The sequence below is a fragment of the Diabrotica undecimpunctata genome, chromosome 1 (genome assembly GCF_040954645.1).
Source record: "Diabrotica undecimpunctata isolate CICGRU chromosome 1, icDiaUnde3, whole genome shotgun sequence".
NCBI classification, from domain to species: Eukaryota; Metazoa; Arthropoda; class Insecta; order Coleoptera; family Chrysomelidae; genus Diabrotica; species Diabrotica undecimpunctata.
Window position 1 is genome coordinate 36,034,961 of NC_092803.1, and position 50,761 is coordinate 36,085,721.

The 50,761-nt window shown below is 33.4% G+C and overlaps 2 protein-coding genes across 4 annotated transcripts; one reads left to right on the forward strand and one right to left on the reverse strand.

The window, feature by feature from the left end:
- The first annotated feature begins 8,972 nt into the window (after nt 1-8,972).
- On the forward strand, nt 8,973-45,627 carry LOC140447822 (2-Hydroxyacid oxidase 1-like). 3 transcript variants are annotated; one of them, XM_072540724.1, is made up of 8 exons: nt 8,973-9,122; nt 30,772-30,999; nt 36,066-36,217; nt 36,680-36,800; nt 38,838-38,972; nt 42,995-43,229; nt 43,285-43,513; nt 45,373-45,627. In XM_072540724.1, the coding sequence occupies exons 2-8, from the start codon at nt 30,854-30,856 to the stop codon at nt 45,438-45,440; spliced, it is 1,086 nt and encodes a 361-aa protein (XP_072396825.1). In that variant the 5' UTR covers nt 8,973-9,122; nt 30,772-30,853; the 3' UTR covers nt 45,441-45,627. The 3 variants fall into 3 exon arrangements, with proteins under 3 accessions (XP_072396825.1, XP_072396817.1, XP_072396808.1); XM_072540716.1 differs by lacking the exon at nt 8,973-9,122 and adding an exon at nt 19,387-19,401; XM_072540707.1 differs by lacking the exon at nt 8,973-9,122 and having other exon boundaries at nt 30,712-30,999.
- Nucleotides 23,455-28,196, reverse strand: LOC140438594 (uncharacterized). Its single transcript, XM_072528256.1, has 3 exons — nt 27,424-28,196; nt 26,468-26,578; nt 23,455-26,089 (listed from the first exon to the last, which is right to left on the reverse strand). The coding sequence occupies exon 3, from the start codon at nt 25,418-25,420 to the stop codon at nt 23,933-23,935; it is 1,488 nt and encodes a 495-aa protein (XP_072384357.1). The 5' UTR covers nt 25,421-26,089; nt 26,468-26,578; nt 27,424-28,196; the 3' UTR covers nt 23,455-23,932.
- Nucleotides 45,628-50,761: the final 5,134 nt, after the last annotated feature.

Here is a 50,761-nt window from a genome sequence, read left to right on the forward strand (position 1 = left end):
GTTACCATAATTGATTTATTTGTGTGATATTTACATTTGATAATTTTACCATACTTGAATTATTTGATTGATTTTGACATTTGATATTTTACCATTTGATTTATTTGTGGGATATTGAAATTTGATACTCGTACTCAAGAGTTATTACATTTGAACAGGAAAAGTCCCGTTTGTTGCAACAGACCAGTAGAATTTTATATTTGGCGGGGATATTATTGCACAAATTTCAAAGTTTCATATTTGGCGGGGATAAATAATCTAACGAACATGTCGACCACAAGGAGTCAAAGCAAAACGCAAGAAAGGAAAGAGGATAAGATGGAAGAGGAAAAAATTATTGATGAAGGATCGGATAATGAAGGAAATGCTGCAATAATGGAGGAAAGAAAAGAAACAGGGATGTTAGAAAAATTATTAGCTATGATGCAAATACAGACACAACAAATACAAGAATCGTCACAAAAAATGGATAAAAATCAACTGGAAACAAAACACATAATGGATGAAACAAAACAAACAATGGAAGAAAACCAACGGGAAACAAAACAAACAATGAGCAATATAGAGCAGCGTCTGGAAAACTATGAACAGGAAATTAAAGGATGTGTTGAGGAACTAAAGAAAGAACTGATACAACAAATAGAAGAGATTAATGAAATTAAAAATAATATGAAAGAACAAGAAATGAGAATTAAAGATAATTTGGAGGAATTAGAAATAAAATTTGAAAATGCGCTACAAGAAGACCGGAAAGAAACGGAAAGGAGATTTAAACAAATTGCAGAGATGGAGATAAGAGGAGTAGAAAGAAAGGAAGTCATCGTACATAGCACAGAAGACGTAAAAGTACGATTTGGCGGGGATATAAAGAAAATACACCCAGTGCCTTTTATAAATAACCTAAAGGAAAAAGTCAAATACATAGGACCGTTTGCAACAGCAAAGGAAACCATCAGAAAAAATCTTAAAGAAGAGGCAAATCTTTGGTTTGTCAGCAAGGAAGAAGAATTGGACAATTGGCAAGATTTTGAGAGAAGATTCTTAAATTATTTCTGGGGAAAAATCCAGCAACTACAAGTTAATAAAGAGTTACAAAATGGAAAATACCATGAGAGGATGGGCGTATCAGAAAAGATGTACGCATCACAACTCTATAATAATGCAAAACATTTGCAATATAATTATTCATCAGAACAATTGGTAGAGTTGATATCGCGACATTTTGAAGATACCTTGGAAGACCACATAAATCTCCAAAATTACAAGGACATTGACAGCTTATGTCAATTTTTGCAAATGAGAGAATCACGTAGGCATGAAAGAAGAGAAAGGAGACCGCAAGAAAATTATAGACAAAGAGAAAACCAAGAATATAGAGATAGAGGTCAAAATTTCAGAAGAGATTATACAAGACGAGAATTCATACCTAGACGGGGATACGAAAATAGACCGAACGGAAGAGAGAATTATGAACCCAGAACCCAGAGATGGAATGAAAACAGGGATCGGGAAAATCAGAGTAGAAATAACCGCCCATACCAAGGAAACAGATACAATAACCCACGGAATGAACAGGAATCTCGCGGTAACCGATACGGGAATGATAGACCAAAAGAGAACAGAAGAGAAATAAATAATATGCAAAGAGAAGAAAATGAATATGAGAGAGAAGATGACGGGAGAGAAAACACAGAAGAACAACAGGCGTGTTTTCAAGAAGGCGCTCACTAAAAACGAAGAAACAAACAGGAATTTTTTGTCACCCCAAGGAATTTATTAAACTGGCAGGAAACAATGAAAAGAGAAATGGAGTTAATTTAAAATTTGTGGATGGATTTATAAATGAGAAACCAATTAAAATTATGATAGACACAGGCTCTGAAATAACACTGGTCAACAGAAAATTAATCGAAGAAGTAAATTTAACAAGTCTAATTTATAAAATACCTAGGGTGAATTTAGTGGGCGCAAATAAACGGACATTGGCAACAATAAATGAAGGTATACGAGTAATGGTACGATTGAAAAAAAATATGTATGCACTTCAATGTGTAATAATGCCGAATATGTCACATGACATGATTGTAGGCGTTGACGAATTAACGGAAAAACATGTAGTGATCGACTTCAAAACCAATACGATGAAAATAACAAAGGAAAAAGAAGAAGAACAGGATAACGAACAAGAGAAACAAATTACGGATGAATCAGAGAAAGAACAAACGGTGGAAATGAACCTGGTGACGAAGAAAGGAAAAGGAAGAAAGAGGGGAAAAGGTCAGAAAAAGATCAAAGAAAAAAACCTGGGATTCCTCAAAAGATGAGACGAGCTCAGGAGAAGAAGATGGAAAGATTTTGACAAGAAATGAAAGCAAAACTTGGGATTCCTCAAAAGAAGAGACGAGCCCAACAAAAGAAGATGGAAAGATTTTGACAAGAAATGAAAGCAAAACTTGGGATTTCTCAAAAGAAGAGACGAGCCCAACAAAAGAAGATGGAAAGATTTTGACAAGAAATGAAAGCAAAACTTGGGATTCCTCAAAAGAAGAGACGAGCCCAACAAAAGAAGATGGAAAGATTTTGACAAGAAATGAAAGCAAAACTTGGGATTCCTCAAAAGAAGAGACGAGCCCAACAAAAGAAGATGGAAAGATTTTGACAAGAAATGAAAGCAAAACTGGGGATTCCTCAAAAGAAGAGACGAGCCCAACAAAAGAAGATGGAAAGATTTTGACAAGAAATGAAAGCAAAACTTGGGATTCCTCAAAAGAAGAGACGAGCCCAACAAAAGAAGATGGAAAGATTTTGACAAGAAATGAAAGCAAAACTTGGGATTCCTCAAAAGAAGAGACGAGCCCAACAAAAGAAGATGGAAAGATTTTGACAAGAAATGAAAGCAAAACTGGGGATTCCTCAAAAGAAGAGACGAGCCCAACAAAAGAAGATGGAAAGAATTTGACAAGAAATGAAAGCAAAACTTGGGATTCCTCAAAAGAAGAGACGAGCCAAACAAAAGAAGATGGAAAGATTTTGACAAGAAATGAAAGCAAAACTTGGGATTCCTCAAAAGAAGAGACGAGCCCAACAAACGAGGATGGAGTAAACAGCTATGAGTTGAAACATATGGATTCTGAAAAGATCAGAGGTATTTATAATATCCATGATGTATATAAATATCACGAATGAAGATTTAAATTTGTATAAAGTAGATAGTAGGATAGGATAATACGTAGCATAAGTACAGCTAGCATACAGGAAGTGCGTTTAGTTTGCCTCCAGAAAATTTAGTTGCATAAATTGATAAATTTTATCGATTACAAAGGCGGGGATTTGTTGTACTTTTGAATGTCCATAAGCAATGAAAAACCGATATACAAATTTTATTACTTAAATAAAAATTAAAATTATTGATATTTCATAAAGACACGGGCATATAAATTTTCAAACATCCTGTATAAGACAAAATATGTATTTTAAGTTGTTCGAAGAATTGTTCATTAGGCCTCAAAGACAAGACTTTCAAATATTATCGATAAGAAATTTAAATAAGTCGGTTATTGTGGAATGGATTTACCCGGAATAAAAGTGTATATAGAAAGTGTTGAAACAATAGACCGGGATTTGCGGTGGTTTTTCTCCCCGAAAGATTATATCGGTAAAAGTTTATTAACAAAAGACATTGAATTGAGAAACAGGTATCGTTTGTAGCTATTAGTAAGAAATATTTGTAAAGCAGATAGATTTAGTTAGAATAATTAAAGAAGGTTGTTTTCTGGAATTACCCGAATGACGTTTTATAGAGAGAGTTGGTTGGTAACGATATACGTCACAGAGGTGGATGATTTTTATTGGTCAATTTTTGAATGCAAGGAGGTTGGTTTTGGCTATGAGATAGGAGAGAGAAAAAAAAGTTAGTTAGTCAGTTTTCGTCGTCCAAGAAGGAAGGAGCTTGGTGATTTGTGTTTGTTTGAAGTCCCGAAGACGTAATTTACCGGGTGTGTTTATTTGCTGTGTAAAAGCTGACCAGTGTGAGGAACGGGGTACAGAGAGATAGAAAACCAAAGGGTATGAGAATATTAATAGCAGACGAAGCCGGAAACATTTGGAGTTATAAACAGGCGCGGAGATTGGCTCAAAAGGAGGCTGCATAGACTAACACGAGTTGTTGGGTTGCAGATACAAGGACAGATAGGAGAAAGGTGTACGTCATCTGGACCACAATAGGAGCAGAAGCAGAGAAAGGATTTTTTTGTTGTGGCGTGGCCATAGAATTGCAACGGCAGAGAAGGAAAGGTCAGTAAATTTTCATTAGAGCCGGAGTGTGATTTTCATTTATTAATTAAATAAATTGAATAAATAATAGAGACAGTTAATTTTGCGATCACTTAAAAAAAAAAGAATTATAAAAAGAGCTTAGTTATAACACATATTAAAAATCAATGTAAAATAACATTTGGGTCCATGATAGAAAACAACTTCTCATATATTTAAAGTTAGTATATTGCAAATATTACAGGATTGATTGTTATATAAAATTTCATTAAAATAAAGGACATCTCACATATAGTTCAGTTGAATTTCTATGTATTTTATTCAGGTCATATTACCTATCCCGATTAGGAAGCCAATTGGAAAATATTTTGAATCCACGATCAAAGGTAAATAGTACAATTTAAATAGCCTGAGATTGTAATTAATTAATGCTGATTTATTGTGATTAATTGGAGATTAGATCATTTAATAAATATAGACAGGATTTTTCCTAAATAAGCAATATAATACAATTTAAATAGCATAACAATATATATATATATATATATATATATATATATATATATATATATATATATATATATATATATATATAGTAGGAGTTTTGGTGTGTGTACATCATAATCTGACACATAGGCTGTTGAGGAGGCCGACCCTTTTCCTTAACCCCTCAAAGATTTTTATTTAAAATAAATCGTTTTATCAAACCTAGAACCAAATAATGCACCATTCTTATTAAACAATATATATTTTGATTTAGTTGCTCTTGAAATATGTTATCTTTTAATAATAATTAAATAACCCTTGATTTGTATCTGAACACTTAAAAAAAGGTATGAATGGTATGATAAGGAATGTCAGGTGTTAGTGAAATACATTAAACGAAAAAAAGACATAATTTTATAATATAACCGTAGTACTCACGTACCAAATTAAAAGTTAATTCCATTTTCGTTAATGCCATTCTTAAATTTAACATTTTTTACTTTAGACTTTAGAAGGATCCACGTCATATAACATATCCTGAAGTTTTTGAGCAGATGATATATTCGCATTTATGTTGTTTATATTAAGAGATGTGGTTGCCATCTCTACTGCTACTTTTTGGGGTTAATGTCTTCATTGCTTTCCTTATTATTTTTCATTATTTTAAAGAGCTCCCTTTCTGCAAGTTTGATATCGTTGGTGGCTAGAATTTATTTAGCATCACCTGACTGCAGATTTTCATGCATCACTTGAATAAAATTATTTTTCGCTCATTTATCAGACACTGTTGAGATTACAATAACAAATTCTGGCCATAGCTTTTTTCAACACTCGTTTATAGTTGATAGATGTATTTCATTTGTGACTTCTTTATATTAGTTATACAGTGAGCAATATTAAATTGTCCTCAACTATCGGTAATGATCAATTAAGGATCTAGTTTCAAATATATATTCGAAGATATGCAGAATATACGCCTGTTAACGAATATCCTTTAAAGGCAGCTATTATTTCCTGATCCAAAGGCGTCAAAAGTGAAGTGGTGTGAAAAAAAGAGTTAACCTGTCCTTTGCTGCTTTAAAACCTTCAGCTTTCTTTTCCAAATCGGCTGTTTCGTTGGCGTTAAAATCTTGTTCCGGCTTATATTACACACTTTCTTTGAGTCCCTTAAGTTTAGCTGGATACTGGTTGGGCGCCTTTTGATTTCCTGAAGCTGATTCTTTTACTTTGTTGAGGTTATGTAAACAAACTTGTTTTTTAAATCTTTCCAACCATCCCTTACTTGCTTGGAAACTAAAATATTCAGTCTTTAGATTCTCCTCTTCTTGTATTATTCTTAGTACCTTCTTTTTTGTTTGATCCTCGATTCAAACGATTTATTTAATTTAGTAATTAAACACCCAATTTATTTACTTCTTTTTTTTTTTAAGTTCATGTTTCGCTTTGGCTGCTCGTATTATGGATTTGTATATCTGTACTTTTGCACCTCGTGAGAGAAGTTTTGTCCTGATTGGATGTTGCATTGCAAAGAAAAATCTGTTTCCCTCCATTATTCGTGTTTCAACATCTCTTTCTTATTTTATGTGATTTTGGTGATTGTTGCTCCTAGATATTTAGACTCTTTAATCAATTCGAGGTTATGATCTTTTATAGAAACTAGCCGCCTTCGTGTTTTGAAACGACCACGTATTTTGTTTTGTTTTTATTTACTTTTAGATCGATATTTTTAATGAAGCTTCTTCAAAGCTCGAGAAAATATCCTTGACTTCTAATGTTAAATGTGCAACTGTATCTACTTCATCGGCGAAGGCGAGAACGATCTTTGTTCCCTGAGCAGCCATGTCTAATTTGACTTTCATATAAATTTTTCGTATGACGTATTTTACAATGAGGACAGCGGATCTGCCTGTCTCAGTTCAAAATTTACGCAGAAAGCATTTGATGTTTTCCCTCCTATTCTAACTTGTGTAAACGAGTTACTTACACATTTATGCGTCACAGAAGCTAGTTTTTTAGGTATGCTAGCTCAACTATTGTACTCCATAGTCTTAGCCGATTAATTGAAGCCTATTTAAAAATCTATAAAGATCTCGTTTTACTGTCAACACTTTTCAAGCATTTGTCTAATAGCAAATAAAATATTTGATCAATTGTCAATCTTCCAGGCCTGATGCCACACTCACTGGTAGTCACCAACTATTTCTTTGGCGTATGGTAGTAATATTTTTAGCAATACCGAAGCCAATATTTACTGTATACACACACTCTAGATATTTAAAAGAATTTTTTATTCAAAATATTGCAAAAATTCGTAGTTCATATATTGCCATGAATTGTATATACCATGTATAATGTATAATACCAAGAATTTTTTTATTCAAAATATTGCAAAAATTCGTAGTTCATATATTGCCATTGCAATGCCATTGCTCCTTATAGTTTCATATATTACGATTGCACAACATACTTTGTTTTAGTGCACTTAAATTACGATATCCTTTATTAATGTGTAAAAAATTATCAATATTTACTTACGTAAACAAAAGCTACTTTAAATGATGGTATGGCAAGGACTCCAAGATATTATCAAACAAAATCCAAAATTGAAATAGACAATTGGCAAATAATTGACAAATAAGAAATAGGTTACTGATATTTATAATTTCATTTATTTTTTAAATTATAAGATGGACAAAGAAAAAATACTACATTCTAAGATTATAAAGATAAAGTGTCAAACTTAACAGAAATATGTGTCAAAAGCGGGTTAGGACATTTTTAAAAAACGACAATTATACCATAAAATAAGGAAAACTGATTTAAACACCAAACTTTGTAAAAAAGCAATTAATTTAAATATGTTTTTTGATCTAGTCCTCCTTTGATTTATTAATTGACAAAACTCCGAAACAAAAAGTACAGTTAATAAGTTCTACACCAATTTCTAACATTGCTTATGATTCAGATCTTGAAGAACCGTTTCAGTCATGGGGAAGCGAATTCTTACCTCAGATATTAGTTTAGAAAAAAAAAAGCTGTTCTTCTTCTTCTTATGGTGCCCTATCCAATTAGTGGATGTTGGCGACAATTCTGGCATACTCCTCTCGGTCTTGTGTGGCTCCAAAGAGTGCATGGGCATCGAGGTTTGTCCAATCCCTTATATTTTTAAGCCATGAGTATTTCTTTCTTCCGATGCCCCGTTTTCCTTCTATCTTCCCTTCCATAATAAGCTTTAGGACCTGGTACTTGTAATTTCGAAATATATGATTCAGATAAGCAGTTTTTCTTCTTTTTATTATTGGCAACAATTCTCGTTCTCTGCCCATTTGATTTAATACTTCGACATTTGTTGTGTGATTTGTCCAGTGAATTTTAAGTAGTCTTCTAAATACCCACATTTCAAATGCCTCCAATCGGTTCATCACATTGGCCTTTATGGTCCAGGTTTCTACACCATATAGGAGTATGGAGTAAATGTAACATTTTACAAAGCGATATCGAAGCGTTAAGTTAAGGTTGCTGTTGCTTAGCAAGGTTCTCATATTAGTAAATGCTGTTCTGTCTTGCTCAATCCTGCTCCGTATCTCTATGTCTGGATCTAGATCTTCAGTTATCCAACTACCGAGATATCTGAACTTGGGGACCTTTTGGATGTTCTTATTGTTTAGTCTTATATTTAATTGCATATTTCGTGTTCTGCTAACCACCATTACCTTCGTTCTTGTCTATATTGATCTTCAAGCCCAGTCGTTCTCCTTCAGTGTTTATTCTATCTATTAGTCGTTGTAGCGCTAATAGGTAACGACAAATGGGGTGAAATAGGGGTTAGGATTCTAATTACAGAATGTAAAAATTTATTACCTATCTAACAATGCCTATACCCATATATGCATATTTACATACACATATAAATTTCTAATTTATTTGATCTAGAATATTGACTATTTATAACACTACATGCATATTTATCATTCCGTAATTATAAGTTAATATAGTTTTCCAATAAAAAAATTTTTTTCGACAGCGCAAATTTCCCCTATCTAAAAAATTCATAAACAACTATAGAAGTGGGAGGTAGGAATTCCATGCATTTACATAATAAAATGATTTCCAAGCCAGTATTCATATAAGAAAGTAGATACTTCGAGACTAAGCAATTAAAGTTTTTGGATTTTTATGCTGTTTTAAAGCAGTTTATTTGTGGCGTTATTTTTTATCTTCCAGCTAAACATTTCTGAGCTGTACCTATATGAATACAATAGAGAAACGATATATTTTATAAACTAAGAACTAAGCAAAATGTTTTTTACAAACTATTGAACCCAAATGTAAAAGCATATCGGTGTTATCAGCACAGTCAACGAGTAAGCACGATATTCTATTATAATTACTTATTCGTTTTTCTGTTTTTGTCAAAGTTAAAAACGCGTTTTGTGAATGTGTTGTATCTTAACGATAAACATTGGTAAGGTTACTTTATTTAAATATAATAATATCGACAATTTAATAAATAGGCCAGTATTTTCTGGCGTCAACTAATTAATATTTTGGCATACAAAATATTAATAACCACATCATGGCATAAAAATTACTTTCTTCCGTAACTAAACAACCAACCGCCAATGTTTTTCCATCAGGAAATCAAGCAATTGTATATATATTCAGGGATTCTACAGTAATCACTGCCTTCCGTCGCTCAACCGTTTCCATCTCTCTCTGTTGTCCCATTCTCCATCGTTTAGGCCTCTCTTACTCATGGCGTCGTCTACTTCGTTCCTTCAGGATTTTTGGGGTCGTCCTCTTTTCCTCCTTCCTATGGGGCTCCATTCGGTTATTCTCTTTATCCATCTGCTGTCACTAGTTCTTCTTACATGTCCATACCACTTTAGTCTTTTTTGTTCTATGTATGTTAGTATGTCTGTTTCTATTGACGTTCTTTGCTTTATTTCGTCATTACTTTTCCTATCCATTCTTGTTACTCTGCAGCATCTTCACAGGCATTCCATCTCTGTTGCTACTATCTTACTGCTGTTTTTCTTGTTTATGATCCAATTTTCAGCCCCATAAGTCATAATACTTCGCACTAATGTTTTATAAATCGGTGTTTTTGTCTTCATATTTAGGTGTCTATCCCACCATACTGAGTTAAGTTGTCGGATTGCTGTTCTTGTTTGTCCTAATCTTTGTGTAATTTCTTCCTCTGTTGTTGCCTTTTTCGTGATTATAAACCCCAAGTATTTGAATTTATCCTTTCCTTTGATTGTTACGTTGTCATCAATCTGTAGATCTTCTATGTCTTCTTCACTTGTAGATAGGTACTCTGTTTTCGCGAGGTTAATATCTAGGCCAGCCTTGGTATATTCTTCTTGTAGTTTCTTCATCATGTAGCTGAGGTCGTCTTGGTCTTGTGCAATCACTACTTGATCGTCTGCAAAGCTTAACGTATATAGGTATTCGTTCCGTACCGGTACTCCCATGCCTTCGCATTTTCTTTTCCATGTAGTCAAGGCTTTCTCTAAGTTTATTTTGAATAGGGTTGGAGATGTGGAACAACCCTGCAGGAGCCCTTTTGTTCTGGTGAAGTCTCCTATGATTCTTGTTGTTCCCATTTTAATGGATACTTTATTTTCTTTATACAGAGCTTTTGTAGCTTCTGTGAGTTCCGTCTGTATTTCTAATTTGTACATTGCCTCCCATAGTTCTGACCTTGGTACAGAGTCATACGCCTCTCTCAAGTCTACAAATGCCAAATGTATATCTCTATTTTTTGCTTTTTTCTTTTCCAACAGTTGTTCCAGTGTATATATGTGGTCTATGCATGATCTGCCTGCCGTGAAGCCTGCCTGATCCTCGCCGATTTTGCCTTTTATTGCTTGCTCTATCTTTTCTCGCAGTATCTTCCCATATAATCTTCCTATTGATGATATTACGCTTATTCCTCTGTAGTTTTCACATCGTTTTCTATCTCCTTTCTTAAATATAGATGTCATATATGCCTCCGTCCATTCCTTTGGGAGTTGTTCTCCATCTATGGCTTTCTGAAATATCCATTGTATCATCCGGTGTAATTTTTTTGATCCATATTTTATAAGCTCAGGTGAGATGCCTCCAGGTCCCGGTGCTTTCTTATTTTTGGCAATGCTTTTATGGCCGTTCTCATTTCCCTATCTGTTATCTCTACTTCTTGTTGCGGGGATATGCTTTGTCTTCGCCTGTTTTCTTTTCCAATGAATTGTGGTCTTTGTTCTGTTAACAGTTCCTTGTAATAGTCCTTCCATCATTGTCCTGTATATTTCCCAATTTAATTTTTTCTTTTGAGTTTTGTTTCAATCCTCTCAGTACTTTCTATGGCTACGAAGTTCTTGTACCTCCTATGTATGTTTCAATATTTAAGCAGGTTCTTTCCCATTCTTCATTCTTTTGTTGTGTTATTGATTTTTTCACTTCTCTATCTTTTTCTCTATATTCTATCTCTATATTTATAAATTTCTTCGTTGTTTGTAGTCAACCATTTTCTGTATAGGTACTTGCTTTTTTTCTTCAATTATTCTTTTTGTTGGTTCATTTATTTCATAATAGTGCTGTTTATTTGTTATATGTTCTTTTTCTCCAAGGGCTTCGAATGCTGCTTGTTTTATACTCGCCTTTATATGCTCGTATATTTCTTCGATGTTGCCGTATCTAAATTCTATTAATTTTTGGTCTAGACGTTGTTGGTATAGTTCTCTTATTGATTGTTCTTGGAGTAGTTCTATAGTGTATTGTTTATCTCTTATAGTGTTCAACGGTTCTTCTGTAGAGGGGGTCTTGTTATGTTTCCAATTAATGCCCATTTTTGCTGTCAGTAGTTTATGTTGTCCGTTCCAATTGACAACACCAAAATTGAAGATTACCTTCACAGTTTAAGCCTAATAATTCTACGAATTAATATTATTTTCTGTTCAGAGCTATCCAACAACAGAATATGCATTTACTTAGCAAATGAAAAATTATTGGATGATTTTGTTACCAACCACGAAAAACTCCAAATTAATCATAACAGCAAACGACTAGTACTCTCTTACATATGTTCATCTAGTCCACACTTAATCTTAGAATCTGAATTGCAAGCACTTGGTGTCAACCTTTTGTCACCTTTATCGTTTCTACGGATAGGGATTTTAAGTCCTGAATTTCAGCATATATTAAGCTTCAGGCGACAAACCTACATACAGTGAAACCTCGATTATCCGTCTCTCTATTAACCGTCACCTCTGTTAACCGTCAGGGTCCATACATAAGTTATATTGACAACATATAAGTAAAAATTTTTTAGTCATCAATTCATTTTGTTTAATCATTGCGATAAGCCAAACGAAATTCGTTGAAATGTACACGTGAAGTTATGCCACCACCGCATTTTTTTATGTAAATAAGTATTGTTCTTATTTAGGGCTCTGGACTAAATTTTAATTTAAATAGGTAATGATTAATGATACAGTGCTTTTAGAATTTTATTTTTAGAATCGCAAGCCGAAAATAAAAACGCAGAGCACAGTAATTATTACAGTTATTATTTGTGTGTCAACATAATTCAGTTTGATTCAAATTCGAACATTGATTGTGTCACTTAGTAGCATTGAGCAACAAGTATGATGTTCCGAGAACAACAATCAATGATTTGAAGCAAAATGCTGAAGCAATTGAAAAGTATGCTTTGCAAATGGAATCGTTGGATGGCCGGATGAAACATAGACAATGAAAAAAAGCAACAAATGAATCACTCGACACGGCACAACACAATACTCTGTATTTTTGGTTCGTTCAAAAAAGAAGCAAAGGTGTTCCTTTGTCTGGACCAATTGTTACCGAAAAAGCGTTGTTTTTTAACATAAAATTGAATAACAATCCTTCATTCAAAGGAAGCAGCGGTTGGTTGGAAAAGTTCAAAAATTGCTACGGTATACGGGAACTGAAAATCGTAGTTGAAAACTTGAGTTCCGCAAGTAATGAAGTCGTTGACGAATATAAAAGAAAGTTTCAAGATATGATCGATGAATATGGTTTGACACGCGATCGAGTCTTCAATGCGGATGAAACTGGTTTAAACTACAAAGCATTGTCAACGAAAACACTCGCTGCACTGTCTAAAAAATATAAACCAGGATTTATAACAAAAAGCAACGAATCACAGCAGTGGTATGTTCAAATGCAAGTGGTGACCACGTTTTTACAAGGGCATTAATATGAACGCGCTTTCCGTTAACTACTACGCACAACGTAATGCATGGATGTCCCAGGAAATATTCGCTGACTGGTTCAAAAAGGTATGTACTGCAAACCAAAATTTGTTTATCTATTTTTCTAACGTCTTGTTTTTAAAGTTTTTATAATGGATGTTCGACAATACTTGCAAGCAACAAATTTGCCACCAATGGCGATTCTCATTTTGGCCAATGCACCTGCATTGGCCAAAAGTGACGATGAAAATATCACGTGCTCTTTTCTGCCTGCGAACACAACATCATTGATACAGCCAATGGATCAGTCGGTCATTAAAACATTCAAAAGAAGATACAGAAAAAAATTTATTCAAAACCTAGTTATGGAAGAGGAATATTCTTTGCCAGAATACTGGAAAGCATACAATTTAAAAAACGCAGTCGACAATACTGTGGATGCTTGGGCTGATGTTTCGGAAGTAACGCTGAAAAGAGCGTGGAATAAATTATGGCCTGAATCAACTCAAGATGAAAATGCCCCCGTGACAACCGAGCGTGATGCGGTAGCAAATGAAGTTATGGCTGAATCAACTGTTTTGTTTTCGTTGCCTAAAGATGACATAAACGAATGGTTAACATGTGATGAGGGCGCAAACGGCTATCGATTGCTGACAGATAATGAAATCGTTGAACTGGCAACAGAGGCGGACGAAACTGATTCAGAAGCTGACAGAGACTTTGATGGTTGCGACGTTGATGATGCTATTGCAACTCACAAAGATTTGCGTAAAGAAGCTAGAGAAGCTGCATCGGACATACAACAATTCATCAAGTGATATTTTCGGCAAGAAGAAGCAAATAAGGTAGATTTGCTAGACGTAGAAGACATTGTAAAATGTGAAGTAACAATAAAACAAACAAAGATTTCGGAATATTTTAAATCAAATTGATTCGACTGTACTCCCTCTTATATTGTCAAATAAAACATACAAATAAAATTTGAGAGTTATACTCTAAATTTTTTTTAATGTTCTGTTAATCTGTTAACCGTCTTTTCGATTATCCGTCATACCCTTGGTCCGGTTCCCTGACGGATAATCGAGGTTCCACTGTATTCTCTTTAACCAACCACACTTTACCCGAGTCTTTCGTTATCGCTCATAAGGAGACATAATATAGAATATATTTATATTTAGATAATTATACTTGCCATATATGCAAGAATACCAAGCATTTAGGAAAAGACTGTCCAGCAAAGGTATCTGTATCAGGTGATACAACTTCGATACCTCACAATACAGAAGCAGGCGAGAACCCTATTGAAAATAGTAACAATCAGGTGACTAAAGAAGTAAATTAGTGACATCCAACAGAAGCAAACCCAACTGAACGAACAAACTGTGCAACATGAAACACTATTTTTGAATTACCAATAAAAACAAAAAAAAAAGACTAAATTAAACCAAGACATTGAAACCAAAAACGCTAGAGGAAATGCTGAAACCAACAGAATAATTATTTAGAAGAAAATAAACAAACTTTATCAAATATTCGGTAATGAACTCGAGGTACAAATGTCAAAGCCGAAAACGGGTTTTTAAAAAATTATTTTTCTAACAAAATGTATTTATTAGGATTAGGAACGTACAAGTATGGTAACAACTACAAAAACAAAAAGCTCTTAATCTAATTGAACACTGGTATATAATAGTCTCTCTATATGTCGTCACACATTAGATAATCCAGGACGTAACTCATCGGCCCTTAGAAAGAAGCGTATCCTTGGGTGTGCTTCTTTACACAATAAACGCTTGGGTTTCTTCTTTTCTTTTTTCTTCTTGTTTTCTTCCTTCTTGTCTTCTTTGACGCACAGTTTTACAATATTTAGTTAAATAATATGAAATTAAAATGAAAATATTATATATATACAGATTGTCCAAAAACTTGTTCGTTTGAAATTAATTGAATCATTGTCTTTTAAAATATATTTTTGTGTTTCTAACTTTTGTAATATATCTTTAGTCTTTCTAAGGTTAATTGTATTAAGATTTATCGGTGAAAAATTTAAACTTTCGTTTTGAAAACATTAATAGAAAGAATAACTTTTGAAAGATTTATACGAGCAAAGTGACTTTTACTAATTTTTTCTGTTTGGAAGACTTCATTCTTGATTTTCACGGTACATTCGGAAACTGATTCTAATACGTAGCTTCCATGTATTGGTAAATTTTCTTTTGAGTTTGGGCACTCGATATTTCGTCTTCTGGAACTGTAACTATCCATTTTCCGTCGCTGATTCTTGTAGATTTTATCTTCTTTATCTTTACTTCGAAATGTTCACATGGCAATATCTTTTTTTTTTTAATTTATTAACTGGACTGCACAAGGGGCTTCTTCGGTTATCGTTAGTTTATTACTTCCTTTACATATTTACTCTTCTGAGTCTATTTCTGTGCATATATCTTCCATATAGATATAGTTAAATTCATTAAATGCAAGAAAAGGTTTGTAAGGTGAATGAATAAGATAATTTGAGTTATTTATAGTAATAGGAATAGGGAATAGTTGGTAATAATCATATATTTCCGATTCAACTAACGGAATCTCTAATACAAATGTAATTATAGAATTTACTGAATAGCTCTTAATATTTATTATTTTCTTGTACTAAATTATTTTTCCTAGTGTAGTATCAAAGGGCATTAATTTTGACTCTTTCTGAAATTTTAATTTCTTTATTTCATTTAAAAATTCAACTGGATTTACTATAGAATTGTGCAAGGTATTTATTTTGGCAAACGAGATTGCAGTTTCTACTTTCTCAAAAATATCATACATTGTTTGATAAAGTAAAGTAATTTGATTTATTACTATAAATGACTGAATATCTGTGTACATACTTTTTTCAAATAAAGCTAATTTATTCTCTATAGCCTAAATTTTTGATTTTAAAATGAATTCATTATGTCATATGTTATTACATATTCTCTATAATACAGCATTATTAAAAGTATTTATAGAATCTTGCAATAAAGATATTTGTCTTAGGGAATTGACTTTTAGGTTATTTTTATTATCTTCGAATTGTTTTATTTCGTTTTCTATTCTTTGTGCGTCTTCCTGGTCCATATTTCCTGTGACATTTTATTATTGTTTCTAGAGGATTTAGAAGTCCTCTTTTTAATCTCTTTTCTTCCTTATGCAAAGGTGGATTAATTTGATATATTTGCTCTTCTATTTTATTCTATAACGTAATTACAGGCATGAGTACGAGTCCTGGATATGAAGTTACATCTTCAAACTTGACCAAGTTGTCTCTTGCGTTGATGGAGTTGACTGCTCCGAAGATTCCGACGAAAAATATAAATATTTTCATTCTCTATAGACTTCAGAATATTTTTGTTCTTCCGTCTGCACCAATAGGATTCTGGACAATGCTGGTTCTTCTCCCTGGTCTTGGCTTTTATAATGGGTTTTGAACAATGTTTGTTTCTAGCCCTGGACGTTTGGGTGTTACCGTGCCCGACACGTGGATTTTTTTTGTTATTCTTTAAAAAGAAAAATTGCACACGAAATTCGGCAAGGTTGACACGAACACTGTACAATTTGAAAAAATCCAAATGACTGCGCCAGTCATGAATGGCGTTAACTTAAAAATGTCGCCTCAGGGCGATAATTAACCGCCTTATACCCTTAAAAATACGCCGGACGCTCTGTACTAGTCCTCAGACTATCGCACTCGATGACAAAAACACTATAAAACTTTGAAAAATCCCACTGACTGCGCCAGTTACGAATGTCAAAGCCTGGAACGGATTTTTAAAAAATTATTTTCGTAACAAAATTTATTTATTAGGAACATACAAGTATGGTAACAACTACAAAAACAAAAAGTTCTTAATCTAATTAAACACTGGTATATATAATCTCTCTATATGCCGTCACACATTAGATAATCCAGGGACGTAACTAACTCTCGAAGAACAAAATCAAAACTAAAATTTGTGTTGTATGTATAATATTTATAATAATTATATATACTAATTAATGACTATCTACGGTAACCTTTTAGTAGATTACAAATTAAGGTAAACACTTTTGCTTATAGCTTCTTGTTAATCCACTTTATTTTATCAGTATTTACAATTTATCATATATTTCATTCGCCGTTATCCGTAAAATCTCGACACGCTGATTACATACTGTATCACAAACACAGGATTTATTTTTATCACCAATTTTCACTTTAAAATAGTGTAATAATTTTAAAACGACCCATCAGAAAGGGTGGGTGCCAATATATAACAATATAACTACCTCCGAAAGTTATGGGAGCCAAGTGTTAGGCCTCGTGTAGCTCAGTTTCTCGGGTGTGAGAATCTCTTATCTTAAAAGTAAATGTGAAAAATGAACTAAGATATTAACTAATCATATTTATTGTACATAAAAAAACATAAAATTGAATTTTTTTTTATACAGAACAAATCTTGCCTATAGCTTTACAGAAAGATTTTTAAGTGATACTTGTGGCATTGTTGTTTCATATACTGTTGGCTTCGTGCAGTTCGATCACTTGTTGAAAGTAGGTGTTGGCTTCAGACGATGGCTTTACAGGCTGGTAGAGATGCCTGGATAGAGGCCGCTGTGGTGTAGCTATTGTTTAAGCATATCTGCTATGCTGCTGCCATTGTTATCCTTATGTGTGGTGCACCAAAGGATTTAGAAAATTCCACCCAACAAGGAGGAATAGGAAAAGTATGAATTAAGCCAAAAAAACACATAATAATTTTTAAGTTAGTGACTGCATAGGTTTTAAAATATTTTCTTGCCATATGAAGATTGAAAATAATTACAATATTAATTACTATTTAAATGGAAATAAACCACAATTACAGGTTAAAGTAAGTTTATTGACGTTTTAATTTCCACTTCGAAAATCGTTCTCAAAATACAAACATTAGTTTGTATTTTGAGAACTATCACTAATGTTTGTATTTTGAGAACGATTTCCGAAGTGAAAATTGAAACGTCAATAAACTTACTTTAACCTTTAATTGTGGCTTATTCCCATTTAAATAGTAATTACTTTAAAATGCCACAAGAAAATAGCTTCAGAACAATATTAATTACAATATTAAATAAAAAATAGCAAATTGGCAAGGATAAAATGAATATGCTAATAATAAGATGAATTAGTTAAATTATAATATAATATATAATTCAATTACCTAGGAGTAGAGATCACTAGTGACAGGGATATAAGAACAGAGACCACAAGGCAAGCATCAAAAGCGGCAAGAGTAAGTGGTTGCTTCCGAGAAACCATATGGAGAAACAAATATCTGACCACGGAAAGCAAAATGGAAGTATACAAGACAACAGTAAAACCAATCCTAACATATGCAGCGGAGACAAGGACCGATACAAGAAAGACGAAACAACAAATCAACAATATCGAAATGAAAGTATTAAGATCAATAGCGGGCATATCATTAAGAGACAGACAAACCAACAGAAGTATACGCAAACAATGCAAAATTAAAAATATTAACAGGTGAATAAAAACAAGAAAAAAAACTGGAACGAACATGTAACAGTGTTAATAATTTCTTTGTCTTTTCTTAGCCTCTGGAGAATAGTTATATTACTTGTGTGTTGTATATTATGAGACCATCACGTCGGTAGCACCACATTTTAAATCTAATCGTTTTATGGCATCTTCTGTAAGGCTCCTGCTTTCTACTCCATAGAGGAGGACACTAAAGACGTAACATCTAAGAATTCTTATGCGTATATTGATACTTAAAGATAAGTTGCAAAGAATCTTCCTAAGGCTGTTGAAAGAGCTTCTGGGTTTTTCAATACGAGTTTTTATTTCGTAGCTGTGATCCCAAGTATCCTTAATATTGCAGCCCAAATAGCATATTTTTCCACTCTTTCTAACGGTGTATCGCCTATTGTAATTTGGGTGTTTATGTTGGTGTTCTTACTAACGATAATTATTTTTGTCTTCTTGCAATTTAGTTTTAGGCCGTATTTGTTACATGTTTCTACAATGTTATCCATCATCCTTAGGAGCCCCTGCGCACTATCTGCCAGCAACACTGTATCGTCTGCATATATCTAATATTGTTTATAAGTTGACCATTTACAGCAATCCCATCTTCTAATTAATCCAAGGCCTCTCTAAAGATGTTGTCAGAGTATAGGGTCAATCGATCAATGATTGAACAACATCTAATAAATGAACAGTCTGTTAAATTTCTATAAAAATAACAATACGCGACGTAGAAGCTCCTTCGTCTCTTTTTAACATGTTGCGCAAGTATCTTCTTAATACAGTTCATTAACTAGCGGAGATACGAATTAGTAAAATAGTTTAATAAAAACCGTTGAAGTGTGAAGGTGTCAACAAGTGGCCATTTTGTATCATCCTTGTATAGTAAGTACTGTAAGCACGTGTTGTTTTCTAAGCTTATAATTTTATAATTTACAGAAATATTAGAACGGTGGACACTTTACGGCTTACTATACACATAATTATTTAGTTTAAAAACCAGACTATGTTTTAAATATTTTAAATAGTGTATAATGTCCGCATGTTCAATTACTGGTTTGAAATTTTCTAAAAATCCAGTAAATGAACACTGTGTTCACTCATTGCATTTTATACAAATTTATTTTTTTAAGCAAAAATCGACTTTAAACTTACCCTAAATAGAAGTGAACTAACCTAAACTATATTAATTTAAAGTATTTGCTAGCAAACCAGTAAATGAACGGTATTCATTCAAAGGTGTTCATTTACTGGTATTCAATTATTACAAAGTATTTTTTTTAAATTGCTGCAAAATATTCACGTTTTAAATACACGGAGGAAGCTTTAAACGCGGCAATCAACGAAATTCAAGCCGAAACAATTTCCTTAAATAAAGCTTCTTCTAAATATGGCTTACCGAAATCCACTTTGCATAATAAATTAACGGGAAAAGTGCCTTATATCCGAAGAATGGGACCCTCTATAGTGTTGAGTTCTTACGAGGAAAACAGATTAGTAAATTGGATTGTAGCAAAATCCAAATTGGGATATCCTATGCATCCCAATGAGGTTAAGGATTCCATGCAAAAGGTTCTTAAAGAATCCCCTAGAGAAAATTATTTTACTGATGATCGACCAGGAGATAAGTGGTTAAAGCTGTTTCTTCAGAAGCAATCAGAAATTTCAAAACGAAATACAGAAATTATCTCCAAATCTCGTGCTTCGGTCAATGAGGATGGGATTAGGCAATGGTTTTCAGAACTTATTAAATACTTAACGGACACAAAAGAATCCATTACAGTACTGTGTAATTATGCAGCTAACGGTACGTCAATCTCACCAATGATTGTTTTTCCCTACAAGAGAATTCCTAAAGGACTGGCTCTTTCGGTGCCAAAAGGCAGGCAGTACATATGAAATAAATTTACTTAAGTAATCATAAACAATTATATTATTAAAACTTTTTAAGAAATAAACCTATGTTGATTTACTGCTATTGTAGTTTTCATTAATTGGATGAGTCCGTTCATTTACTGGAATTATTGACACTTTTATATAAAATCGGCAAACTCGTTAAAAGCAGTAAGTCTATCATAATTTTTAATGTTCCTACTAACAGAGAAATGTTTATACTTTATCTTTACACAATTATTGGCTACTGCAACAAATGTAAAACCGATTTGCAAGTCCTCTAACTGAAAACTTATCTTATTTGTTCATTCACTGGTCGAGCGACCATATGTTATATGTTATAGTTTATGTATCTTTTTGGTGGGTAAAGTTAAATATGTCACAGAACAAAACGATTCGAATTTGTTTAAAACTCTTAAATAGTCGTGTTACAAAAGAATTACATAAATAGTCGCATGAGGATAATATGACCCGTCTTATTTATCAGCGATAAAAACATGGACGTATTAATAAAGATATATATCTTTATTTATGCGTCTATGGATAAAAACTAAATTATGTAAATGTTAAACAATCTATTTATAATATACTAAATATATATTAAAAAAATATGTAGAAGAACTTTATTTGTAAGTAAATCAATCGCTGTCAACAAAGTCTGAGCACAAAATCTTATGTACATATCGATACCTCAGTTCCAGACTATTACAAGTCTGAAAATCAAATTGTGGAGATAATTGCAAATTAAGTTTTGCGTTGCTTTGTAAGTTTAATTGTCATCTATTAGTAGTGGACAGATTTTATTGAAATTATTACAGTCCATGGAACTATACTTCAGTTTGAATTTGATATAAAAATAAAAATGATTTTATTACCACAATTAACCCTTAACTTGACGGTGTGTACTCCAGGATACGTTATTTATTAAAATGTACTTCCTCTACATAAACTAAGTTTGCCGCGAACTTTTAAACGTACCCTCTCCCTATAGCATTCAGCTAACCAATAAATTAATTTGAATGTCATACACAGAGTTTTGCCACAATCAGAGAGTATTTTGTGTAGACGTGCTCAAAATGACTTCCAAAGAAAGTGCAAATTTGTGTCATTCGGTAAGTAAATTAATTTTTTATATGTTATTAGTTATTGTATGGATTGGTAAACTATAATTATAGTTAATTGGGTCTTCAGCAAATAATTGTATAAAATAATATTCATGATTTGTCTATAAACAAACAGATAGGATTATTTTGAAAAGTAGTATCTCCTAAGACACATTGCCAGTTAAGCAACAAGTTAGTTAGTATCCTGGGGTATACATTGGCAGGTACTGACGAAAATAGAATAAGTATCTTTTTGGATACATTACCAGGTATACGGTCAAATACTAATTGTATCTTATTAGATACTTTGTCCATTAGAGGATTAACAGAAATGTGATAAAAACATTTGGTATATTATATAAGAAAATTGAAATACCCTGTCCATTAATTATCAAGCATTACAATGCACATATGGGTGGCGTAGATTTGGCAGATATGCTAGTTGCGCTTTATCGAATACCTTTTAAAAGCCACAGGTGGTATCTTTCAAATTTTTTCCCAAATACTGGATATATGTGTCAATAACGCTTGGCTTTTATATTGCAGAGATAATAATTTCCTGGAGGACGAAGAAAATGGTATGGGTCTAAAGGAATTTAGAATATTGCTTGTCGATTCCCTTCTATTGAAAAATAGAAAAAGGAGATCCGACGGAATTAATACACCGAAAAAGAAGATTCGTACTCACGTCCAGAATATACCTGGAGAAGATGTTAGAAAAGATCTTTTTGGACACTTTCCAACTTTTACAACCAAAGGACGATGTCGAAACTGTTGCAAAGGACAAACAACTATGAGTTGTTTAAAATGTAAAGCGAGGTTATGTTTAGTGGAATCCCGTAATTGTTTTTATGATTTTCATAACTAATTTTTTTTATTTTTTAACAACTGATAATTATTACTTTTTACTTTTATTTTTTGAGTGTTCCAAGTTTTATTTGAAGTTTTGAATTTAAGCTGTAAAAATAAATGTTTGATCATCTTTGTAGTTTATTTATAATTTTTAAATGTAAATGATTGATATTAATTGATCCAATATTATGTTTATGGTTTAAACCCCTACTTTATGGTATCTGTTCATAATAATTGAAGTCAAACACAGTACCACAAAATGTAATGAAAACATTAAACAAATCTACAATTGTTTTGCTAAAAGTCTTGAAAATGCTAAAGACTTTTAGCGAAACAATTGTAGATTTGCTTAATGTTTTTATTATATTTTGTGAAAATTTGATTATATATATATATATATATATATATATATATATATATATATATATATATATATATATATCCAGTCCGGTAGGGATCTATGGAGGAGTATCACCGAGCCGCAAGCTGCTCCACCATAGGCCGATCAGACACCAGCATATTCTATTCTAAGCCGCAGATTCATCTAGAATTTTAAACTGCTGCGTTAGACTTTTTGTTTTGCTGTACGCCGAACACCGATTTTTGTGAAAATTTGATAATTTTCATTTAATTCAATGACCCAATATTATTTAATATATTGGTCCAAACGACAAATATACATCTTTGCAATGTATCTTTCTAGATACGGAGGTATTTTTCTAATAACCTGGCAATGTATCTATTGGTCATCAGTACTTGTTTTATAGTATTCCTGGCAATGTGTCTTGCGAGATACATTGTAATGTACGGTACGCCTAGCAGTGTATCTTATGAGATACAATGTCAATAAAATGTCAAAAAAATTAAAATAGAAACAAAAATGTAATTGACTCTAAAAATGGAGCCCTCTAAAGATAATATTCAGTAAGCAATAACACTTTTCTTACAGCGGTTATGTGCGCGCCAAGTTAAGGGTTAATGTTATTTAAGATTATTAAGAGTTGTTAGCGTTTGGAACTGATATTTTTACCAATTTGCAGAGCAAATTTAAGATTATTAAGAGTTGTTAGCGTTTGGAACTGACATTTTTACCAATTTGCAGAGTAATTTTGACACGTATTCATAGGTTTGTGTACGAGTGACTAACAATAGTACAAAAATTTCTATCGAGCAACCTTTTTTTACTCCATTTATACCCTCACTGAGGGGCACAGGTCTCTGCGAACCTCCCAAACAATGGGGAGACACAACAACACTACTTGGTGGGTTGTTCCTTAAAGTATTAAGAGGGCAGTACGCTAGCAAAGCACCGGTAGTGTAATGGCTAGCATAGGAAATTCGTAATCCGGAGGTTCTGGGTTCGAACCTCGGTCCCGCCTCCCATCGTGCTATCGGGTTTTCCTCTTGCAATATAGTTAATGACCACGAAGAGCATGACTAATAACCCAAGTCAGTGGGAGAGACCCATACCCCAATCTGTGAACCAAGAAAGTCTGTTTTAAACATCGCTAACAAGAAAAGAAGAAAACTGCATCTAGGTTTAATACTTTATTTAAAAAATTATTCAATCAGTCTGAATCTTCTTCCGTCGGTCTTTCATTGGTAGATAGGCTATTGTAGAAGTCCCAGTAAGGTCTTGGAATCGCTCCAGTCTTGCATAGTGATAGTAAATCTTTCTTTTTTGCTGCAGTAACGCCCGGTGGCTGAGTATACGCTGGTTTCAGTGTTGACATTTCTGTTTGTCGCCGAGTTCTTCTACGGGTGTTTATAATTTTAAAATTCTCATCAGCAAATGAATTCTTGTACAGAATCAGATGTGGACTCTCTTTCCGTATTTCTATTATATGAATATCATTCCACTTAACTGCTGCACCGTCCTCATTTATGGTGAAATTGTCCCCTTTCATCACCAAGGACTTTATGTCATAGAAGTCTACCATTTCCTTGGTGGTGTATGGTTGGCCGGTCTTTTTAGCCAGGGAGATTATTGGCAAGAGTTGTGTTGGCACGTACAATGGTCCAGCCTTGAGAGCTCTTTTTTTTTGTCGCTCTATCAGAGCATGCATTGCATCTCCTTCGTTCTGCGAATGCCCGACCACGAAAAATTTGTGAGTAATCGATTTAATTTCCAGATTCCTCACACAAAACATAAATAGGACCACAATGAATTTATTTTTATTTTGCCCGGGACAGTTGTCAGAATAGAATACAATTTTATTTGTTGGATTTTCTTTCAAATAATTCAAGGTGCAGCTCCCTATTTCATTTACTCCGCGACGAGCTACTCCTTCGTGCCAGAAGTAACTGAATCCAGCTTTTTTCTTAATGTCATATATGGTGAAATTATAACATGATAATCTCCTCTTGTAGAAGAAGTCACTTCTGCTGCCCTCTGGAATTGTTTGCACCGCTTGAAGATCGAAACAGCTCACCGTCGTATCTTTCGATGAATTTTTGACGTCATTGTCTTTTTCAATACGACTCCTCTTTTTTTCCTGAATATGTACATTGAAGTTCTCGTGTTGAGCAATTTTTTCATCTGCGTTCAAATTTTCGTAATTCATGCATGTACAGCATGCATCTTTTTTTGGAGTAAAAAAAGATATATTATATTCGGTATTAAATATGGATTCATAAAGATGTTTTTTCATTTGCATTTTATTTTCCTCAGTACATTTTATACAGTATTGTCTGTACATCTCCGTCAGATTCAAGTCGCCTTGTAAATATTTCCGTTCTGTTCGAGCTCTACAATAATGGGAATCCATTATTGGAAAAGATTCGATATGCCTTCGAGCAAAATTCTTGACATCCTCGTGAATCCTTGGTCTCCCCGCATTGGGATTACCTCCTCTGTTGTCTTTGTCAACAAATCCTTCGTCAGTCTTCTTTTTTTGGGCTGTTGAAATTACAGCGCTATTTATATCTAGTGTGTTCATAAAATATAACTTACATACTTTCACTTTGACGTGGTTTATATCAAAATAATATGCAAAATTGTTTGTCCGTGTGCTTTCTGGCTTTATCATCGAATACTTTGGTATTACGGGCTGCATGCTTTTTACCAGGAAATCACGTTGACGATTGATGTCTCCTAGGTTCCAGTAGCTTTTATGCACTTTTTGTCTCGTCTCGTCATCAATTTTGGTTTTACATTTTAGACGGCACTTATCAGTACAGGCATCTCTTACTTGTCTATCTTGAACATCTTTCCCTGTAGAATTGACATATGCCTCACCATGATTCCTTTTATTTTTTTTTTATATTTTTAGCCCAATTTTTAGAGTTTCTAAGCCGTTTTCGAGTTTTTGTAGGTTCATTTGTTTGGTCAGTATTTTCTTGTTCTCTCTCTTGTGTCTGTAATGCATTTGGTGGTGGCGACGGAGTATTGGAGTTCTTAGTCAGTACTGCATGCGGTGGTGATGAAGGAGTATTGGAGATCTGCGTCTGTACTGCATGTGGTGGTGGCGGCGACGGAGTATTAGGGTTGTGCATGTGTGCTGATTGTGGTGGTGGCGATGGAGTGTTGAAGATCTGCTTTCGTACTGTATGCGGAGTATTGGAGATCTCGTCTGATGATTCATACGCATCTGATGATTCATAAGGACTCTCAGGAATGAAGACGTCAGAGTTGCACAGAGTTTGGGAATTAGAAGCTGGAGTCATTGACGGGCAGCTGATCTCAACTTTTTTAACTCTGTGTAGGTTGCATCACTCAGGGAACTCTGAAACAAAGTCAAGAATTATAAATCTCAAATTACACATACATAAGGTAAAAACGGACCTGTCAGTAACAATTATCTCGGATTAGTGACCTAGGCCCTTTTTTGTGGTGCTATGAGTTAACAACTAAATTTACTTAATCGTTTTCCTATCAACAGGTGTAAAACCTTAACGGTATTGTAGGTATTTCCTTATTGTTTATTACGTAAATCATTTTTTCGTTGTTATAATTCTAGAGTTAAAATTGTAAATTTAATTTCAAGTTGTATCAAGTGATCAGCACCATACGGCTGGGCATTTATTTGTGATGAAGATTTAGAAAGTCTATTATATATTAAAAACAAAAAATAAGTGAACATTTTAATGTCTAGTTTAAGTACCTCAATATCGATGTACATGTCTGTGTTTGGCATAAACTTGTTTGCTTCTGTGAGCTCCACTGATGATGAAACTCTGTTCCATTCATCTGGTGTTGTCGCCAATGGGCAGGGCTGAAAATAATGAACAGAATTTTTAGCATAAAAAAGAGGGAAAATTTTACCAGCAGATCCAACCCACTTTTTATGATTTTTTTCTTTTAACACCTTAAAAACAATAGTCTAACCTAAAGGATTCTCTGTTTACAATTTTGACACAGTTCAAAGAACATAATAATATGCTAAAAATTATGGGAGGTGGAGTGATCAAAAACAATTTTAAAACATTGTTAAATGGCAAGGGAAATGCCTGCTCAACTATATTTTTATTTTATAGACATGCTCTGTAAAGATCCGTTTATTTTAAATATTTAAGGTTGTTGTGATCGTTAGTAAGGTATGTTCGTAGAGCAGAATGCTGATAAACGTACTATCCTAAATATGTATTTTTACGTTAATTTACATGTATTGTTTCATTGTTGGCATTCTGCAACAGTCTTTCCCCCGTGGTTCAGTAAGTTTTACTTTTCTAAGGGAAATTGAAACAATTCTGGCAACATTGTAAAGCTATATGTCATCATGATCATTCACTTCAACAGACCAAACAAGCCATTTTAGAAAGAACGAAAGAAGAGAGAGATAGACATCCTATGTACTTATATGCTAAAAAAAAGAGTGTGAAAACTGTTGCCATTGAAAATAGTGAAAATTAAACTAGAAAAATATCTTATTTCTGTGCATTTCCATTGCAATCGGCATTAGAACAGTGATATTTAGTTACGTGAAAAAGAAAATTATCAAAAAGTGTGTTGATCCTCTAAGTATCTAAATATTACCAGTTAATTTTTTAAGTTAGTTTAAAAAGGACGTTATTTAAAACAATTGCTCAATGAAAGCAAAAAAATACACGTGTTACTTACCGCGATGTATTTTTCTCCATTTACAAGGGATAACATGTAAGCAGTTCTTCCGATATTTCGTTTCCACTTCGGGATGTCCAAGTTTTAAATAAAAGATTTAGAAATAACAATAATCTCACAAAATTGTGAACACTAAACACTATAAAGCTTAGACTAGACCATGAAAGAAAACTCAAAACAACACACTTCGACCTTCAATAATTGGGCAGCATCGGAATGACAGTGCCAGTGTTGCCAGTTCCAGACCGTAATATTCCGAGTTGTCATTGTTTGGAATTGAGAGACTAAACATAAATTTTGGATTCGTAGCATACTATTTCGAAATGTAATCGTATGAAACTGACAAAACTGATATTTTTTTTAATTTCCAAAGTAGAATATTTGATTTTATGGATTTGTTTTATATCCAATCGACTTGTAAGTCTTTGGAACTGATAGAAACGATGATTAGGCACATTTCTTCATATTTAACTCAAAATCAAAAAATTCGGACTTGTAATAGTCTGGAACTGACGTATCGATATATACTTATAAGCTTTACAAATAAAAGCATTACGAACAAATATAGCGTACATTCGTTGGTATAAAATTTACTACATTTAACAAATTGTTTTCCTTCTTTGACAATTTCCAGATCTCTATCGGTATGTTCCACATTATAGGTTGAAACAGAACGTTTTCAAATATATTTTATTGCTGTCGAAGTCGAAAGTCGAATACGCTTTCGTAAATTTTTTAAGTTATGTTAAAAAGAACAACTGTAAGTTATTGGATGATTTTTTACCAGTTTTTTTGTAAATTGTTTCAAACATATTCTGATTTGAATCGGTTTTATATTGTTTGTGTTGGATTTAAATATAATAAAGGCATTATTGGCTGCTACGTTTACAAACATGGAAGAACAGAGCTAAAGTACATCTTCTTGTTCATCTATCAACATTCTAGATAGTAAAATCTTTATTACAAACATATCCCTAGTTTTGTACAAACTTAAAAGACAAAATATGTGCGGGAGAAGACAAAATATATGCAAAACTTATAAAATATATGCAAAACTTATAAAATGCGATGGGGAGGCACTATACAGACAGATTTATGAACTAATACAGAATATATGGACAAAGAAATAATGCCCGAAGAATGGAAGAAGGGAATTACAGTGACAATCCCAAAACAAGGAGGTTACAAATGACAGAACTGACAATAGATGCACACAGTTTCAAAGAGGTTGAAACATTCAAATATTTGGTAGTAATAGTCAACAGAAGAAATGAAAGTGTAGATATAAAAAGATGAATTCAAGCGGGAAATACAGCGTTTTATAGAAATAAAAAAATGTTTAGAGATAAGGAGATAAGCAAAAACACGAAAATGAAAATCTACAAAACGACCATAAGACCAATTATAAATTATAACACAATAAATTAGATGGTATAGACACATCATGAGAATAGAGAAGGTATATCAGTTTTCGGTATTTCTAAATTTGCGAAATGTGTAATGGAATGCCTGTACAAAAAGCATATAAGAAGCCGCTGGAAATAATCTCGATACAAAAAAAAATAGGTGAAACAAAGGTTAGCGAGAGCAGAATAGTTTGATAAAGAATACCAAAAATAGAGAAAAAGCAAGTCGTATAATTAAATACCACAACCAAAAGAAGAAAACCTATAGATAGTAGGCAAAAATTGGCAAATGTCTTCTTCTTTAAGTGCCATCTCCGCGGCGGAGGTCGGCAATCATCATAGCTATTCGGACTTTTGAGACGGCTGCTCTGAAAAGTTCATTTGATGTACATCCGTACCACTCTCTCAGGTTGCGCAGCCATGACATTCTACGCTTCCCTATGCTTCTCTTTCCTTGGATCTTTCCCTGCATAATCAGTTGGAGCAAGGTGTATTTCTCTCCACATATAATATGTCCGAGATATTCAATTTTCTTGTTTTAATTATATTTAAAATTTCTATTTCTTTATTCATCCTTCTCAGAACCTCTTTGTTTGTGACGTGTTCTGTCCACGATATTTTCAGAATTCTTCTATACACCCACAGCTCGAATGATTCCAGTTTTTTCATTGATGTCGCATTCAAGGTCCAAGATTCCATTCCATAAAATAAAGTCGAAAAAACATAGCACCTCGCCAACCTAACTCTTAGTTCCAATTTTAAATCCCTTGTACATAGCACTCTTCTCATTTTGTTGAAATTTGGTCTAGCCTTTTCTATTCTGATTTTGATCTCCTGAATGTAATCATTTGTGGAGTTAATCATTGTTCCCAGATATGCATATTTGTCCACTTGTTCGACGTTGGTTCCGTTTATTAGAAAATTCTCGTTATTTATTTGAGTTTTCGATATTCTCATAAATTTCGTCTTCTTGACATTCATTGTTAGACCATATTCTTTTCCATACTCCGCTATTCTGGTCACCAGTCTCTGAAGATCTTCAATATTTTCGGCTAAGATCACAGTGTCGTCCGCATATCTAATGTTGTTAATGGGAACTCCATTTACCTTTATTCCAGGTGTTTCACCCTCAAGAGCGTTTTTCAGGATCTCTTCGGAGTAGGTATTAAAAAGAATTGGCGACAATACGCATCCCTGTCTCACTCCACATCTTATTACAATTTCTTCTGACAGCTGTTCGTTGACACGTACTTTTGCCGCTGTTTATAGTATAAATTTGATATGATCCTGAGGTCGTTGTAGTCAATCTTCTTTGATTTCAGGACATTCATTAATTGTTTATGTCGTACTTTATCGAAAATGGCAAATGTAGACGAACTGAAACAAAAGGATCAAATATAAACAAAATTATACAGGACACATTGAACAAATACATACAGAGTCAAATCTAAAACTACTAAACAAAAATTGTACGAATACTATACTATCAGTAGCAGACGAATCGATCCAGAATAAAACAGAGAAAGTTCAAAAACTCAGTAAAGAAATACAAGATTTAATCAAAAAAAAAAATAAACAGTCTAGTATTTGGTCATTATAACCAAAATTTTGGAAACTATGCAAACTTTTGAAACTATATATATTTCCAGTCAACAGAAGTTATCGTTTCTTTTTATTTATTATAATCATCTTATTTCTTCCAAATTTACTTCCAGATCTAATATTTAAATTTTTTCTTTATAGTTATTAACTATTGTTTCATTTAAATGATTTTCTAAACATTTATGAAATTTATATACAATTTTAAGTGATAATAAATTTTCTGCCCAATTTTCCCCTACACAGTTAACAAATAAATTAACTTTCTGTCATGAACGTGATACTTGCAGTGAAAAATAAATACCTAATCATTAAGATAACTAATGTACATGCTGTTTTTAAGATAAAGCGACAAGAGGTATAAAACCTGTAAATATTCCGAATATAGTTTTTGGGAGAGTTTATTGCTTTCTGATAATATAAAAATGTCCAATTCGGTATCAAATCTTGTGTGTGTCAACGATTACGAAGAATATGCGAAGAAGAAATTATCAAATATGTACTTTGAGTTCTATTATAGTGGAGCTGGACAACAAAAAACTTTGGAATGGAATAAAAGTGATTTTAACAAGTAAGTAATTTATTTTTGTATAATTCAGTGTATAATAAAAATAGTATTGTTTTATTACTAACCGGTATTGTTTTACTTCTACAATGCTTCTACTATATAGATAAAAATTCAAAATCAGTTTTAATAGAGTTTATTTATTTAGACTCTTGAATTTTTTTATTATCTGTAATTTTTAAATGTATAACAGTCTAGCTTTTATAATAAACACTTCAAAAATAAAAACATCAGTGTGCATCGTAGATAAAAACAATTAATTAAATAACGTAGGTCAAGAACTGGAGTAGCATGCAAACCGCCATGAAAGTCATCATCATCACCCCCAGCCCTTTGTGTCCACTGCTGGACTTAGGCCTCCCTTATTTTTGTCCATTGTGCTCTATCTTGAGCATTTTTCATCCAATTTCTTGACATTTTCTTGAAATCGTTAGTCCATAGAGTAGGGGGTCATCCTCTACTTCTTTTGTCTAACCTCGGCCTCCACTCAAGCAATCTCTTCGTCCACCTTTCATCACTGATTCGGGCGACGTGTCCGACCCAGTTCCATTCCAGCAATTCGGTAAATTACAACGGTAATTGCTGTCCTTCTTCTTAAGTCTTCATTTCCAACTCAGTCACGAAGCGATATACTCAGCATTGACCTTTCCATTTTTCTCTGAGCTATTTGCAGCGTTTTAAAAGTTGTAGCTGTCAATGTCAAACTTTCGGCACCATAGGTCATCACAGGCAACACACATTGGTCAAATGTTTTACGCTTTAATGAAATTGGTATATCGCTTTTAAAGATGTCTTTGAGTTTTCCATAGGCTGCCCATGCTAGTTTTATTCTTCTTCGTAGTTCGCATGTTTGGTGGTCTCTTGTGATCATTTTTTCGTGTCCAAGATATATGTATTTTTCCCCCAGCTCTACTTCGTTGTCTCCAATATCGATATTTCCGCTAGGTACTAGGTCAAGAGTTATAGTCCAAGAGATTAAATACCAACGTCTAAGATGGACTGGCCATGTCCATAGACTCCCTAATAACCGCCTTGCCAAGTTAATATGGGAGGAAGCCCCCACAGGAAGAAGGCCCTTAAGAAATATATGGTCAGATCTAAGAACAATGGGGCTACCCACTGACCCAACTATTATGGACGGCCGTTCGAGATGGAAGCAAGTTGTGCAGTCAGCCAAAACCCACCTCGGGTTGTAGTGCTATGAGAAGAAGACTAGGTCATGAATTTTGTTTTGGAGATGTTTATTTTAAAACCCACACTGGCACATACTAACTCTCTCCGTTCGGCTCGCGGAGATAAGAATAAGGCCGAGGTCAGAAGGCCCTGCCTGTCGTAAGAGGCGACTAATGGGTAGGAAGTGAGAGGTGGAGAGCCGTCGCTTGAGGTGTCGGGTTTGTAGAAACGCACACGAACGCTTAGGCGTCACGGTCACCGGTCTACACTCCTAGTATCCGGACTCTCGTGGGACCACTCTACTCTCATTCCAAGAGGCAGGCGAGGTTGAACGAGCTGGGCCCATACACACCTCTGTTGGCCTTGCGTCAAGCGTGGTGTTGGTGTCCCGACACGTACCCGCCAGGAGATTTAAGAGTGGTAGAGGAGATCCTCGGCGGCGACCTGTCTACGTGCGAGGTGGAAATTCCTGTGCCTGCGTCACCTATCCGCCTGCGGGAGGGGATAACGGGTAGGTGAGGTAATCGCAACACATGTACTACGGGGAAGGTGGAGTGGCACCTTCACTTTGGTGTCGGACTCATAGGGGCAGTGGATTCGTTAACGGTCGAAAGGCAAGGTAGACCAGGGTCCTGCTAGTTTTTAAAAATTGGAGGGCACAAAGCTTAGCAATGGCACATACTAACTGAAGTTCATGTAGCATTGTACATATATCCTTGAGGTTGTCCATGAAAGTCATAAACTACTTAAAAACATTAAATATTTCGCCCAAAAGTTCGAGCCACAACTTCAGGCCATTCAAGACCATAACAGAGAAGTAAAAACCGACATAGAGAGCGTTACAGAAACCTGGAACAGCTACTGCTCAGAATTATACAAAGACACTTCAAAAGATGCATCAGTCTCAGAACACAAGCAACATGCAATCAAAGAGGCAGAATTGCTCTTATTCCTCATGCATACAAAATACTGCTACATATAATCAATGAAAGGCTAAATAACTGTCTACTTCCAGAGATAGCCGAAGAACAATGTGGTTCATACCAGAGAAAAAAACGCGTGAGCAGTTACTGAACCTGAACACCAGAGAGAATTTAAAAAAAAGCGGGAGAACATTACTGCTGTGTTTCGTAAGATTACACAAAGGCTTTCGATTCAGTAAAATAGGATCCTCTCTAGAGTGTAATGTAATATATGCGAGTACCTAACCACCTAGTTGACCCAATAAGTATGATATAAAACTCTAAAACTCAGAAAAAGGGGGAAAATACCTACTAGACGAATGGGATGCAGGAATCAGTATACGAGCCAAAAAAATATTTAACCTTTGATCCGCAGATGATACACTTATACTAGCAGTGCATATGGTGTGCCGACTTAAACACCCTGTATATATCATCTGACTTTAGTGTCACATCTCGTATCAAAGTACATTTTTATTTGTAGGGAATAGTGTAGACTGGGTACGGTTGTAACAATTTTCCTTTAATGATTCACAGCGCAGCTGTAAGCAACGATCAAAGCCTTTGACGTGAAGACATATTAATTTTTCTTAAAATTATTGTTAAAACCAGTAGTTTAAGTAAAACAGTTTGGACGGAAAATGGAATTTAAATAAGTGTGTGCGATTTTTAAAACCGACCCCATACAATGGGCGGTTGTAACACGAATAGGGAACAGTTGTAACATTCAAAAATAATACATAAATGACGCATATCAAATCAGTTTTATTATTTTTAATCAGATTTATTAATCAAAAATACCAAACAAAATATGAGTTTAAACAAATTATATTTCCTTATATTCGATTAGAATCATCGTAGTTGTGGCATATAATCATATCTATATACACGTACACCCATCAGTACAGGCTACTTGTTTTGCTACCAGTGCCAAGGGACAATGAAAAAATTAAATTTTGTGACATTGCGTACAAAACTAGGTGTTGAACGTCATAATTCCATTTCTCCATGTTTGTTACATAGTAACTAGCCTAAATATTTCTATTGCTATATTCTTGATTAACTCTAATGTAATTCTCTAATGCAACTCCTCTCGGTCTTGTGTGGCTCTAAAGAGTGCATAGGCATCGAGGTTTGTCAAATCCCTTATGTTTTAAAGCCATGAGTATTTCTTTCTTCCGATGCCCCGTTTTCCTTCTATCTTCCCTTCCATAATAAGCTTTAAAAACTGGTACTTGGAATTTCGAAATATATGACCCAAATAAGCAGTTTTCTTCTTTTTATTATTGGCAGAAATTTTCGTTTTTTGCCCATTAGATTAAATAATTCTACATTTGTTGTGTGATCTGTGCAGGGAATTTTAAGTAGTCTTCTAAATACCCACATTTCAAAGGCCTCCAATCGGTTCATCACATTGGCCTTTATGGTCCAGGTTTCTACACTATCTAGCAGTATAGAGTAAATGTAACATTTTACAAAGCGATATCGAAGCGTTAAGTTAAGGCTGCTGTTGCTTAGCAAGGTTCTCATATTAGTAAATATTGTTCTGGCTTGCTCAATCCTGCTACGTATCTCTATGTCTGGATCTAGATCTTCAGTTATCCAACTACCGAGATATCTGAACTTGGGGACCTTTTGGATGTTCATATTGTTTACTCTTATATTTAATTGCATATATCGTGTTCTGCTAACCACCATTACCTTCGTCTTGTCTATATTAATTTTCTTGTTAGGTTAGGTTGGCGTTAGCTTTGGCGTTAATGCTGAACATTTCTCTAATATATGTTTTATTGTTAACTTTTCTTCACAGTTGTTACATCTTGGTTCTTGTTTGTTGGAAAACACATGGCTATTAGTTAATCGCGTATGACCCAGCCGGAGTCGCGTTAATATTACCTGGTCTCTCCAACTTGTTGGTAATGTGGGCCAGGGTTTTATCGAGTTTTTACTATCGCGTAGCTTGACCGATGACACTTCCCACTTTACATTTGACCGCAGCTTTCACGTCTGCACTTGTAAATGTTTCAGTACACTCCGCACTATCACTATTTGCATCTTCTGTGAATTACAAGCATTTCCTTGAATTCCAATATGGGATGGTAAGCAGAAATATATAATATTTTTTTTTTTTCAGTTGAGCGGTATGAACTTCTTGTTTTATCTTGATGACCAAAGAATTAGTTGAGTAGACATATTGACTATACAGAACTTAGAGAGTCTGTGAGTATGATATAGTTGGTATTATTGGATGCGTTGACAGCAAGGGTGACCTGGTATAGAGCGTATAATTATGTAAAGTAAATGGAGTACTCTGAAGGGAGTTTGTATTTATTTGTCGATGTTGGGGTTATAACTACAGCACCAGTACTTTCATTTGATTTAGATGCATCTGTGTAGGATATTTGTATATTCCTTGTAGTTATGAAGCATAACATTGACGGATTTGATTAAAGGTGGGTTTGTTGAATGTTTGTCGAACGAAATGAGGCGGATTAGGCACTGATGGTTCTTTATTTGCCATGGAGGAATTAAGGACGATTGGGAGAAAAATCATGCTGGGAACGTGTAGTTTAATTTATCTAAGTAGCTTCTAATCCTTGCGTAGAAGAGTTTGGCCGTTCTTGGATTATTTATGAAGAGATTTGGGAACTTGTAAAACAGTTTTGAATAGTAGGTTTTTTTAAGTTGGACCTGATTTTTGCAACGTGTGCTACACTTAAATAAAGTCTTCTGTCTTCTAGGGACGATTCATCAACTTCACAATAAATACTTTCGATTGGTGTTATGCGACAAGCTCCAGATATTATACGTAAAGAGAGATTGTGAAGACTGTCAAGTTTTTTTAGCAGTAATTCATACTGATCCTTGTGATTTTTCATTATTTACTTCATTCCCATTTCTTTTCGTCATACTAATTCATGCACTTACCATTTTTAGATATCGTATTAGACCAAAATATATGCGCAAAGTAAGCAATAGAAATTTATCAACAACTATATTGGGCAAGTCCGTGGCATTTCCCGTAGGGATATCTCCCTCTGCTTTCCATAAAATAGCACACGTGGATGGAGAATGTGCTACTGCAAAAGGTAAATTTGTATACTTTATCCAAAATTTATTGACAATATTTGTAATATATATATATATATATATATATATATATATATATATATATATATATATAAATATATAAATATATATATATATATATATATTTATATATATATATATATATAAATATATATATATATATATATATATATATATTTATATATTTATATATATATATATATATAAATATATATATATATATAAATATATAAATATATATATATATATATATATATATATATATATATATATATATATATAAATATATATATATATATATATATATATATATATATATATAAATATATATATATATATATATATAAATATTTATATATATATATATATATAAATATATAAATATATATATATATATATATATATATATATATATATATATATATATATATATATATATACATATCTGCTGTTTATTTAAGCTGCTCAAGATTTAGAAACCATCTTCATATTAAGTTCACACTCTAATTCTTCCTTTGAAGAGGTCTCGAAAGCGGCACCACATGGCAGAAAATGGCTACAAATGTATATTTTCCAAAGCAGGTAAATAATAAGTGGATTTTAATTGATCGGACATAGCTTTTTTAACAATAAGAATAGCAAATTTTGCTTATTTAATATTGTTCCTAAATATTCCTCTTTAGGTGGCTTTTACGCCGTTGAGTTATTTTACTACGACTTACAGGCTTCAAAAGTTTTTACATTTTACTTGTTACATTTTTAATGTTTTTCTATTTTGCAACTTGTCAAAAGCGAATGAAACCGATTTTCCCGAACGAATCCTATAATCGCCACAGTATATGGATAAAGAAGCTTCTTTTAGCATTAAACTGTTGGACACGCTTATTCAGGGATTTAGTACCGCTGATAGTATAATTTGACATTTTCATGGCATAGTATCTTTGTTTTTATTAGGGGAGACCGGGGTTCGTTAACTTTTTGTTTAAATAAATTAATTTTTACTGATTTATTTTTTGCATACTGTTAAATTTAAGTACGTCAGCTGGTTCTATACTCCTTCAGGTATTATATATACATTTTCAATTTATTTGAGTTCTACGTAGAAAAAATTTTAAAGCAAATTTTGACTGTCAAGTAGCCCCGGGTGCGGGTTTAGTTGACTAACGGCCTGGGGTTAGTTGACTCAATATTTTCTTAGTGATATCATAAGGGTAATAATATTAAAAAAAAAATGCAGACTCAATTTTTCACGTTTATTTTAACCATTAACATTTAGAAAATCTATCAATTAAAAACGAAACTCACAAATGATCATCTGAATCACAATTGAGGCATATGAAGAAAGTGATATTACGTTTGTTAGTGCATTTGATGTGAGCTCATCTGCTGCAATGATTGCATTGCACCATCATTGCACTAAGTCATCACCTCTAATTTAGATATGATGGTTCACATACTAAGCACTCAGTTCCAGCCTCCGATTCCATGGATGTAGGGTCATGATGAGCTGCAGACGTAGATGAAATCGGGCTTTCTCCCCGGAAAAAAATTGTCGACCATCTCTAATTTTCGTGTTTTTAATGTCTTTCTTTTGGTTGCATGTTTCTCTTTTATGTAGACCTTTCTTTTCTTTCGCATTCTGTCTTTCTTCCGTGAGAGCGTCTTTTATCGAAGTATCGGTTAAAATAGCAGTTTGTATCTTCTTCCGTCATATTCTCAAATTTTGTCGAAGACCTGCTTTTTGAGACGGCCTTACTTCTGCAGGGGAAAGCAATATCGAACTTGCAGGTTCTATTTTTATCGATGTGGCTGTGTTTGCAGGCAAATTGTTGTTGCCTGCAAACAGAAAGGTGAGATTCAAGGTTGTCGAGAAGCAAAAGTATAGGGCGCTCCTTAAAACATCTTGTGTGAAACAGAAAATGCTTGACAAATTTCACAAAATGTTGTTTTTGCATCTCCTAAGCTTCTGACAGGATCAACTATAATAAAGTGGTCCCTTTAATTTACCCTCGAAAAAATGAAGAACGGAGGAACAGTATTACCACTTGCTGACCCTGCAGCAGTAAGGGGTTAGAAGGGTTCCTTTTTGTGCGGACGTGAATTTCCCTATTTGCTTAAATCCACGTCGTACCACTATTCTATCCAGCTTCTAAACAGTTGTGATACCCGTCTCGTCAACGTTCCAAATATCCGATGCTTGCAAATTCAGACACTTAAATGATTTTATAAATAATAATTAATAATACAAAAATGTTAAAAACCAAAGTAATTACTTACTAAGGACGATTCTGGATTTCTCGTTCTCACCAACACAAAACACAAGCGACCATAACAGCGATATGGTAAAATGGAGTCGCAAGAAGATATTGTGTCTACAGGCGACATCTGTTACACATTAGAGGAACTGGAGGAAATTAGTCAACTAACTCCTTTAGTCAACTGGTCCCAGTCTACCTTACTTCTTCCTTATTTTTTACTTTTTTCTCTAATACATTAATTAGAAGTACTGTTGATAGCACATTAAATGTTATCTTTATTTATCTCTTGCACTATTTAATCGTTCCACGTAATACATTATTTATGTTTCTGGGAATTTCTTAAACAACTTATATGTTTTAGGGAAATTACGAAAGATTTTGTAAAAGAAGCAGAAAAAAACGGATTTGAAGCATTGGTACTTACCATTGATTTCGCTTTATTTGGTATCCGACTAGTAAATTTAAGAAACCAGTTTAGGGCACCACCTAATGTGCAGTAAGTACAATAATATACGGGTTGTAAGAAAGTCTGCAAACAAGATTTTTTTCTTTTAAATTTTTTATTTAAAGAGTTATTTTGGAAATATTTTTGTGTATTTTAAAATATGTATCAAAATCATGTAACTTAAAAACTTCATGAAGGCTGAGAGACACAGAGTTGCCAATGTCTTAATAAATGTCATGAGTATGAAATACAGAGTACACAAAAGTCTGAAAATGCCTAATTATCTCTTCAATGGATTTTCCGAATTATGCAAAAACAGGGATAAACCTATTTTTCAATATAAAGATCTGAAATTTGATGTATGTAACGTTGTCAGATTTGCCATCTTTCTAATATGATTTTGGTTTTTTAAATACAACACCCTGAATATTGTATCTTTATTGAAATCTCGACTTGAATCCAGTTCAACAGTGTATACAAACCATATACAATACATACTTTCGATTTTATGTAGTCAGGAATATCTATATACAGTCCATCTAATTTACTTACCGTTGCACGTCATTATCATTGACAGAGATTGAAGTTGACATAGTTGCCAAAGTTTAAAAAAATCCTGAATATATTGTAACTTTCTTTATTTTTATTGTGTTTATTATTTCGCATTCTTTGCCCATTTCTCGCAATACTTCCGTGTTAGTTTTCTTCTGTGTCCATGCTATTCTAAGCATCCTCCTGTAACACCACATTTCAAAGGACTGTAACTTATTTATGTGTTGTTGCTTTAATGTCCAGCTTTCAAGTCCATATTGCAGTATCGAAAACACGTAGCATCTCAGTGCTCTTACTCTCAGTTCTAGGTCTTGGTTTGGAAATATGTAAATTTAAAGCTGCAGCTACACGCTAAAACAAGAATGCATATTTTAAGCATCTACAATAATATACAAACCATACATTTACATACTTCTCTAACAGCAGTCAAGGGTAGAATGTGGCCGTTATTAGCACGTTCCTGTTTTAAAATAATGAATCAAAGAAGCTACTATCTCTTTACAACGACTATTTAAATTCTTACGTGACATTTTTTAAATAAAACACACTAATTTTGTTCTAAAAAGAACAGATTTTATTAAATAGGTAAAAATATAAAACAAGAGGTATTCACTTTAAAATTCAAAATAATAAAGTACAAAAAGTTTCAACACCGCATACATAATTGTTACCAACTTATGCCAAAATATCACCTTCGTTCGATTACAGTTACAGTGTGTTCCGAACAAATGTTCTTCATAAAAATGCTTTATAATGCATTTATACAAATTAAATGAAACATATTATTGTGTATTTCTTTAAGTTAACATTAATAGAAATTTTTAAATATTATTTCTACGAGTATATAATAAAACATATCTAGTGGCTGTAATGCCAGTGTACTCGGCAAAGTGATTCCAAAAAAGAACACACCTACCGCCTAAATATTTCGTGTTGGTATAATGTGACTTCACGGGCTATGACGCGGATGACGTGCAACGGTAAGTAAATTAGATGAAATATATATATATATATATATATATATATATATATATATATATATATATATATATATATATATATATATATATATATATTGGAGACGGCTCCAAATTCCCGTTCTTCTTCGCCAATCCTCCCGGTCCAGACATGCTCCTCCTCCAAACCTCTCGATTCCATCGCTCTTCTAATTCCTTCATTCCATGAGCGTCGAGGTCTACCTCTTTTTCTTTTTCCAGGGGGCTTCTATCTGTGAAGTTTTTAGGGCCAGTCAGGAATATCTTAAAATGATAAAACAAAAGCCTAAAAACGCCTAATTGTCTCAATAATTTTTTTGATTCAAACTATGTACAATTAAATTTGAACATCATAATTAAAAGTTTGCTACAGTGCTAAATTAATGTCTACCTATTCAAGTGTTCAAAATGTACTCCATTGTTGATTTGACAGTAGAAACTCCTTGCTGAGCTTCATCGCACTTCGTGAACTTCATTTCAGTAGTTCCTTCTCATCTTTGGAACCATTGCCAGTAACGGGATCCACTTCCATAGTTTCCGTATGTCTAAAGCTTTATTCTTCTTTTACTTTGTTTGCTTTGTTTGTTTATTCTGTGTCCATTCTTGCTTCACAAGAAGCTACGGAATGGAAGTGCCCCGCATGCAGAGAGAAGGCTTATAAAAAGTGGGTGCCGCTGAACCCGGAATTGAGATTCGTGCTGAGCTTCCATTTGATTGTGCTCACATAACAAAATTAGCAACCACGATCAAACATGTCTCTCAACACGACAAGTACTAAAACTAGTATCTACGAACTACTAGTATAACTAAAGATAATAACTTCCACACTAAATAGAGTTTTACAACACTTATTAGACATCAGCTTAATTATGAATAGCTAATTTTATATGTAAAAAAACATATCTCTTTGATCATCATCATCCAGCCTCAAGAGTCCACTGCTGAACATAGGCCTCTTCCTCATGTTTCCAACCCCGTCTATCTTGCGCCGCTCTCGTCCATTTTTTATCGAGTCTTCTTAAATCGTCAGTCCATCTTGTAGGTGGTCGACCGACGCTTCTCTTGTCTTCCCTTGGCCTCCATTCCAATAACCTCTTTGTCCATCGCCCATCTGTCATTCTGGCTATGTGTCCTGCCCATCTCCATTTTAGTCTGGCTATCTTCTCGATGATGTCAGTCACTCCGGTTCTTCTCCTGATGTCTTCGTTGGTTATTTTGTCTCGCAGAGTTATTCCTAACATGGACCGCTCCATTCTTCTCTGCGTGACTCTTAGTTTGGTAGCTGCTGCTTTTGTTAAGGTAAGTGTTTCTGCTCCGTACGTCAAGACTGGGAGGACGCACTGATCAAATACCTTTCTCTTTAGGCATGTGGGCAGCTCACTTTTAAAAGTTTCTCTCAGTTTTTCAAATGCTGCCCACCCAAGGCCGATTCTTCTCTTCAGTTCATGAGTCTGGTTATCCCTGCCAATCATAATTTCATGTCCCAGGTATTTATATCTATCTACGAGTTCTATTTCTTTTCCACCAATACTGATGTTCTGGTTGGGTACCAAATTGGTCATGATTTTTGTTTTCGAGATATTTATATTTAAACCTACACTTTCTGTAGCCACAACGAGTTCCTGTACCATCTCTCTTGCCATACCTAGATCTTCAGCTATTATAAGTATATCATCGGCGAAACGTAAGTTGTTTAGATATTCTCCATCTATTTTTATTCCCTTTGTCATCCAATCCAAATTCTTAAAAGCATGTTCTAGCACCGTATTAAAAAGTTTAGGTGACATTGGGTCTCCTTGTCTAACCCCCCGTTCTATTTTTATGCGATTACTGTTAGTATGTAATCTGACAGTGGTTGTTGCCTGCAGGTATATTTTGTATAATAATTTAGTATATCTATAATCTAGCCTGCATTCTTTAAGCGCCTGTAATATTTTGCTTAGCTCAACTGTGTCAAAGGCTTTGTGAAAATCGATAAATATTAGAACTAGAGGTTTATTGTATTCCACTGCTTTCTCTATTAGGGTTTTTATACTTTGTAGATGGTCATTTGTTCCGTAACTTTTTCGGAATCCTGCCTGTTCCCTTGGTTGATAAGTCTCTAATTTTCTTTCCATTCTCTTAACTAGTATTCGCGTAAACAACTTATATATATGGCTGAGGAGGCTAATCGGTCTGTAATTCTCTAAATTTGCTTTGCTTCTCTAAATCTCTTTGATCAACGATGGAAAATTACGTAAAAAAATATATAAAAATAATAAATTATTTCATTCCAGAAAAAAATAGCTTGTTGCAAATTTTTGTAGCAACTGCAATTAAATCTACTAATTATAAGTCTCAAAATATTTTAATATCTACTTAAGCATTTGTACAAAATACTTCTACGTGTTGATTGGTGCTGTTTAGGATCTATCAACACGTGTACTACTTACTACTACGTATTTATAGAAGTATTTTTACGTGCTGATAGGTACTGTGTCGCTTATTAGATAACTTGTTTATGAAATAGATTTATTACTTTTTTAGGTCAATTCTTCTTAACAAATATAAAGATAGTAATACTATAAAAAACTTCATTGATTTTTCTGACCCAGATGCCGACTGGAGCTACATTACTTGGTTAAAAAGTATCACTAAACTACCAATCGTAGTAAAAGGTATATTAACAGCTGACGACGCTATCGCAGCAGCAGATGCAGGAGCTTCTGCTATTATTGTATCGAACCATGGTGCTAGACAATTAGATAGTCTTCCCTCAACGGTATGTTATAATATTAATAGCAAGAAAATCATAGCTTTAATACAAATTATTTCAGATAGAAGCATTACCGGAGGTGGCAAAAGCAGTTGGGCATAGAGTTGAAGTGTACATGGACGGAGGAATCAGAGATGGCACTGATGTATATAAAGCTCTAGGACTGGGAGCAAGAATGGTGTTTATTGGTAGACCTGCATTGTGGGGTTTAACTCACGATGGAGAAAAGGGTGTCAAGAAAATTTTAGAGATTCTAAAAAAGGAACTAGATAATGCAATGGGAATCACAGGTACCGCGTATTTTATTTAAAATAGTTTTAATATATTTGATCATTTGTTTATTTACCTGTTTTGTGAAGGCCTTTCTTTTCGTATCCCTTTTCGTTCGCATGAAATTAAAAAGTTTTTGCTTATTGATAAATAAAATATATTTTACACAACATAATATTTCGTTTATATCTTTCTTAATATGGCTCGTATTCTGAAACCTACTGACTTCAGTTCTTTAGTTTCTAAAATTATCTTTCTCTCTCCTAATTTCTTCCTTCAGTGCTAGCTCACTATATTAACAGTAATTTATAAAATAAAACTCTTCTTGGTTTGGTAAGATTACTGTTCGGGAATCTATATTTATTTATTATAGCTAATTTAATATTAAATTTCTTTGCGATTTGAGAATAACTCAATAAGCCTACTTGGGATGCCTAATAAGGTGCTACGACACAGTTGTTAACTTTAACTTTCGTGATAGTGACACGAACGTACCGTCTGCAACGAGCTTTTTGGTGCTTTCATGGAAGAATCCATTACTCATTTTGCATATTACTAAGAAAGTTGTGCAGTAACGAATTGAGTACCCTAGTCACTCAAGTCTACGTGAGTAACCTAAGTCCTACAGAATTACAGTTAAAAGGTAAGCGTCTTGTGCGTAACGCGTGGAAACCTTTTTTTTTGTTAAAAATATATTAATTTTGCTACTTAGTTATTTTCATAGTTGTTACTATTTTTTTTTAATTATTCTCGTGCTATTTATTAATTTGGCTACTACGATTTGTGCTATTGAATCGTATCCCGTCTGATCAAGCCATTATATTCATAACTTTTATTATATCTCCGCACTGCAGGCCTTTTTTTATTTTTGCTTTCTACCTCTGCCGATTAGATTTTAGACAGACTAAAAACGCGGAAAGAGCCAAGCAGAAGGTGATTGGTCATCTACTCCTAGTGGGTGGTGAGATTGGAAAACCAAAATCTCTGTTTGTGTGTTTAAATGCGACTTTTAAGGAGTGAGTCGAGGACACTCACTTTCTAGCGTGTGAATTCGGGATTATGTGTATTTCAGGATTGTATGTGGTGGCTAGCGAACGAATATCTTCTGGGAGGTGGGTGCTTAGGAGGTAGATGTAGCAGTGATTCTTTACAAATTTTGATCGATACTTAAAGTATTGTATTGTTGTACGTCGAAGTGGTGTGACCGCCATAAGTCGTACCTTTTTTTACTTCTTAAACATTTAGTGCTTTTACAATACACTTGAGGTTTCGAAAGTAATTGTCAACCGGATTCGGTGTTCTGTGCGTAGTTTAGGAGATTCCTTCACTAATATTGACGAAGCGTTCCTGGATTAACGGAGAGCCCTGTTCAGTACCAAGCGTTGACAAACTTTCTACACCTTCAGCGCTCTTACAATACACTCCAGGCCTCGAAAGTATTATAGTCTGGGTGCCCTACACGTAGTTGTTTTCTTGTTGTGGGTATCCTAAGCTGTTTAATTCACAGCGTTACGGTCTGTATCGAGCTTGTTAGGTACTTGTATAATGTAGACCCCCGCTCGAACAGCTCCGTATCCGGACTGAGAATCCTGAATATCATTGTCTTTTAAAGTGTGTATCTCTTCTTCGGACTGCCATACTATATCTGTAGGTCACGCCTACTAGTTGGCTTTACACCTAAATATAAAGCTTGGGGTATCTGGAAGACATGATACGTGTCCTACCGTCCGCTATTGCAACTGAATGAGCGTATTTTAGATTTACATTACGAAATAACAGTAAAATGGGGCATCCCATGCAATCTTTTCTTTTTTATCAATTTTATTATATGAAAATACATGTTCTAATAAATTGATCATTTCATAATTTTTTGTTTCAGGATGCTCAAAACTAACCGATATAAATCAAGATCGAGTGGTTCATGAAAACTACTACGCAAGGCTATGATGAGATTTTTTTATAAACATTTTTGATACTATTATAGATACAACAATCGTGACCACAAAATTTAAAACTACTCTAAAAAACTCTTAAATTCATTTATTAAACTAAAAAAAACATATTTTTGTTTTAATCCAATAATGTTCACATTGAAGCATGTATTAAACTCAGTTAAAATGACAAGAATTGTTATTTATTTATTATTTGTGTCTTTATATCTGCTAGAACAAAACATTTTATACTGTGTGTAACTATTTTTAGATAAGAGAAATCAACTTACTTACTTATTTATTTAATGCTTCTCCTAAAATTAACTAAATAGCTTTTAGGATCTTACAATAAAGTCGTCCCAGCAATGCAACTCAAAAATATTGACAATATCATTTTAAAGGCATCAACTATAAAATGAATAATTTGATGATGAGACAGATACAATTTAATTATTAAAAGAATTTTTTACCAAATAAAAAAATCATTTGTTTAAATGTAGAAATAATACTGAGTGATGCTAATGCAAAAATAGGAAAAGAAGAAATATACGAACTTAATAATGAAAAATATAGTTTGCATGAAGTAACGAACGAAAAGGGTCATTTTTAATATGTTTTGCAAAAGAAATCAATATGCTCATTATGAGCTTGTACTTTCAACACAAAAAAATACACCAAGGAACGTGGAGATCGCCAGAAAGGAAAACTGTAAACCAAGTAGATCATTATGCTTGTCGAAAAAGACATGGAAAATGTATAAAGAACATACAGATGACCAGAAGCAGACACAGTTCATTTTATAGTCGGAATACAAGTGAATCAGCTTATACTAGTTCTTAGAAACCAGCGAAAAAAAAGTATAAAGCAAGTAAACCTATTAGACTACTGTCAGAAGAAGACCTGTACACTACAAAAGCAAAAATGGAAGAGATTTAGTAAGTGATGAGAAAATACTGAACAGATGGAAAGAATACTTCGAAGAAAAATACTACTTAAACGAAATACCCCCAAAAGAATATGAAGAACTGAAGCAAAATATCAACCAAGAACGAACAGAGGAAAGACCGCCTATTGAAAAAGATATAATAGAGAAACTAAAGAAACATAAGAGCACAGGGAAGGGTTAAGTAACAGCTGAAATGTTCAAATATGGAGGACCAGTACTAATTAGGCATTTTTAAAAGTTGCTAAAAGAAATATGGGAACAAGAACGCGTTCCGAAAGAATGGAGTGAAATCACTCCTTATTCTTCCTTCTTGTATGTAGGCTTTCTTGATCTGCCAATATTTCTTCGTCCATTTGGTGACTTATTTCGTGTAATTCGTACTATCCTATATATATATATATATATATATATATATATATATATATATATATATATATATATATATATATATATATATATATATATATATATATATATATATATATATATATAACATATATAAAAATATTACATTTCCTCAATACTGTTTTAAGCCTCAATTACTAATGTTAGCTGAAAGTCATGCAAAACCAAACATATATGTATATATGTTTGGTTTTGCATGACTTTCAGCTAACGTTAGTAATTGAGGCTTAAAACAGTATTGAGGAAATGTAATATTTTTATTCGTTAACCATTCTTTTATTTTATCTACGGTCCAGGTTTTTGTTGGTTGCTTATTTAAAATTTCCGAATGGTATGTAGCATTATCCAGTACTATAACGGATGGTTCATGTAAACTTGGCAACAGTTTTTCTTTCAACCATTTCACAAACTTCTCCGTATTCATATTGTCATGATAAACAGCCGATTTTGATGAAAACACAAGATCTGCTCCCTCAATAAAACCATGTTTTCCACCTGCATGCACTATAATATATCTCTTTCCCTCGTTATCGATGTGTTTTATGGATTTTATACTCTCGTCCTGCCAAATTCGTTTGATACTGTCTTTAGCAAAAATCCATGTTTCGTCTAAATAAACAAAGGAAGAACATTCTTTTTTAAATTTGTTATAATTTCTTAAAAATTATTTTCTTTTGTGAATGACACTATACATCGTTCCACGTTAAGAAAATAACATTAGGCTTATGGAGATCAGTGTTGCCAAAACTCTTAGGCATGCGGTTTATTAGATTGTCGATATATCAGAGCCGTATTCAGCACTGTGTACTTGTAGTTAATTAATTTCACTAATAAAAGGATATGTATAGTTGAATACAAAATAATGCATTATCAATACCTGTTTCTTTAATAGACAAATATAGGTATGCATTTATTATAGGTCTAATAAAAATAGTTATATTTTACTATTGTTTAACATTACATATTGATTAACGCTTTAAATAAGATATAACTAAAAAAACAAGTGCAGCTTTAATTTTATTTTCATGTAAGTAATGACAACAATTACATACATAAAAATTTTTCCTTGTATACAGGGTGAATCACCACTAATGGAACGAAAGATTACAGCGAAAGAGTAAAAAAATTAAATTACTAGTTTGTAAGTTGATAAAAGCTACATTTTAAAATTATTTTGAAATATACAGGGTATCCCAATTACAGGGTTGTTACTCCATCTTTTGCGCGGTCGGCCGATACTTTTTTTACCGATTAATGATTTATCTCTTGCTATTTTGACCACACGTGCCTCCCCCATTCGGCTTATGTGGTTATTCCAGTCTTTTTTCTATTTAGTGTCCATTCATTTATACACTATATATATATATATATATATATATATATATATATATATATATATATATATACGTTATATATATATATATATATATATATATATATATATATATATATATATATATATATATATATATATCTAAAGTAAAGTATTCAACTAGTGAATTCAGAGGTTTAATCGGTCATTCAGGTTGGCAAATAAAAAAAGTTCATAACTTCATAAGTTTATCGAAGATGTTTCGCTTTATATATCTAAAGCTTCATCAGTTCTCTAAAATATAAACAGATGACATAGAGTTTATAAGAAATACAGATGTTAATAGTTCATAACTTACAACTAATATGTAGTATATTATCGATGTTATTATATATCTACTGTAAACTTTACTCATTATTTAAAACTAACTTAATAAAAAAAACAAAAAACACAAACTCTGCAAAAAATGATGTTCATATTCATAGATACGAAGATTAAAAAAAATTTAAACGAATATTTGGCTTCATTTAGAGATGGTTCTCCAATGAAAATAAACAAAGCACTGATTTATTTCAATCGACGCGATACCGAAATTTATATATATATATATATATATATATATATATATATATATATATATATATATATATATATATATTAAACCTAGAGCTAAGATTAATACTATGATAAAAATTAATATTAAACTCACCAGTCTTCCGGGTTGAACCGCGTCGATATCCATTGGGCCGAGCTTTCGACATCCTCTCTGATGTCTTCTTCAGGGCTTCCGAGGTTTCGGTCTCCTGAGTCCCCAGACACTACTACACTTATCACTAGTCACTTCACTATAAGACTTTTCGGATTTGGCACTTTGTGTCCGTCGATTTGCACACTATCACATAATTCACTCACTGCATATTAACATCATCCTCATCTTCTCTATCATCGCTATCACTTTCATTACTGTCACTGTCAACCGTCACATTTATTACCACAGGATCAATATCGTCCATCAACCCATCAATAACCCAAAATTTTTGCTCTTCCTTAATAGCAAGTTTACAATAGTTTTTCCAGTTTTCCACTGTAACTACACCAAATGCATTTCTTATTAATTGTTCCATACCGGCGGCCTTAAACTCTGTGTTGTGTGAGGCAATATGTCTTTTGACTTGACTCCATACCATTTCAATTGGATTTAACTCACAATGGTATGGAGGTAGTCTCAGAATGGCAACATTTTTCTCTTTGCACATCTCGTCGATTTTATATTTTATGTATTTTTCTTTGTATGTGTTTACGACTTCCATGAGCTCTGATTTTAAATAATCTTCTTCAAAAAAGACATCTTTCTCCAGCAACCACGTCTTAATTTGATCTTTATTGAAGGCTTGTGTCGGAATCGCTTCTTCTCTCCTCGAATGGTACGAAGCGTTGTCCATCACACAACACTTTTCTCTGGAAGATTAGGAAGCAGCTTTTCCTTAAACCATTGTTCAAATATAGGACCATCCATCTCATCATGATAGTCCGCTGAATTTTTTTTAGCTAAAAACCAAAAAGCAGCATCTTCTACAAAGCCCAATTCGCTACCTGCATGCACTATAACAAATCGGGGGCCTCGTTGTGTCGGCTGTTTTAGGCCTGTTGACAACCCCTTAACAAACGCATCCCTGGTTGAAGTCACTGAGAGGTCCTTCCATTCTTTGGAAACACTATGTCCAACATTCACCCAAGTTTCGTCCAAATAAACGACGGTGTATCCTTGAGAACGAAATTTTTTTATTTCACGCAAATACTGATGCCTCCATTTTAGAATATCGGGCCGTTCAATCATGCTTGACTTTACTCCTCGTTTGCAAAAAACAAAGTTCATTTCATGAAGTATTCTCCACATTGTTGTGCGTGACATGTTTGCTAAATCTTCGTCTTTTTTAACCAGTGCAAAAACTTTGTTCAATGTCCTCGGTAAATTTTTAAAGAAAAAACTATGCACGATGGCACGTAGTCGCGTATGAACTACTGCATCGTAAGTGAACTTTCTGTTGTTCACTCTACTTTTGGTACGTTTTCTTGTTTTTTTTATGGGCATTAGTCCTCCTTCCGCAGCTTCTTTGCGGATTTTAAAAATAGTACTAAAACTTACTCCTGTCATAGCACTTACTTTATGGGTTAAACTTCTAACACTTTCACCACTTCTTAAGTTTAGATGATAATTAAATACATTTAAAACAATTCGTTTTGCACGGATGTCCAAGATATTCCCTCGGCTTAATTTTTGAATTTCCATTTTCAATTAACATTTATCTGTAAAGTCAGAATAACAACTGAAGAACCACAAAGCCTTATTATTATTATTTAGTCTCAGAGAACGACATAAAATCGCTGACATACGCACACCGTATTATTTTAAGTTGCAATTAGTAATTAGATATATGCGTTCCAAGCGGTCCGTTTATTTGCTTTTAAATATTTAATAGCCGACAAAGTGTAACATTTAACTGTAATGTCAGAATAACAACTGAAGAACCACAAAGCCTTATTATCATTATTTAGTCTCAGAGAACGACATAAAATCGCTGACATACGCACACCGTATTATTTTAAGTTGCAATTAGTAATTAGATATATGCGTTCCAAGCGGTTCGTTTATTGCTTTAAAATCTTTAATAGC

Excerpts from the sequence above, each read along its gene's own strand:
- LOC140438594 (XM_072528256.1), bottom strand. The coding sequence starts at position 25,420 with ATGCAGCCCGTAATACCAAAGTATTCGATGATAAAGCCAGAAAGCACA.
- LOC140447822 (XM_072540724.1), top strand. The coding sequence starts at position 30,854 with ATGTCCAATTCGGTATCAAATCTTGTGTGTGTCAACGATTACGAAGAA. Across the intron at positions 36,218-36,679 it reads AGAATGTGCTACTGCAAAAG|CTGCTCAAGATTTAGAAACC; the intron begins GTAAATTTGTAT and ends TGTTTATTTAAG. Across the intron at positions 38,973-42,994 it reads AGGGCACCACCTAATGTGCA|GTCAATTCTTCTTAACAAAT; the intron begins GTAAGTACAATA and ends TTACTTTTTTAG.